Source organism: Chelonia mydas, chromosome 19 (genome assembly GCF_015237465.2).
Source record: "Chelonia mydas isolate rCheMyd1 chromosome 19, rCheMyd1.pri.v2, whole genome shotgun sequence".
NCBI lineage: Eukaryota > Metazoa > Chordata > Testudines > Cheloniidae > Chelonia > Chelonia mydas.
In genome coordinates, this window is record NC_051259.2 from 19,707,664 (window position 1) to 19,769,559 (window position 61,896).

General features: G+C 50.6%; 1 long non-coding RNA gene across 2 annotated transcripts; it reads right to left on the reverse strand.

Moving 5' to 3' along the window:
* Positions 1-1,897: 1,897 nt before the first annotated feature.
* LOC122463338 lies at positions 1,898-37,833 on the reverse strand. 2 transcript variants are annotated; one of them, XR_006286602.1, is made up of 6 exons: positions 37,822-37,833; positions 36,581-36,586; positions 19,245-19,250; positions 12,105-12,984; positions 8,887-8,892; positions 1,898-1,938 (listed from the first exon to the last, which is right to left on the reverse strand). It is a non-coding gene; the product is annotated as an uncharacterized LOC122463338 (long non-coding RNA). The 2 variants fall into 2 exon arrangements; XR_006286601.1 differs by lacking the exons at positions 19,245-19,250; positions 36,581-36,586; positions 37,822-37,833 and having other exon boundaries at positions 12,105-13,285.
* Between the last annotated feature and the right edge of the window lie 24,063 nt (positions 37,834-61,896).

Sequence of the window (61,896 nt, forward strand, 5' to 3'; positions counted from 1 at the left end):
TCTCACACCTGCCTCCTGGTGGGGGGAGGCTGGGGAGCTGTGGGGACCTGTTTGAGAGTGTCACTCGTAGCACTGTATCGTAGGAGGTGTCCTATCGGGTTGAGTCATCCCAGAGGATGATGTCATGCATCAGAACCCCGTTTTCCCAACCTGGCGTGACACAGCTTTGCATGTGAACTGAACCAATGGCACACACAGGTCCAGAAGCCGGCGATTTCTCCTTTGGCCGCTAGATGGCGCTGCAGGCTCCCACTTCCCCCTTCTCCTGGTCAGCGCAATGGGGGTTAGTCTCCCCAAAAAGAGCGCCCTTCTCGCGTTGAATGTTCCTTGACGTGCACCCTGTGGACTGTCGGGATACGTGTCCAGAAGTTGCAGGGCTTGTTTCATGGTCTCCACAATGACAATCTTTCTTCCTTTTTAGACGTGACGACCTTTTCGGTCAAGATCCTTGATTATTCAGGGACTTATCCCAGAAGACCCAAAGTATTTGGGAGATAAGACTTGTCTGGAAGGGCGCACAGGGCTAAAGTGTTTTTGGCCATAGCAGGTTACTTGTCCCAAGAATGAGGTCAATCCCCCTTCAAAAGAAGCCCAAAATGAGCTGTTACCAGATTTGCCCTTTACCTTGGGGTACGCCCATTTGTTAGGGTTACTCTTCTGGTGGGGGGGAGATTCTGCAATTCTGTCAATGTGCTGCTTGTGTCACTTGTGTTTTCCTATGGAGCGCTACTCCTTCCTTCTGCAAGTTCCTTCCCAATGGAGCTACCCTGCAGGACCTCGGTTCCCAGGGCTGGGGTCTTCAAGCCCCCAAATCTGATGACCACACACACACATGAACATAGCATGTCTGAGAGGATTGGGTAATCAGCACTCACAAGCTGACCCCTTATGTGTCCCTGGAGTCAGTCGGCTGGATTGAACAGCAATTTAAAGCTGTTATTCTCATATGTCCTTGGTCTCATGGGGCTGGGCTGAGCAACAGCTTAATCTGCCACCCTCCTATGCCCCAGGTTCAGCACCTCCCTATCCCCACCTTCACACCACAACCATTCTGCTAGTAACCCACTTGATGAGCAAACCCCCGAGGATTTTTGGGGCTGCAGGGATCTTTAGCTTGGGTACAAGGAGCGTTGCTGCAGAGTGAATGGAGAAGCCAAAAACACCCATGGAGGTGGGGGGTAAGGGGGAGAGCAATCAGCTTAACCATGAAAGTTATTTATTTCCAGGTAGTAACCTTACAAGGGGATCCAAACAAAGAAAACAGTTCCAAGATTAAATCTAACTTCAATTTGATTACAAAAGTTAGGGCTAGCAAACGATAACTGATCACATAAGGCAGGGTCAGGAGGCTATAAGTAGAGAGAGACAGAGGCACAGAAAGAGACAGATGGATCTCAGCACTCCTTGAAGCTGGAATCGATCAGGGTTCCCAGGTGGCCTTGGTAGCTGAGGGATCAGAGCGCTGGAGCCAGGCAGAGCCCCCAGCACAATCAGTCAGGAAAAGATAATGAGGAGGACTTGTGGCACCTTAGAAACTAACCAATTTATCTGAGCATAGTTAGTTTCATGGGCTAAAGCCCACTTCATCAGGTGCATGGAGTGGAAAATATAAAAGGAAGATATATATATGTATAGAGAGAATATGAGAAAATGGGGGTTGCCATACCAGCTTTTAATGAGACCAATCAATTAATTGGGTTATTAGCAGCAGGAATAAAAAACACTTTTGTTGTGATACCTTAATCGATTGGTCTTGTTAAGAGTTAGAATGGCAACCCGCATTTTCTCATGTTCCTTTTGTATATATATATATATATATATATATATATATATCTTCCTACTTTATTTTCCACTGCATGCATCTGATGAAGTGGGTTTCAGCCCATGAAAGCTTATGCTCAAATAAATTTGTTCGTCTCTAAGGTGCCACAAGTACTCCTCGTTCTTTCTGCTGAAACAAACTAACACGGCTATCACTCTGAAGCCTCACCAAAGGCTCTTATGTAAATTAAGTTGTCATGGCATAAGAGGGAAGATCCTTTCACGGATTGAGAACTGGTTAAAAGACAGGGAACAAAGGGTAGGAATAAATGGTAAATTCCCAGAATGGAAAAGGGTAACCAGTGGTGAGTCCTAGGACCAATCCTATTCAACTTATTCATAAATGATCTGGAGAAAGGGGTAAACAATGAGTTGGCAAAGTTTGCAGATGATACTAAACTGCTCAAGATAGTTAAGACCAAAGCAGACTGTGAAGAACTTCAAAAAGATCTCACAAAACTAAGTGATTGGGCAACAAAATGGCAAATAAAATGTAATGTGCATAAATGTAAAGTAATGCACATTGAAAAAAATAACCCCAACTATACATACAATATGATGGGGGGCTAATTTAGCTACAGCTAATAGGAGAAAGGTCTTGGAGTCATCATGGATAGTTCTCTGAAGACGTCCACGCAGTGTGCAGCGGCAGTCAAAAAAGCAAACGGGATGTTAGGAATCATTAAAAAAGGGATAGAGAATAAGACGGAGAATATCTTATTGCCCTTATATAAATCCATGGTATGCCCACATCTTGAATACTGCGTACAGATGTGGACCCCTCATCTCAATAAAGATATACTGGCATTAGAAAAAGTTCAGAAAAGGACAACTAAAATGATTAGGAGTTTGGAACGGGTCCCATATGAGGAGAGATTAAAGAGGCTAGGACTTTTTGTTTTGGAAAAGAGGAGACTAAGGGGGGATATGATAGAGCTCTATAAAATCATGAGTGGTGTGGAGAAAGCGAATAAGGAAAAGTTATTTACTTGTTCCCATAATATAAGAACTAGGGGCCACCAAATGAAATTAATGGGCAGCAGGTTTAAAACAAATAAAAGGAAGTTCTTCACTCAGCGCACAGTCAACCGGTGGAACTCCTTGCCTGAGGAGGTTGAGAAGGTTAGGACTATAACAGGGTTTAAAAGAGAACTGGATAAATTCTTGGAGGTTAAGTCCATTAATGGCTATTAGTCAGGATGGGTAAGGAATGGTGTCCCTGGCCTCTGTTTGTCAGAGGGTGGAGCTGGATGGCAGGAGAGAGATCACTTGATCATTACCTGTTAGGTTCACTCCCTCTGGGGCACCTGGCATTGGCCACTGTCGGTAGACAGGATATTGGGCTGGCTGGACCTTTGGTCTGACCCAATATGGCCATTCTTACATTCTTATGTTCTTGTGTTTTCAAACAACAGGTCTTGGTTCTGTTTTGGTGTTTCTCCTACGTGTCCACATTTTCATCAGCACACTTTGGGAGCTCCCGTTCTTAGGGTGGCTAAAAATCACAACTAAAGTTTTTATTTAAATTATGACATTTAAATATAGGGTTTTATGAAAATTTAAATCAAATTTCTTATCTACATATTGCTAGTTCTTCTCTTCCATTTTATGGTCTGAAATTGTCAAAGTGGATGTTTTCTACTTGTTTGGTTTTTTTAGTTTCCTAAGTGTTAATAAGATTTCAGATTTTATGTCGATATTTTTCTACTAAGAAGTTTCACACTTAAAATGCTCATCTGTGCTGAAAAAGACAAGCCCAAGGCCTCATTAATATCCGCTAGTATGAGACTATACAGACGCAGAATTGAAAATCAAGAAGCCTGTGCTCTGTGCCTCCTTGGTCAAGAGCTTTGAGATCTACTAGTGACGTGGAAGAGCGAGAGGATTTCTGGCCAGGACACTGTACTTCCACAAGTAAAGAGCTGAAATGCTTCAACCATCAGGTTTTGCAGGTTGAAGTCAATAGGACTTGTGCCCTGAGCATGCTTGAAAACCCCTCCCTTAGGTGGCTAAAGGCATGGGGAAGAGCCTAATTTTGGGCTCCACTTTTTGAAAACTTTGGCCGGTATAAAAAAATTGCTATTGTAAATTACTGAGAGTTTAAATAACTTTTTATTGTTAAAACAAAATTGTTTTACTTTTGAAGTGACAGATTTTATGCCACCACATGACAAGTTCTTAATGAAAATACTCTGAGTCCCTGATGCTGCAAATGCTCACTGAACTTCGAACCACGGGGCTGTTTCCGTGAGTAAAGTTCTGTGTCTAAGTGTCTGCAGGACCCGGGAATTAATTTTCAATATTTGGATTTTTGCATATAGCAATTTTATAAATCATGAGACCCAGTGGCTGGGAGGTGTGGGGGCTGCGGGCTCTGGGGTGGGGCTGGGGATGAGGAGTTTGGGGTGCAGACAGGGCAGGATTCATGCAGGGGCTTTAGGGGCTGCAGCCCTGGGCTAAGGGGGACTAGGCAAAAAGATCTCCAGGCTGCCAGAAGTGCAGATCTTTTTGTGCGGCCCCCTTAGCCCGGGACCCTGGGCTGCGGCCACTAACATCCCTGGTCCAGCCCTTCCTAGTGGGGAGGAGGGAGGCAGCTTCGTGCACTGCTGTCCCTCCCCCACCATGCTGGGCTGGAGCTGGAGCTGTGAGTGTCTGGAAGCTCCACCCGCCCGCTGCCCTCGCCTGCAGGCTCCACCCCCACAGCTCCCATTGGCCAGGAACCGCAGCCAATGGGATCTGTGGGGGCAGTGCCTGCAGGCAAATGCAGGGCAGCGCAAGGAGCAACCTTGCCCCCCGGGGCCGCAGCCAGGGACATCCGTGCCATGCCGGCAGCTGCAGGGTCACTCCGGGAGGAGCAGCGCAGGGCCAGGGCAGCCAAGGAGCCTGCCTCAACCCCAGTGCACCACCAAATGGGAGCTGCCCCAGGCAAGCACCCCGCAGCTCAAGCCCCAGCCCTGAGCCCCCTCCTGCACCCTAACTCTCTCCCAGACCCCACCTCCACCCCAATCTCCTGCCCTGAGCCCCCTCCTGCACCCTAACTCCTTCCCAGAGCCCCACCCCAACGTCCTGCCCTGAGCCCCCTCCCGCACCCTAACTCCCTCCCAGACCCCCACCCCAACCTCCTGCCCTGAGCCCCCTCCTGCAACCTAACTCCCTCCCAGACCCCCACCCCAACCTCCTGCCCTGAGCCCCCTCCCGCACCCTAACTCCCTCCCAGACCCCCACCTCCACCCCAACCTCCTGCCCTGAGCCCCCTCCTGCACCCTAACTCCCTCCCAGAGCCCCACCCCACCCCAACGTCCTGCCCTGAGCCCGCTCCCGCACCCTAACTCCCTTTCAAACCCCAGACCCCCACCCCAACCTCCTGCCCTGAGCCCCCTCCTGCAACCTAACTCCCTCCCAGACCCCCACCCCAACCTCCTGCCCTGAGCCCCCTCCTGTACCCTAACTCTCTCCCAGACCTCCACCCCAACCTCCTGCCCTGAGCCGCCTCCAGCACCCTAACTCTCTCCCAGACCCCCACCCCCACACCAACCTCCTGCCCTGAGCCCCCTCCTGCACCCTAACTCCCTTTCAAACCCCATACCCCCACCCCAGCCTCCTCCCCTGAGCCCCCTCCAGCACCCTAACTCCCTCCCAGACCCCCACCCCAACCTCCTGCCCTGAGCCCCCTTCCGCACCCTAACTCCCTCCCAGACCCCCACCCCCCACCCCAACCTCCTGCCCTGAGTCCCCTCTCGCACCCTAACTCTCTCCCAGACCCCCACCCCAACCTCCTGCCCTGAGCCCCCTCCTGCACCCTAACTCCCTCCCAGAGCCCACCCCACCCCAACCTCCTGCCCTGAGCCCCCTCCCACATTCCAAACCCCTGATCCCCAGCCCTGCCCCAGAGCCCGCACCCCCAGTCGGCCCCCTCACCACCTTCTGCACCCACCCCCCTGCCTCAACCTGCAGCCCCTCCTGCGCTCTGAACCCTGCATTTTTCACCACATCCTGGAGCCTGGGACCCACAAAATCAAATAGTCCTGGGCCCAAAGAGGCTGCGCGGGGGCTCAGGCCAGAGGACTCCCCCAAGCTTTCTCCCCACCTGCAGCACGGTGCTCCGGGGGGAAGGGGCCTCTCTCCCTTGCTGGGCGCTGGCAAGAGGGAGCTCTGGGGGAAGGGGCCAGGAGAGAGGCCTGTGGCAGCCCTTCATCCCCAGCTGGCTCCCCTCCCATCTACCCCTCTCCCCTCCAGGCCCCTGCTGCGTGGCCCTTCATCGCTGGTGTGCGAGCGCGCGGCTGAGAGGAAACTTAGACTCCAACCCCCTGCTCAAAGCAGGACCAAGCCCAACTAAATCATCCCAGCCAGGGCTTGGTCAAGCCAGGCCTTAAACACCTCGAAGGAAGGAGATTCCACCACCTCCCGAGGGAACCCATTCCAGTGCTTCACCACCCTCCTAGTGAAATAGCGTTTCCTAACATCCAACCTCGACCTCCACCACTGCAACTGGAGACCATTGCTCCTTGTTCTGTCATCCGCCACCACTAAAAACAGCCGAGCTCCATCCTCTTCAGGTCTTCGAAGGCTGCTCTCAAATTCCTCCTCACTCTTCTCTTCTGCAGACTAAATAACCCCAGTTCCCTCAGCCTCTCCTCATAAGTCATGTGTTCCAGCCCCCTAATCATTTTCATTGCCCTCTGTTGCATTCTTTCCAATTTTTCCACATCCTTTCTGTAGTGGGGTCCCCAAAACTGGACACAGTACTCCAGGTGTGGCCTCACCAGTGCTGAAGAGAGGGGAAGAATCATTTCCCTTGATCTGCTGGCAATGCCCCTACTAATGCAGCCCAATAGACCGTTAGCCTTCTTGCTGTTAGCCTTCATGTCCAGCTTCTCATCCACTATAACCCCTAGATCCTTTTCTGCAGAACTGCTGCCTAGCCATTCGGTCCCTAGTCTGTAGCAGTGCATTGGATTCTCTGTCCTAAGTGCAGGACTCTGCACCTGTCCTTGTTGAACCTCATCAGATTTCTTTCGGCCCAATCCTCGAGTTTGTCTATCCAGCATAGGGGTAGGGTCCAACTTTTCATTTCTACTTGATAGCACGTTATTTAATAAAATGGATACATTCAGGAGCAGTAATGGTCTCGATGAGGTTTGAAATGCAATGTCCTGATCTTGGCCTTGGGATGACTGTTTATTTGTGACTTTCCTGCTGTGAAGGAGGAGGAATAACATGGGTCTGAGTTTCTCAGATTCATTCATCTGCAGAGGAGATGAATGTGAGAATGGGCCTTCTTGGGGTGAGATGGGACCTTCAGGGAAGTCTCTTGATGTGTTTCTTTTAAATTACAGAGTCTAGCAGGGCTCTGCTGTTTATTCCCTACAGGTATCATGCATTCCTAGATCTAGAAGGTTTAGCTCAGTGGTTCTGAACCCGTGGGCCACTTGCAGCCCAATCAGCACACAGCTGTGGCTCATGTGACATCCTCAGGGCATTCAGGTAGTATTTGTGTTGTGTGGATGCAGCCCACATAAGGAGGGGGCTCAGGACTGGGGCAGAGGGTTGGAGTGTTGGGGGAGAGGGCTCCAGCTGGGGGTGTGGGCTCTGGGGTGGGGTTGGGGCTGAGGGGTTTGGGGTGCAGGAGGGGTCTCAGGACTGGGGCAGAGGGTTGGGGTATGGGGAGTGAGGGCTCCTGCTTGGGGTGCAGGTCTGGGGCGGAGGCAGGGATGAGGGGTACAGGCTGCAGCGGAGATTGAGGAGTCCCCCCAGCCCTCTCTCTGTGCAGCAGCCCGGGGCCAAGGGAGAGGCACCTCTCCCCACCTGCACGGCCTTGATAGCCTGCTGCACAGCCACGCGGCTTAGAGGGAACTTAGGTAGCTGCCAGGCAGCATGAAGGAAACACCACTGAGTGGTGCGATCCCCACAGTCGTTGATACAAACAGGCTGCTCCACGTGTCATGGCAGTCACACAGCCAGACAGCTTTGAACGGGTTGAGAGACACCCCCAGTGATGCCCTGGATGTATGGCTGGAGGAGGAGGAGGAAATTGGGAAGTTACCTCTGCATGACATTTTCCTGGAGTGGCTTCCCTGGGTGGAGTGCCACGTCTGGGCTTGGCCGACTAGCATGGGCTGGTGGGGCAGGAGAGTACTGCAGAGCTGGGAGGAACGGCTGTGGGAACCGGACGTGGGGAGGTTGAAGTGTAGGTTCCTGGAGACCTGTGCAGCGCTCAGCCCGGAGCTGCAGGGGTGGAGCCCTGACACGAGAGTTCCCCTCGGCCCCAAGAAGCATGTTACACAGCCCTTCAGGCCAGCCCTTGATGCGGTTGCACCACACAGGGTGTGACAAGGGGTGTCTCTGTCCCAGAATCTTTCCACCCCTGAATGTCTTCCCATTATCCACCCCTTCAGCTCCCACGAGAGGTCAGCTGTGTGTGTGAGCCCAAGAGAGTACAATAGCACATATATACCGGTGCCTTGCCTGGGAGCCCCTCCGTCACTGTCCCGAGGAGTTGGCTGGGAGTCTGCTTTCCTCCAAATGTTCAGTCACGTAGTTCACGCTCTGAGGTTGAGCTACAGGCTGCCTGTCAGCCCCAGCGGCACAAGGAGGTGGCATTCCCTCTGGCTGGGCTCTCACCGAGTTAACCCCTTGAGCATTTCGCCCACTTATGCCCTCGTTTTCTGCAGACATTACAGGTCAGGTCTCTGAGAGCCCTTGGATGAGGTCTCCCCACATCAGCCGCTCCCCCCACTTTGGGTTTATCTGAGTCCCACTTCTGGGGTGCCCCCATCGGTTCCCTTTCCCCAGTCCCCTTTGAGTCTCTCTCGATACCCAGAGCGACTGTCCACAAACTCTTCTGCCAACCCGCCTGCACAACGCAGACCCTGAGGCTTCTTGTCCACTAACCATCTTTTAAGCTAGTGGGGAAAGAGCTCATAGAGTTGTTCCAAACCAGCCCGATTATACAAATCCTCCAGTGTAGTGACACCTGCACCCTTACCTCATTTGTGGAGATACTCTCCCCTCAGAATGGTGGCTTCTATATATGTCACACCCAGGGTCTTCTGCACACCCCAAGACCTTTTCCTATAACCCCAGGTGCCAAGTCATACTTAATCAGTAAAGCCTTTTTGAACCGTTCATAGCCCCACCACTATCAACTCCATCCATTCGGCTGTATTCCTCTGTACCTTTAGGGCCAAGGAAGGGAGTGAGACTGCAGAGTTGTCTGCAGAATCAACCTGGTTCAAATCACATGCCTTCTCAAAGGCTATGAGGTAGGCATCCAGATCCCCCCTCCTTATCTGGAGCAACCATTTAGGATCTAGGCTCCCTGTGGACTTGGCATCCCAGGGTCTTTCCCCACTTTCCCCTCTGTGGGTCCTCTTGCCCCTCCACTTCTCTAGCTGTAGTTCATGCTTTTCCTGCTTCTCCTCATGCTCTGCCAGCTCCTTTGCCTTCAGCTGCAGCTCCCACCGCTTCTAATCTATCAAAGGGGACCTGAATCATGAGGGCACCTTGCTGGACGGGGAACTGGCTCTTGGGGGCATCCTGCTGCCGCCTCTCTTGCTCTGAAGCCTCACTGGAAAACTCACCTGGGTCTGGAACCAGTTTCTTGGTCCTTTCATCTGTCTCCAGAAGGCTTAGCCCTCTCCCTGGACAGGGTTTGTCATGCTCTTCCTAAGGAGGTGGCCTAACCAGCGCCAAACGAGGGCCTAGGTTATATGCCATTTTCTTGTTGTTTCCTTTGACTACCCTTGTTTTACTGCTGCAAGTCACTTATTGCAAAATACTACTGGTGCATTCAGCATCCCACCTCTGCCACCAACTGTCATGGATCCACGGGATCAGTTCTACACCCCCAGCTTTGGAACAGGCTCTAGGAGGAACCCCGTCAGTCTACCAGACCCTCCAGGGGGCCCACTCGGCCTGCAGGATAAGCAACACTGCTTCACTGCCTCCTTCGATAGGACCTTTAGCACTGCTGGGTCACAGCGGGATTTCTGTTCAGCAAGTCCTACTGTGATAGACTACGTCCTGGTAGAGACTTGTCCACTCCTCAGGGATTAATGCACCTCAGCAAGCATTTGCAGTGACACTCACATCATGTTGTCAAAACAGTCGGGTCTATTAATCAACTGGACTCAGCATAGGCCGTCCTTAGGTTGGCACAGAGAACTGAAGGTTAAAGCACAGTTCAAGTCCATTCTGGCTAGCCCAGAGCCCAGCCAAGTTGTAGTGAACCCCATTGCTCAAGTTCTGTCTGTCTCTCAGACTGACCTTCTTGGTCAGACTCCAGGGGAAAGCCCGACTCCTTCCAGCAACGAGCTTTGATCCCCCACCTCACACCTTTCCCATCTTTGTTCTCGAGCTGGGGGATGTTGCTCAGCTTCCCTGTTGTGAAGTGGGGAAATCTATCTCCGCTGGGTCATTGGTTGCTAGGCAACAATGTCTTGGTGGTGGGCTTTGCCATTGTCTTCACACTGGGGCTTGCCTCAGCCAGTCTTTTCCCAATGACCCATTTAGTCTCAGCTAGGTAACATTCATACTCATGTCTCTTAGCCTGCCCTGAGCGCAAACAGTCCTCTGTCTCCCACTGGCATCAATGCAACAGTACAGAACATTCCCGCTGCGGGATACAGCTCTCTGGTCAGACTGAGCGCTCCGGGGGCAGGGACCTGTCTGTGCTCTTTGTCTGTAGAGCTCCTAGCACCAGAGGGCCCCGATCCTGACTGGGGCCTCTAGGCACTGCTGTGCTGTAAACAAATAATACCAGTAATGGACTGATAATAACATGCAAAGGCTTGACCAAAGCTGTACAACCTTTACCGAGACCCTTTCCACAGCATTCCCCGTGGGAAGGACTACAAGGGTGGGAATTACACACACACACACACACACACACACACATCCTCCAGAGTTTGTCCAGCTGTACTTGGAGATGGGTTGGAGTGGCTGCACTGGACTGGTGCCCAGGAGAGGCTGCACAGTCCTGGGGGTAGGGGCTGCTTGTGGCCAGGTGGTATTAGAGCACATGGCCATGGTAAAGGGGCAGATCTGGGAGAGAACCTGTCATGGTTACAGGGTGACCTGCACCTCTGGCCCCTCTCTGGGCTCTCTGAGTGAACCCTTCCAGTATCCGGGCTTGTAATGGCACGGTAAACTGTACTATACAGTTCAGCCACTAGGTGGTGCTGTGTGTAACAGACCTTATATAAGCTAACCTCCGCCATGCCAGGCAGAGCATGAAAGGATCTTGTGGCAGGCGCATCTGTGGTGTCTCTCTGAGCCGGAGGCTCTGTAGCCAGGCCAGCTCTAGTACTGGAGCCTGACCTGCTGGTAGCAGCCCTGGAACCTGCCATCTCCCAGGGGTACCTGTGTTTCCATGTGTATATATATCTGCCCACTTGAAGTTTCCACTTCATGCATCTGATGAAGTGGGTTCCAGCCCATGAAAGCTTATGCCCAAATAAATTTGTTAGTCTTTAAGGCGCCACAGGATTCCTCATTGTTTTTGCTGAAACAGACTAACATGGCTATCCCTCTCAAACACGTTTAATAGTGAGGGTAATTAACTATTGGAACCATTTACCCAGGTTCGTGGTGGATTTTCCATCACTGACAATTTTTAAATCAAGAGTAGATGATTTTTTTAAAAAAATATCTGCTCTAGTTCGAGCAGGAATTATTGTGGGGCAGGTCCCTGGCCTGTGTTACACAGGAGTCCAGACAAGCTGATCACAACAGTCCCTTCTGGCCTTGGAATCTGTGAACCTGTGAAAACAATGATCAAATCCAGGTCACAACTGAGACTGACTCCATAAGTCAGTGGGTTAACAATGATGTTGGTTTGGGTCATCAGCTCCTTAAATCATCCAGTTAATAGAGGAGATGATCAGATCCTGTGGCTAACATAAGAAAGCACTGCTTTCCTTTCATCCTGCAGCAGGAGATGGGAGAAGGCGGCTGTTTTGATTTAAGGAAATCCTGTTTAGACACCAGAGACACTGGAACCGAGATGGGTGGGGGTGGCGAAGACTAGCGCCCCCTCAAGGGCAGTATTATGAGGCTGGGGAAGTATTATGAGACTGAGCTAGTTTTTGCCCCCATGCTTTGTTCCGCTCAGGCTGGGTGGGGCTCCATGTCTTTGGCATGTAAGAGTCTAGTCTCCTGTGGGCTGCAATAGTTTGGTTTAATCTTCGATGTTGGGCTTGATGTGAGTGTGCTGGGTGTGTTGGTGGCCTGTGATATAGAGGAGGTCTGACTGGATGATCTCATGGTCCCTTCTGGCCTAAAACTCTAAATTTAGCTGGTATAGGACATACCTGTCATTTTGGCTTTAGGTTAAGCCTTCCTGGATGCTGTGAACCCTATGATCAACACTCATCCAGAGAACCGGAGCTCCCTCCATTCCTCTGACTCCATTTCTTTCACCAATAATATCACAGAACATGGTTACTGGTTAGGAATCTGCTTTCTTGGAGCCTTTTTTCCAGTTTGGGCAATGTGATGTTTTGGGACAGGGTTTGACACATGTTCTTACCCCTTCCACTCATCAATGATGATCAGTTGATAAATTACAGTACTAAGAATCAGGAAACATTCATTGATTATGTGCAATTACAGGCGTTAATTAGAGCTGAACAAAAGTTTTCATTCAAAAAATATCTTGAGGAAATTTGGCCGGTTTACAAAAAGAGATTTTTTTGTGAAAACATTTGGATTTTCTTGAGGGGTTTTTTTTTTTTTTTTGCATTATTACAAAATTTTCAACTTAAACCTTTTATTTGGGTGGAGGGGTCCTATGATGTATTGTTTATTGGGATCTGTTCTATTCTGTGTAGCTTCTTACACCACACTCATCACCATAATATCAGGATTTCTTCTGCTTTGCCAATTTTGAGCCCTCAGCTTAGTCAAATGGTAGGATTTTCAAAACTGATAATATTCATTCTGGAAAATTCCAAGTTTTGAGAAGAATAAAAAAAAAATGGAAAATATTTAAAAATGAAAAATTAGTCCATTTCAGAAAACAACAGAACAAAAAACGTCTTTGACCAGTGAGAGGTGCTATCCCCACAATGCCATATCTCAGGGACACAGCGTGATTGGGGAGTAGACCCAGAGGAAAGGGTGGAGCTGCCCAGTGAAAGAGGTGGTGAAAGTGTAGATTGGGGCCTCCATACCAGGATGATAAAATGACACCAGGTCCCGCTCATAGTTCAGATACACTCCAATCTTCCCAGGGCTCCCAGTCAGGGACAGGAGGATCTCTGGGGAGGTGCAAGCCCGGTAATGGCTCCCAAACTGATCCATGGCCCAGATCCTCTCCTCAGGAGAAAAGCTGATCCAGCCCTTCCTCCTGACAGATTCTTTGGCCACCCCCACAGCCCAGGCCCTACCACCTCCGACCGCTACCTCCCAGTATTCAGAGTAACAGCCGTGTTAGTCTGTATTCGCAAAAAGGAGTACTTGTGGCACCTTAGACTCTAACCAATTTATTTGAGCATAAGCTTTCGTGAGCTACAGCTCACTTCATCGGACACTCCCAGTAGTGTCTCCCCGAGGCAAACCCTTCAGAGCCCAGCACACAGGTTTCACTGTCAAATCTCTCATGGTTGTCAGGCACGTCCTGCTGCAGGCCCCTCCATTTCACAGATCGCCGATTCTCAGAGACCTTGAGGCTGGGATGAGCCGTGTCCGGATCCAGACTCACCATTGCTGCAGAGATGGGGCAGAGCATCAGGAGCAGAGCCCAGCCCATCTGCATAGGTGCTGACTCCGTGGGTGCTACAGGGCTGGAGCACGCACGGGGAAAAATTAGTGAGTGCTCTGCACCCACCGGCAGCCAAGCTCCGCCCCCCACCTCACCTCACCTCACCTCTGCCTCCTCCCCTGAGCACGCTGTGTCCCTGCTTCCCCTAGCTCCCAGTGCTTGCAGCCACAAAACAGCTGTTTTGCAGCATAACAAGCTCTGGGAGGGAGGGGGGAGGAGCAGGAACGTGGCACACTCAGGGGAGGAGGCGGAGCCGGGGAGGGGATTTGGGGAAGGAGTCCAATAGGGGCAGGGAGGGGGCGGAGTTGGGGCGGGGACTTTGGGGAAGGGGTTGGAATGGGGGCGGGGCAGGGATGGAGTCAGGGCAGGGCTGGGGGTAGAGGAGGGGTCGAGCACCCACTGGCACCAGCAGAAGTTGGTGCCTATGCCCATCGAGGCTGTTTCCCATCCTCCCGCCAGCTCTGTCTTGGCTAGGACACTCTCTGATTTCCCGCCTCTAACTCCCAGGGATCTGCTTCTCTGCATTTCACTGCAGCTCTCCTCCCAGGCAACAGGGGCAAATAGTTCCCCTGGAAGAGCTGGAGATGCCTCTAGCTCCCATTGGGCCTGTCTGTAACCTCTACAGAGGCCCCAATAAGGAACGAGCTCAGGTGTTACACACACGGACATCATTTCAACCATTAAAAGAACTCAGTAGTCACCTACCACAAAATCTGTGCTGTGGGGCCGCTACCACGTCTCCACAGCTAAGACAGCAACTGAGTTTCCAATCTACACCTGAGTTGGGAGCCCTCTATTCTAATACCCACAAAGTCGTATCAGACTCAAATTTGGTAGATTTGGTCCAGGTCTGAGGTAGAATTTTTCTACCATATTTGAACTGAATTGGCCAAAGGGCTACTGATTGACAACTCCGTAAAAACAGAGATTTCACCAGAGTCCAAAAAGCATTAAGACAATTACCCGCAGCCAGTTAAGGTAATTTACACAGTTTCCTAGAACCCTTCTAGTTCATGAAGTTAATTAATAACAACACAACACATGAGAATTCACCATATGTGTCCAGTAAAACCCCAACTCTGAACCATAATTACCAACTGCTGCGAGCACCTACCCCCCTGAATTGACAGCAGGTAAGTTCCCGGCCTTAGGAGCACACTGAGTTATTGCAGTTACACTGGAGAGCTCGGGACTCCATACTTAAGTGTGAGCATTTGTTTTATGCAAGTAAACTGGGGACGAATCTGGCATTTTCATTGACCATACTGCTCTTTCCCTGTGACTTCTGGCATGTGCACATTTGCTGGGCAGCAGAGTGGTGCCCGGGGTCTGACATTAAAATACCAGCTTCACTTACCTGCATTTTTGCTGACTTTACTCTAGCCTGAAATCAAACACACCAAGAGGTGAGCACTCCCCGGAGCACAGACTGCCGGCATAAAACACAATGTCATATGGGGTGGGGGAAAGGGGACACATGGCACTTACCAAGTTCAGCCAGGGATTTCTCTGCAAACAGAGAGACATGGGTATGCAGTCAGTTCTACAACAGCTCCTGGGTTAGGGAATGTGCCTTTAAAGGACCACTTTGCCCTCTCCATTGTGCTCTCTGCTGCCCTCTTTCCGCCCAGGTCTCCTGGCCTGAGCTCCATCCTCATAGAGCTCTTAGTGGCTTTGGGCACTGTCGATTACACCCCCCTTCTTGGCATCTGACCCTCGCTGGGCTCCTATGGCCCTGCCCTATCTGGGCTCACCTGTGGTGTCGTGTCCACACTCCCCAGGTGCCAGGCAGCTTGGTGAGGGGCTAGGCCCTGATAACATGGAAGTGAGGGTTTAATGAGCTAACCCTTGGCCCTGGACACTGGATCTCAGCTCATGGGCCCAGCAACATTAGCTGGCTCCTTCTCACTGAGTTTGTGCCTCAAAGTGTCAGAGAGTGCTAGGAGACTTTGGGACTGCGCTGAGCCCCTGTTTCCAGGGCATCAGAATCCCCCCCACCTCTCCATTCCTTTAAATTCAGTAGCAAAAAGGTACATGGGCCCAGGCAGACCCACCAGTTTTGGATATGGACATTCCCCTGTGTGCAGATTTTAAAGGAAGGGGCTGAAATCAGGCTTATGATGGAAACTGAGCAGCAACCTTATCTATGGAGCAGTTACCCCACTCTATGATTAGTCAGAGCTCCCCGTCCTTTTGATTCCCAGAGCCTCTCCTAACAGATAGTGCAGAGACAAAAGCCAAAGTCTGTCTGACTATGTACAGTGAGAGAAACTTGTTCAAGCCTCCAGAGAGCCCAGACATTTACCTCTCTCATTCTCCAGCTCAGCGCACAGAATCTCTGGAAGAGAAAAGGAAGAAAGAGGCGAGGTTTCATCTTGTTGCATTAACTGGGTTATTACTACTGTTATTTCAGGGAACTTGTCCCAGGAACTTACCTCTCACTTTCTCCACTTTCAATCGCAGGTTTTCTAAAGAAAGAAGAGTGAAAGAGGTGAGATTCTGGGGGGCAATGGTCCCCTCTCATACTAGCAAAGAGCTGCCATTTTACAGAACATCATAGATTCACAGAGTTCAGGGCCAGAAGGGTTGTAGTCTGACCCCCTGTACATCACAGACCTTAGACCCTCACTCAGTCACCGCTGTACCAGGCCTAAGGTTACAGTTTAGTCACGGGTATTTTTAGAGAAAGTTGTGGACAGGTCATGGGCAATAAACAAAAAAATTCACCACCTGTGACCAGTTCATGATTTATACTATAAGTACCCCTAAGTAAATCTTAGCAGGGCTGCTGCTGGAGGGGGAGCAGGCCCAGTGGCACCAGCTGCCAGGGGCCACTGAGCAGCAGCTGCTTCAGCCGCCCGAGGGACCACTGCTCAGGCGCTCTCTGGGGCCAGCCCCACCAGCTGCTGGTCAGGTGGTCCCCGGGGCCAGCTGCCCTGGGCCACTCCAGCAGTGGCTGGCAGTCAGTGCAGCTGGCTGTGGGGCTGTCTGAACAACTGGCTGACCTCATTTGAAAAAAGATGTTGAAAAACTGGAAAGGATGCAGAAAAGAGCCACAAAAATTATTTGAGGGCTGGAAAAAATGCCTGACAGTGAGAGACTGACTTATAGTAATGGGATTATTCACACACGTAAAGTTAAGCCTGTATCTAGCTGAATTGGGGCCCTGAGCTCTCTGGGCCTCAGTTCCCTGAGTGTAAAATGGGATAAGAAAGGGTTCCTCGCCTTGTGCAGTAACTGCAGTTCTTTGAGGTGTGTGTTACTCCATGCTCTGTGTATTCACAGCCCTGCGCCTCACATCGGAGATTTTAGGTAGCCGTTTCTGTTCGGCCCACACATACGCTCTCCCCATCTCGTGCTCCGCATTAGGTCAATATAGCGCTGTGCAGACAAACTGCCCCCAGCTCCTTCTCTACCACAGAGCTCATAGGTAAGAGCTCCAAAGCAGAGGGGAAGGAGGGCAAGTAGTGGAGCACCCATAGGGACACATCTCAGAGAGCCACAGTTACGGCACCAGGTGAGTAACCCTTTCTCCTTCTTTCAGCGGTGTCTCTGTGGGTGTCTCGGCGACTCTGCAGCAGTACCCGTAACGGAGGGGTGGGGTTCAGAGTCGAGTCTAGTCCTGAGCATCAGACACTGGAATAAAATATAGCAGAGGATGCAGGGGTGCCGGAACTGTTGGGATCAAGGGGTCAGGCCCTCCCCCCACTTTTTGCCAGCTGTAAAGGCAAGTGAGGGTGGGGGGAGAGGAGTGAGCAGCAGGCAGGGTTTTGGGGGGAAGAGGGAGTGATGCTGGGGTTTTGGGGGAAGGGTTGGTGCAAGGTCAGGGGCTTGGGGAGAAGAGGTAGTGTGAGGTCAGGGCCTTGGGGGCAATGGGTGGCGTGAGCACAGGGAGAAAGGGGCGGGGCCTCAGGCGGGGCATGGCATGTGGGGTGCAGCCACAATTCAGGTGCCTGTGGGCCCCTCACACACTTTTAAGGTGCTTCTGCTGAGATGTGGGTGACTGCATGATGTTCAGCAAATGTGTGAGCAGATGTCCACGTTTCTCCTCTGCACATGTCTGTGATTGGAACATTGTTGAGTAAGGCTGCGTAAGTGGAGAGAGATCTCCTGGAGTGAGTTTTAACCGTACAGGAAGGTGGAATGCCATAATTGTGATAGCAATGGGTAGTGCAGTCTGATATCCATCTCAAGAGTCTTTGTTTAGCGATTGAGGCTCCCTTAGATCTGTCTGCAGTGGAGAGAAGTAGTCTGCGAGATTTCCTGAAGGGCTTAATCCTCACCAAATAAAAGGGCTCTCTTGACATTGAGAGTGTGTAGTGTCACCTCCCTTTTATCCTGGTGTGGTTTTGGAAAGAAAGTGGGGAGATGGATAAACCGGTTTATGTGGAAGTGTGAAGATATTTTCAGTAGGAATGTGGGGTACAGTCATAATGTAACCTTATCTTCTAAAACAACTGTAAACAGGGGGTATACCAATAGAGCCCTTATCTCTCCCACTCTCCGTGCACACATAATGGCCACTAGGATTGTAGTTTCCATAGAGAGGTGTAGAAGAGAACAGGAGGCCATGGGTTCGAAGGGAAGTCTTGTAAGAAACCGAAGGACGTGGTTGAGGTCTCATGACAGTGTAGAACATCTGATTGTGAAGACTGCAAAGAGCTACAAAATGATCTCACAAAACTGGATGACTGGGCAACAAAATGGCAGATTAAATTTTGATAAATGTTGATAAATGAAAAGTAATGCACATTGGAAAACATAATTCTAACTATACATGTACAATGATGGGGTCTAAATTAGCTGTTGCCACTCAAGAAAGAGATCTTGGAGTCATTGTGGATAGTTTTCTGAAATCATCCACTCAGTGTGCAGTGGCAGTCAAAAAAGCAAACAGAATGTTGGGAATCATCAAGAAAGGGATCGATAATATGACAGAAAATATCATATTGCCTCTATATAAATCCATGGTTCACCCACACCTTGAATACTGTGTGCAGATATGGTCGCCCCACCTCAAAAAAGACACATTGGAATTGGAAAAGGTTCAGAAAAGGGCAACAAAAATGATTAGGGGTATAGAACGGCTTCCGTATGAGGAGAGATTAATAAGACTGGGACTTTTCAGCTTGGAAAAGAGGCGACTAAGGGGGGATATGATAGAGGGCTATGAAATCATGAGTGGTATAGAGAAAGTAAATAAGGAAGTGTTATTTACTCCTTCTCATAATACAAGAACAAGGGGCCACCAAATGAAATTAATAGGTAGCGGGTTTAAAACAAACACAAGAAAGTATTTTTTCATGCAACGCACTGTCAACCTCTGGCACTCCTTACCAGAGGGTGTTGTGAAGGCCAAGACTATAACGGGGTTCAAAAGGGAGCTAGATAGATTCATGGTGGCTAGGTCCATCAATAGCTATTAGCCAGGATGGGCAGGAATGGTGTCCCAAGCCTCTGTTTGCCAGAAGCTGGGATTGGGTGACAGGGCATGGATCACTTGAGGATAACCTGTCTGTTCATTCCCTTTGGGGCACCTGCCATTGGCCACTGTCGGAAGGCAGGATACTGAGCTAGATGGACCTTTGGTCTGACCCCGTCTGGCCGTTCTTATGCTCTTATGTTCACACCAACATCTCAGCAGCTCACCTCTTGGGCACACAGAACACTCCTGCGGACACTCTCAGCAGGAACTTTTCCCAGGATCACAAATGAGAAATAGACCTTTCCATTCTCCACAGCATATTTCTACGTTGGGGAGTCCCAAAGATAGACTTATTCCCCACAGCCAGAAACAAGAAGTGCTCCCAGTTCTGCTTCGGAGCTGTCCTGGGTCATCACTCTCTCGGAGATGCCTTTCTCCTACATTGGAACACAGGTCTCCTCTATGCCTTTCCTCCAATTCCTCTAATGTCAAAGGTCTTGCTTGAGGAAAGAAAAGAAAGGGCCAGGGTTACACTTACAGACCCCTTGTGGCCATGACAAACGTGATTCCCATGCCGTACTCAACTGGCGATTTGCATGCCAATCACTCACCAGCTGTTCCTCATCTCCCCTCTCAGGGTACTGGCAAGGTCCATCACCCCAATCGACAGGTTCTCCAACTCAGTGCTTCCAACGCTTAGAAATGACCTGCTCTGAGTATGTAAAGACCATGTCTACTCAATAGTGGGAGAGATTCCAGCTCTGGTGTGACTGGAAACATGTTACCCCTACATCCTCTCCACTACCACTTGTGGTAGATTGCATCCTAGAACTGAAAATGTCAGGGTTATCGCTACACTCCCTGGAAGTGCATCTCACTGCCATCACCCCCTTCCATCGTAAGACAACAGGATGATGTCTCAGGGCATGAGTAAACCTTGCCACAAATAAGAACATAAGAACGGCCAGACTGGGTCAGACCAAAGGTCCATCAAGCCCAATATCCTGTCCTCCGACAGTGGCCAATGGCAGGTGCCCCAAAGACCTCTATCATATCCCCCCTTAGTCACCTCTTTTCCAAGCTGCAAAGTCCCAGCCTGATTAATCTCTCCTCATACGGAAGCCGTTCTATGGGGTGGTGAATGCACCAGGTCCAGAGTTTCACTGCCTTGGTACAAAGGGAAGTTGAGCCTGCTCTTCCCCAGTGATTTATGTAAAACATACATGCGGTGTTGTCTGTCATAATCTTTATATGCTTGCCCCAGTCAGTGGGAGGAAATGTGAACAAGCTTTCCTGCCTGCTCTGAGTTCCAGTAAGTAGATATGCAATGTGGATTCGAAGGGGAACCATTTGCCTTGACTAATGTTGGTGTCCAGGAGGGCTCCCCATCCCAGTAGGTATGCATCTGTTGTTATTATTAACGTTGGGGGTGGTTGAGTGAAGGGAACTCCTGAGCAGACATTGTGAGGGTCTTTCCACCAGTTGAGGGAGTTTTTGACTGTTGAGGGCACCAATAGAAGTTTGTTTATACTGTGTGTGCTTGGTATGTGCTGAACCACCACTGAAGCCAGTACATGTGGAGTCTCACGTGATTTATTACAAAGGTGCCTGCCACCATGTGTCCCAGTAGTTGAAGACTATTTCTGACCAAGGTTTGAGGGTTGGCCTGTCCTGTTGAGATTAAGTTGTCTCAGGTGTTGAACCTGCAGAAGGGGAGGAAGGCTTTGGCCTCTGCTCCAACTAGGTAGGCCCTTATAAATTCCAGATGTTATATTGGAGTTAATATGGTCTTTTGGATGTCTACTTTTAGAGCCAGTTGGAGGAATAGGTCCACAGTCTTTTGTGGGGGCGTCAAAGCATCATCAAAGGAGCATGCCTTGAGCAGGCAATCATCCAGATACAGGAATATTATCACTCTTTGTTTGCGAAGGAGCACCACAACCATAGAAAGGACCTTTGAGAACACTCTGGGTGCAGACAATGAAAGAGGTCTTGTCCCAGAGTGAATACTAGAAACCTTCTGTGGATCGCGATATGGAAGTAAGCATCTTGTAGGTCAAGGGTCGAGAACCAGTCCCCATGGTCCAGAGATGGGATTATTGCTGCCAAAGTAACCTTCTTGAAGCGTTGTATCTTTACAAATCTGTTGAGTGATCTTAGATCCAGAATGTGTCTCCAATCACCATTCTTTTTCAGTATCTGGAAGTACTTGGAGTTGAAGCCCTTCCCACTGTGTTGAGTAGGAACTAGTTCTACAGCACCTAGGTTCAGAAGATAGCTTGTTTCCTGGTGTAAAAGCTGCTCATGAGAAGGGTTCCTGAGGAGGGTCGGGAGGGAGCGGTAGGCAGGAGTGAGGGAGGTAAAATGGATCGAATATCCTGTGGAGATGATCTCCAAAACCCACTTGGTCCCAGTTTTGATGAAAAAGAGTAAGGCAGTTGCCAAAGTAGTGGTGATGTTTGTGTTTTTGCAGCAAATTAAAATGGGGGTAGTAACTCGGGTCCTCAAACAACACATCAAAAATTGTGCATAGATGTAGATGGCTGTGATGTTGATGACTGTGGGGGAGTTGATCTTCACTTTTGTATTCATTGTGTTTTCTGTTGGGGTTCATAATACCTCTGGGGAGGAGAAAATTGATCAGGCCAGGATCTCTGTGTCATCTGTGATTTATTATATCTTTTTTTTTGTGCAGGTGCATAAATTCTCAGTGAATGCAAAGTGGCTCTAGAGTCTTTTAGTATGTGGAGGGATTCATCCATTTTCTCTTCAGATAATTTGGATCCTTCAAATGGAAGGTCCTCCCCAGTAGACTGGACTTTCCTTGGAAAGCCAGAAAGGTGAAGCCAGGAAGCTCCGCATGCCCACTGCTGTTGAGATGACGCAGGCAGCTGTGTCAGCGATGTTTAGAGAGGGGCCTGCAACAATGTCCTGGCAAGAAGCTGACCCTCAGTAGTGATCACCTGAAACTAATGGGAGATGGTCAATGAAGGTGTTTAATGTAGAATAATCGATATGGTTGTATTTTGCCATAAGAGCTTGGTAATTAGCAATCTTAAATTGCAGGGTCACCTAAGAATATGATTTTCAAGCTGTTTTAAGTTCTGTCATAGGGTGTTGATTTAGCATGGTGCTGTCTGCCACATTCATTTACAGCATCGATTACAAGGGATTTTGGGAATGGGTGGGAAAATAAAAAATCCGAGTCTTTAGAGGGAACATAATATTTTTATCCACTCTCTTGCATGTGGGATGTACTGTGCCACATAGTCTTTGCTGGGTCCAGCAATACCTTGTTAATAGTGAGTGCAATACAGGCTGATGATGAAGGGTGTAGGATGTCGAACAGCTTGTGTTGCAACACCTTGACTTCTTCCAGTGGAATTTGTAGAGAATCCACTTCTCTCTTGATGAAGTCTTGAAATGGTTTGAAGTCATTTGCCAGAGTTGGTGGGGGAGGCATAACAGCTTCATCAGGAGAGGATGAAGAGATGTTAGTCACTGGAGTAATCGCTTTGTCTCATCTCACTGCCTGTTCTCCTCCTGTGGATCAGGAGACCTAGACAGAGAAGCAGTAGGAGATTGCCTTCTCCTATCCTGATGAGCAACACTAGGGGCCCTCAAGAATTGGGGTCTATAGGCCAGTATGGCCACTGGGGTGGTGCAAAGGGCATTGATGGGTGCACCCAAGGTTGTCCATACCAACTGTGTGGGTCATGTCTCTCATGGTGGTAAGCTGGTTCTGCAGAGGTTTCTGGGTGATTCGCTCCCTGGTAGTGGGACAGAGAGCCTTCCAAGGAGACTGAGGAGAATCTGTCATCCTCCTCCTCCTCCTCGTCACTTGGAAGAGGTGGAGCTGTCATGGAAGCTGTGGGAGACTCCATTGGTACTGCATGTGTGTCTGGGCACTGAGATGTGGTCAGTACCAAGAATGTGTCGGTGCTGAACCGGGGCGACTCAGGCATCTCTGAAACCAGCAAGTCTTTAGGCAAATGAAATTCCTGTGATACCAGAATAGCAGGTGGCACCGTTGAGGTAAGCTGAGCAGACATGGCTCATGTAGAAGGAGCTGACAGTAGTGGGAGTCTTTTGCACTCTGATAAATGGCCGGCAGTGTTGTTCTGGTCTTCTGAAGAGCCGAAGCACTTGGTATCGAGGCCCTAGAGCACTCTATCGGAGATCAGCTAGAGGAGCTGGTTCTCTCTCTACCACCCCTTTCCCCCCAATGGTACCAAACTCCCATAGCCTGTGCCCCTTGGGTTTTTAGGCTTACTGGTGGTACCAGTAGCTGAGGAGCCAGTCGTCTCGTGGGTACCCAGTTGTAGATCAGTCAGTACCAGGGTGGTTGATCTTGTTAGGGATCATTTCTCTGTGGTAGATTCTCTACCCAATGACTTGTAGCCTGCTTTTTTGTGGCTTTTTGAGAGGAATCCAAAAATTTCCTCTTCCAAGCTGCCATAGTGTGTTGAGCCAAGGAAGTAGATGGAATCGGCCACTTTGGGGACTCTTGGACGGGGGTGTGTGTCCCAGGGCCAGGGTCAGAGGCTGATCCTAGTGAACTTTCCATCATTAGTAGTCATAGTTTCAGTTAAAGGTTATTGCTAGCTTTTAATTTCAGGCAGAAAGTACACTCTTAAGGCACGTGAAAAGAAAAGGAGGACTTGTGGCACCTTAGAGACTAACCAATTTATTTGAGCATGAGCTTTCGTGAGCTACAGCTCACTTCATCGGATGCATCTTAAGGCATCTTAAGGCACGTGTGACTCTCCAAGACAGCAAATGCAGTGGGAATGTACATAACTGACTAGAATTGGTTCTCGGCAGGAGAAACAACACTTAAACCTGGAAGAGCCAGGCATACCCTGTCCAGGTTTCACTTCCCCAGAGGGAGGAGGCAAGAAAGAACTAAGGACAGGGAGTTCGCTAGTCTTATAACAAAATAAAGAGGGGGGATTATTTTATTGTTCCTTTTTTTTTTTTTTTGAAAAAAGGAAACAGAAGGGGAGTATGAACACAAACTGACTGAAATGCAATGAACAAATACTAATCACTCAAAACAGAAAGTAAAATATAGATGAGGTATTCTCAACTCGGAGGCTGCTGAGGCCCTGTCTCAGGTCAAGGTGGTTGAGAAGGAGCTGAGGGCAGTTTGCCCGTGCAACGCTCTATAGCCCTAATGCAGGGCCTGAGACAGGGACAGCATCTGTGGGGGCTGAATAGACGCTGCTACCTAAAATCTCCGATCTGAGGCATAGGGGGCACAAATACACCTTCAGTGAAGTACCCACAGGACACTACTCGAAGAAGAATGATACTTCCTTCCTCCCACCCTTTGTCTTATCTATTTAGCCCTTCAGGCCTTGTGCCATGTGTCTCTGCACGGTCCAGCACAACGGGGCCTCCAGTTCTCTTGTAACATCACCCATAATAATGTAACTCTGCTCAACTCACGAAAGGGCAAACCGCAGAGATTAGAAAATACGGAGCGGTGCAGAGACCTTCCTTCCTGCTGACAGTGAATCAGAGTCAAGAACATGTTGAACTAGATTTGACTCTTTGCAACTAGATGTGTAACCCACTGGCGGTGTGAGTTAAAAGTCCCCCTGTGAGTCAATCCACAGAGAATACAAGATGTTACAGCCCCTAGCAGCGGTGAACTGCACCTTTCAGAGGATCTGGCCTGAGCCAGTTGGAACCAGTTGTTGTCATGCAGAGGCTCATGTCACGCAGTGCTGACTGTGGGGTGCTGGAGACTGTGTTCAGATGACAAGCTATTGTCTTAAGTGTGAGGGGGCTCCTGGTCCTGCTTGAAGGCTAGGGGACCCTGTAGGGAAGTGTCAGTGTGTGATCTGGGGCCTGAGAACACAGGAATGGCCAGATCAGTGGTCCAGCTAGTCCATTGTCCTGTCTTCCAACAGTGGTCAGTGCCAGAGACTTTAGAGGGAATGAATGGAACAGGCTAATTGTCAAGTGATCCATCCCCTGTCAAGTCCCAGCTTCTGGCAGTCAGAGGTTTAGGGACACCCAGAGCATGGGGTTGAATCCCTGACCATCCTGGCCATTGATGGACCTGTCCTCCAGGAACCTATCTAGTTCTTTTTTGAACCCAGATCTATTTTTGGCCTTCACGACATCCCCTGGCAACAAGTTCCACAGGTTGACTCTGTATTGTTCGAAGAAGTGCTTCCTTTTGTTTGGGTTAAACCTGCTGCCTAATAATTTTATCCGGTAACCCCTGGTTCTTGTGGTGTGTGAAAGGGTAAATAACCCTTCCTTAATCGCTGTCTCTAAACCACTGATGATTTTATAGAATTCTATCCCCTCCCCACGTCCTCATCTCTTCTCTAAACTGAACAATCCCAGCCTTATTCATCCCTGCTCCTAGGAAAGCTGTTCCACACCCCTAGTCATTTTTTTGTTGTCCTTTTCCCAGTCTAATATATTTTTTGAGATGGGGTGACCAGATCTGCACACAGTATTCAAGATGCGGGCGTACCAGAGATTTATATAGTGGCAGTATAATATTTTCTGTCTTATTACCGATCCCTTTCCCAATGATTCTGTTCACTTTTTTGGCTGCCGCTGCACATTGAGTGGATGTTTTCAGAGAACTATCCACAATGACTCCACGATCTCTTTCCTGAGGGGTAACAGCTAATACAAACTCCATCATTTTGTATGTGTAGTTAGGATTATGCTTTCCAATGTGCATTACTTTGCATTTATCAACACCGAATTTCATCTGACATTTTGTTGCCCAGTCAGCCCGTTTTGTGAGATCCCTTTGTAATTCTTTGCAGGGAGCTTTGGACTTAACTCTCTTGAGTAATTTTGTAACATCTGCAAATTTTGTCACTTCGCTGTTTACATCTCCAGCAGCCAGTGTGCAAAGAGCCAGCCTAGACAAGGAGGGGAAGAGTTGTGCTGCTCTGCCTTAAACTCACAGACTTTACGGCCAGAAGGGACCATCATGATCATCTAGTCTGACCTCCTGCACATCGCAGGCCACAGAACCTCGCCCACCCACTCCTGTAATAGACCCAGAACCTCTGGCTGAGTCACTGAAGTCCTCAGATCATGATTTTAAAGAGTTCAGGTCACAAAGACTCCGCCATTTACACTAATTTAAACCTGCAAGTGACCCATGCCCCATGCTGCAGAAGAAAGGGAAAAAACCCACCAAAAAAACAAAAAATCCTTGGGTCTCTGCCAATCTGACCCAGGGGAAAAGTCCTTCCTGACCCCAAATATGGTGATCAGTTAGACCCTGAGCCAGCTTTGTGTCTCTCTGTTTTTGGGTGTTGTTGTAGTAATTGGTCCTCCAAATTTACCCTAATTATGAGCTCATCTGTGAGACAGGAGTGAAAGCTCACAAAATGTCACAATAAGCTATAACAATGAATGTGGAGGGGAAAGAGTGAAAAGGGGAGGGAGACAGACTGAATTAGTCCAAACAAAAATGTCTCCTGATAGAACTCAAAGACTGTGTTAAGATCATGCCTGGTAAACAAGAGAAGTGTGGGATCAGAAATCAGTGAAACAAAATTTGTCAGAAATTAGGCCTAAATGGTGGACAAAATAATGAGCGGACGGGCTATTCCACCCCTCACTCCATTTTGGGGTTCTTAAAAAAAAGATTTTGGCGGGAATATATTTGAACAGATGCAGGGTACTGCTATTCTGGCTGAAAGAAGGGGAAGGAGTGAGCTTCACCATCATAGCTGCCACTCCTCCCTCCCCTGGAACCCCAGGTCTTCTTCATCCTAATCCTGAGAGATGTCCTGACCAGACCAGGCCAGAGAGGGGGACCCAGAGGGCAATGCCACGTCCACCAGCTCTGGCTGACTCCTGAACACCACCTGCAATGTGATGTCTGCCCCCACCAATGCGTCCTTTTCCTGCTCTATATTATTTCTTCTTCTTCTTCCAGTCTCTCTCCTTTTTCTTTCTGTCTAATAAGAATCTGGCTTAGCTGGCCAAGAAAGCTTATTTTGCAGCACTGCTGTGATCCTGCGACCAAAGAGGCAGCTAAAAGCTATGTCCCAAACAGCCCAGTGCTGGTGTGATTTTTCCAGAGTGGCTGATCAGAATATGGGCTGGCTTGTGTTTCTCCGCAGTGAGGCTGCCAGCGAGAGGCAGCACCAGAACAGAAGCTGCATTTTCTCTCTTTGCTACTCTTCTTTCTCTCTGTTGGAAAGAGGTGCCGGCATCAAAGGAAAGGAGCATCACACGCTGGAGAGAGGCAAAGGTGGGACAACTGGGGTGACTCTTGACTCTGCAGCCAGGGAGAGAAGGAACAGACTCCCTCCCAAGGTCACACAGCATGTTGTCGAAAAACTTCTTTATTGTGAATGATGATTTACAGTTTAATATATTCCTAAGAGAGTATTTGATGTTACTTTCTATTCTATCATTATTCCATACTTTCTATTATGGCTCCATGTCTAGTTGGCAGCCGGTATCTAGTGGAGTGCCCCAAGGGTCGGTCCTGGGGCCGGTTTTGTTCAATATCTTCATTAATGATCTGGAGGATGGCGTGGATTGCACCCTCAGCAAATTTGCAGATGACACTAAACTGGGAGGAGTGGTGGATACCCTGGAGGGTAGGGATAGGATACAGAGGGCCCTAGACAAATTAGAGGATTGGGCCAAAAGAAATCTGATGAGGTTCAACAAGGACAAGTGCAGAGTCCTGCACTTAGGACGGAAGAATCCCATGCACCGCTACAGACTAGGGACCGAATGGCTAGGCAGCAGTTCTGCAGAAAAGGACCTAGGGGTTACAGTGGACGAGAAGCTGGATAGGAGTCAACAGTGTGCCCTTGTTGCCAAGAAGGCCAATGGCATTTTGGGCTGTATAAGTAGGGGCATTGCCAGCAGATCGAGGGACGTGATCGTTCCCCTCTATTCGACATTGGTGAGGCCTCATCTGGAGTACTGTGTCCAGTTTTGGGCCCCACGCTACAAGAAGGATGTGGAAAAATTGGAAAGAGTCCAGCGGAGGGCAACAAAAATGATTAGGGGACTGGAACATATGACTTATGAGGAAAGGCTGAGGGAACTGGGATTGTTTAGTCTGCGGAAGAGAAGACTGAGGGGGGATTTGATAGCTGCTTTCAACTACCTGAAAGGGGGTTCCAAAGAGGATGGATCTAGACTGTTCTCAGTGGTAACGGATGACAGAACAAGGAGTAATGGTCTCAAATTGCAGTGGGGGAGGTTTAGGTTGGATATTAGGAAAAACTTTTTCACTAGGAGGGTGGTTAAACACTGGAATGCGTTCCCTAGGGAGGTGGTGGAATCTCCTTCCTTAGAAGTTTTTAAGGTCAGGCTTGACAAAACCCTGGCTGGGATGATTTAGTTGGGGATTGGTCCTGCTTTGAGCAGGGGGTTGGACTAGATGACCTCCTGAGGTCCTCTCCACAACTGATATTCTATGAATCTATGATTCTATGATTCCAGGGACACCATCATAGGATCTGATCATATCAGCCACACCATCATGGGCTCGTTCTCCTGCACATCTACCAATGTGATGTTTGCCCTCGTGTGCCAGCAATGCCCCTCTGCCATCTACATTGGCCAAACCATTGGGACAATCTCTATGCAAAAGAATAAATGGACACAAATCAGACGTCAAGAATTATAACATTCAAAAACCAGTCGGAGAACACTTCAACCTCCCTGGTCACTCAATTTCAGATCTAAAAGTTGCAATTCACCAATAAAAATACTTCAAAAACAGACTCCAACCAGAAACTGCAGAATTGGAATTAATTTGCAAACTGGACACTGTTAAATTAGGCTTGAATAAAGACTGGGAGTGGGTGGGTTATTACACAAAGTAAAAACTATTTCCCCATGCTAAGTTCCCCACTGCTGTTACTCACACCTTCCTGTCAACTCTTTGAAATGGGCCATCCTGATTTTCACAACAAAAGGTTTTTTTCCTCCTGCTGAGAATAGCCCACCTTAATTGATTCGTCTGTTAGAGTTGGTATGGCAACCCCCATTTTTTCATGTTCTCTGTGTATATATATCTTCCGACTGTATTTTCCAGTGGATGACTCCAATGAAGTGGGGTTTAGCCCACGAAAGCTTATGCCCAAATACATTTATTAGTCTCTAAGGTGCCACAAGTACTCCTCGTTTTGTTTTGTTTTTTGCTGATACAGACTAATACGGCTCCCACTCTGAACTAAATGATTGCATCTCTCCCCACAATAGATCTAGAAGCACAAAGAACACCCTGGAGACCAGGCCTTTAAATGTTAGGAAACATCAGAGATAAGGTAACATGTACATACTTCCTTCGTAGTGCTGTTGTGCATGTGTGTTATGATACAGACTCACAAGTGTGGCCTTGGGGTCAATTCCCTGCCCCCCACAGCATGAATTTCCTCCAGACTCCCGAGGGATGTGGTGCTTCCTCCATCCCTTGATGAGATGTCTTTCTCGAGTCTGCTTTGGTCCCAAACTCGCTACTGCGCCATGCAGGAGGCCTGTGATGTGTAGGGGGGCCAGATGAGATGATCTAACAGTCTCTTCTGACCTTCAAGTCTCCAAATCTCTGCAAAACCGAGTGCGGCACATTGAGCATCCTCTGATGGTTCCACGTGTGGCCTGCTTGAACCCTTGCACGACCACTGAGTGTGTGGGGGTGACCCAGGGGGAGTAGCTCAAACACGCACAGGAGCCGGCTCGGGGCAGGACATGAGCCCTGAAGGGCAGGGCTGGGGGTGGCAGTGACGTGACAAGAGCCTTTTGCAGCACTCATCTGATTGGTGAAAGGAGGTTGGGAGGCGGTGACCTCACAGAGAGTCCATGACAATGGCCAGGGAGGACAGGCTGCTGGGCAGGGGGATCTCAGAGATGCCCGGGGCTTTGCTGCAGGGAGTCTCCTTCTTGAGGTGTCTCCTTGAGGACTGAGAGAGAATTCAGGGTCTCGTATGTGAGAGCGAGGTGGAGCCTCTCTGGAGTTTTCTCCTTTCCCACTGCTAGTTGAGCGAGAAAACAGACGTCCCTGTGGAGAAGGTAAGAGCCCCAGAGAGGTTTGGTACCGAGGCAGCCTGATCCACCCTGTGCTGGCCAAATTCTCGGCACGGAAAACAGGAGGTTAAGGTGGGACAATTTTCCCCCAGCTAGGCCTTTGTCCCTTCGAGTCCTTGGGGTTTGTCTTTTTTGGTTTCCCTTTTCCTGCTTCCCTCCCTCCACTGGCGAGGAGGGGGCTGCTCTGTCGCCCTCATGGTGGGAGGCCTCCCAAAGAGATGGGACAGGAAGCGTGCTCTGAGAGTGATCCACACCGGTGACCTGAGCCATCCCTGGGCCATCTGGGGAACTCTCAGCCCACTGCCAGAGTCTCAATGAGATTGGCTGAGCAGGGGGTTTCGTGGCAGGGAGGAGATTCAGGACTTTGTTGTTCTCGTTTAAGGCCCAGCAAATAAGCCAGAACCAATCATCTGCTTGGTGAATTGTTCTCCTTCTCGCTGCTGATTGTCTCTGAGCCGTCCCTGGTTCTCGCTGGTATTCTCGTGCTTCTAAAACACTTGCTGAAGAATCAGTGTGAATGGTTGTTGGTCTGTAGCTCATTGCAGGTCCCTTTATTCTGATCATTCAGTGTGTGAAACTCCAGACTGATCATAGAATCATAGAATATCAGGGTTGGAAGGGACCTCAGGAGGTCATCTAGTCCAGCCCCCTGCTCAAAGCAGGACCGATCCCCAACTAAATCATCCCAGCCAGGGTTTTGTCAAGCCTGACCTTAAAAACTTCTAAGGAAGGAGATTCCACCACCTCCCTAGGTAACACAGTCCAGTGTTTCACCACCCTCCCAGTGAAAAAGTTTTTCCTCATATCCAACCTAAACCTCCCCCACTGCAACTTGAGACCATTACTCCTTGTAATGTCATCAGCTACCACTGAGAACAGTCTAGATCCATCCTCTTTGGAACCCCCTTTCAGGTCGTTGAAAACAGCTATCAAATCCCCCCTCATTCTTCTCTTCCACAGACTAAACAATCCCAGTTCCCTCAGCCTCTCCTCATAAGTCATGTGCTCCAGTCCGCTAATCATTTTTGTTGCCCTCCGCTGGACTCTTTCCAATTTTTCCACATCCTTCTTGTAGCGTGGGGCCCAGAACTGGACACAGTACTCCAGATGAGGCCTCACCAATGTCAAATAAAGGGGAACGATCACGTCCCTCGATCTGCTGGCAATGCCCCTACATGTGCATCCCAAAATGCCATTGGCCTTCTTGGCAACAAGGGCACACTGCTGACTCATATCCAGCTTCTCGTCCACTGTAACCCCAGGTCCTTTTCTGCAGAACTGCTGCCTAGCCATTCGGTCCCTAGTCTGTAGCGGTGTATGGGATTCTTCCGTCCTAAGTGCAGGACTCTGCACTTGTCCTTGTTGAACCTCATCAGATTTCTTTTGGCCCAATCCTCTAATTTGTCTAGGGCCCTCTGTATCCAACCCCTACCCTCCAGCATATCTACCTCCCCTCCCAGTTTAGTGTCATCTGCAAACTTGCTGAGGGTGCAATCCACACCATCCTCCAGATCATTAATGAAGATATTGAACAAAACCGGCCCCAGGACCAACCCTTGGGGCACTCCACTAGATACCAGCTGCCAACTAGACATGGAGCCATTGATCACTACCTGTTGCGCCCGACAATCTAGCCAGCTTTCTATCCATCTTATAGTCCATTCATCCAGCCCATACTTCTTTAACTTGCTGGCAAGAATACTGTGGGAGACAGTGTTAAAAGCTTTGCTAAAGTCAAGGAACAACACGTCCACTGCTTTCCCCTCATCCACAGAGCCAGTTATCTCGTCACAGAATGATGGTTAGTTTGAAAGTCAGGACACCTGGGTCCTGTTCCCAACTCTATCCCGACAGGTTGTGTGATGGAAGACAAGGCCCTTCGCTTTTCTCAGCCTTCGTTTCTCCCTCTGTCAGTTGGGGAGAACAATCCGCTCATACCTGCCTCCCGGTCGGGGGAGGCTGGGGAGCTGTGGGGACCTGTTTGAGAATGTCACTCGTAGCAGTGTATCGTAGGAGGTGTCCTATCGGGTTGAGTCATTCCAGAGAATGATGTAGTGCAGCAGAACCCATTTTCCCAACCTGGCATTACACAGCTTTGCATGTGAACCTAACCAACCGTGCACACAGGTCCAGAAGCCGGCGATTTCTCCTTTGGCTGCTAGATGGCACTGCAGGCTCCCACTTCCCCCTTCTCCTGGTCAGCGCAATGGGGGTTAGTCTCCCCAAAAAGAACGCCCTTCTCGTTTTGAACGTTCCTTGATGTGCGCCCTGTGGACTGTCGGGATACGTGTCAAAAAGATGGTCTACACAACGACAATCTTTCTTCCTTTTTAGACGTGACGACACTTTTGGTCAAGATCCTTGGTTATTCAGGGACTTATCCCGGAAGACCCAAAGTATTTGGGACATAAGACTTGTCTGGAAGGGCGCACAGGGCGAAAGTGCTTTTGGCCATAGCAGGTTCCTTGTCCCAAGAATGATGTCAGTCCCCCTTCCAAACAAGGCCCAAATGAGCTGTTACCAGAATTGCCCTTTACCTTGGGGTACGCCCGTTTGTTAGGGTTACTCTTCTGGTGGGGGGGAGATTCTGCAATTCTGTCAATGTGTTGCTTTTGTCACTTGTGTTTTCCTATGGAGCGCTACTCCTTCCTTCTGCAAGTTCCCTCCCAATGGAGCTACCCTGCAGGACCTCAGTTCCCCAGGGCTGGGGTCTTCCAGCCCCCAAATGTGATGAACATGAACAGACACACAGTCACACACACATGAACATAGCATGTCGGAGAGGACTGGGTCATCAGTACTCACAAGCTGACCCCTGATGTGTCCCGGGACTCAGTGAGCTGGATTGAACAGCAATTTAAAGCCGGTCCCCTCATATGTCCTTGGACTCAGCGGGCTGGGCTGAGCAACACCTTAATCTGCCACCCTCCTCTGCCCCCAGGTTCAGCACCTCCCTATCCCCACCTTCACCCCACAACCTTTCTGCTAGTAACCCACTTGCTGAGCAAACCCCCGAGGATTTTTGGGGCTGCAGGGATCTTGAGCTTGGGTACAAGGAGCGTTGCTGCAGAGTGAATGGAGAAGCCAAAAACACCCATGGAGGTGGGGTGGGGGGCTAGCAAACTATAACTGATCACATGAGGCAGGGTCAGGAGGCCATACCTAGAGAGAGACCGAGGCACAGAAAGAGACAGATGGATCTCAGCACTCCTTGAAGCGGGAATCTATCAGGGTTCCCAGGTGGCCTTGGTAGCTGAGGGACCGAAGTGCTGGAGCCAGGCAGAGCCCCTAGCACAATCAGTCAGGAAAAGCGAATGAGGAGGACTTGTGGCACTTTAGAGACTAACCAATTTATCTGAGCATAAGCTTTCATGGGCTAAAGCCCACTTCATCAGATGCATGCAGGGGAAAATACAGCAGGAAGATATAGATATAGACATATTGATACAGAGAAGACGAGAAAATGGGGGTTGCCATACCAACTCTTAACGAGACCAATCGATGAAGGTGGGCTGTTAGCAGCAGGAGAAAAAAAAGTTTGTTGTGATAATCAGGCTAATCTGGGGGGACTAAAACTGCAGGGCAGGGAGACCAGTAAGTGTTGGGGGGTCCCAATCCAGTCCCCCAGCTTCTAGCTGCCCACCCCCTTAAGGCTGCCATTGTTGGGAGCCCCCTCCATCTGCAACTTCAACTTGTAAAGATTGTAGATAAAACGTGTACAGCTGTGTGCCTTAGGGAAAAAAGTTACACACAGGTACATCAAACCCATGCAAAAGAAACCACAGTGGGTAAAACCAGGGAACAAAAGCCTGAGCAGCCAAAACCCCAGCCTGCTGTTGCTCCCACGAAGAGGGAACTGTTCCAATATCTCATCCTTCACATTTCTCATAGGAACTACCAGGTCCTGATGAAACTGGGGCCGATTGAAAAGTGTGAAAATATTTTTTAAAAGAAAAAACATCCACAACTTAGTTCCATTTTATTGACAGCATCATTATTCGTACTCACCTGGCTTGACCTTCTCTGGCAGAAGAGAGGCAGTCAGACGCAGATGAGGACCACCAGCTGTGCCCCCACAAGACTGGGCTCTGGGCCAATCCTCCAGATATCTGAGACCCACATCCTTCCCCAGAACAACCACCTTCAAAGTGGACCAGACCCACATCCCTCCCCAGAATGACCATCCATGACCTGGACAGCGCCCCCAGCTCAGCCAGGAAGGAGAACTCTTGAAACTTTCTTTGGCTTTTCATCTCCCTGATCTTCCCCTAATTGTTGGGGGCTGAAAATACCTGGCCGTGGGAAACGAAGAGGCAGGCCTTGGATTCTACCTGTCGGGAGCCCACAGCTCACACCCAGACGGTCGCCTACGGTCTGGTGACACGCTAGAAGGGCCATTTGCAAGTAGTTCAATTTTCCAGCTCAATTTGGCTGTTGGTTTCTGGCCCAAAATTCGGAGGCCTGACAGCGTCAGCACTGGGCAAATGTGGCTCGTTGCTGGAAGAGTCTGATTCTCACTTCGTCTTCTCCCTTCCGAGGGATCCTCCGCGTCTCTCAGCAGCTCCTGGGGTCCCCAGCCGCTGTCACCCCAGCCAGTCGGCAGACTGACGGCAGGGCAAGAAAGCTGACGCCGAACCCTCTTTGCTGTTGGCATCCGGGACATCGCAATCAGCTTGTGCAGAAAAACACACAGACCCCCACCCAGAGCACATCGTTAGTCACACACACAGGACGTCGTTCATCGCTCATCACACACACAAAACATTGCACGTCGCACACACAACACGTCGCACGTTCCACGTTGCATGTTGCACATCGCACACGCAAACAGAAGACGTCGCACCTCACACTTCACATGTGCATGTCTTCTTATTTGCCATGTTGAGTGCGTGTGTGATGTTGAGTTTGTGGTGTCATGTGACGTGGTGTGTGTGTGTGTGTGTGTGAGATGTGCTTTGTGTAGTGTTGTGTGTTGTGTTTGTGTGATGTGTTGTGTGTGTAGTGTTATGTGTTTGTGTGTGACGGGTTATGTGTCTGTGTGACGGGTTGTGTGTCATGTTGTATGTGTGTTGTGGGTTGTCTAGAGTGTTGTATGGATTGTGTGTGGTTGTGTGTTTGTGGTGATGTGACGTGGTGTGTGGGTGTGTGAGACGTGTTTTGTGTAGTGTTGTGTATGTGTGTGTCTTTGTGGTGTGGTGTGTGTGTGTGATGTGTTGTGTGTGATAGTGTGTGTGTGTGTTGTGGGCCGTTTTGTGTGTCGTGTTCAGTGTGTGTATGGTGTTGTGTGTGTGGTGTCATGTTACGTGTTTTGTGTGATGTGGTGTGTGTAGTGTGTGTGTGTCGTGTGTCGTCTTGTGTGTGTTTGTGTGTTTGTGTGACGTGTTCTGTGACGTGTTGTGTGTGTGTGACGTTGTGTGTCACATTCTGTGTGTTGTGTGTTGTCCAGAGTGTTGTGTTGAGTGTATGTGACGTGTTGTGTGTGTGTGTGTCTGTGTGGGTGTCTGTGATGTGTTGTGTGTCAGGTTGTATGCCTGTGTTGTGTTGTGTGCCATTTTGTGTGCTGTGCTGTGTATGTGACATGTTGTGTGTCGTGTTGTGTGTGTTTGTGTATTTGTGACATGTGTGTAGTGTTTTCTGTCTGTGTGACGTGGTGTGTGTCATGCTGTGTGTGTGAGTGAGACGTGTTTGTGAGTGTGACATGCGACGTGCTGTGCGTGAGACGCACAACGTGTTGTGTGTGTGAAGTGCGATGTGCTGTGTGTATGACGTTCGACATGCCACGTGTTGTGAGTGCGATGTGCGACGTGTTGTGTGTGTCCATGCTATGTGCAACGTGCATCGTGCGACAGGCGACGTGTTGTGTGTGTGCGTGCGACATGCAATGTTTTGCGTATGTGCATGCTACACACGACATGTTGTGTATGTGACGTGCGACGTGCTGTGTGTGTGCGTGCAATGTGTTCTGTCTGTGCATGCGACACACACCACATCACACACAACACGTCTCATGACACCACAACCACACAACACACACTCAACATGACATACAAAACGGCACACAACTCAACACACACACACACAACACGACACACAACACGTCACACAACACTCTATATGACACACAACACGACACACAACACTACACACACACCCCACGAAACACAACACATCACACACACACATTGAACACAAGACTCTGGATGACACACAGCACACACACAAGACATCACACACACACAAACGTGTCTCACCACACACGTGGGCAAACGTGGCTGGTTGCTGTCAGGGTCTGAGTCTCCCTGCGGGTCCAGGGGCCCGGCTGCAGCTCCCGCCCCAGCCCTCCCCCCGGGGGCGTTTGCTGCTGCCCCTTCCCGTGTCCCGGCCCCTCCGGCCTGGGTGTGTGGCTGGTGGCTGGTCTGTGGAAACGCCTGTGGGATGCGGCTTCCTTCGAGTTCCCAAAGGGTTTGTCGGACTTGCCACGAGTCTCCTTTACCGTGCAAGAGATCCCGGCTTCACCTTTCCACCACGTCCTTGCCAAGGCTCCGTGCGCAGCTGAATCTGGAGGTTTTTTCCACCTGTGTTTTTCCCCACCATCCTGCCTGCAGAGGGAGAGCTGCATTCGGGTCTGACTGTGGTGTGTTGGTCAAGGTGTTGGATTCTCACTCGGGCGGGAGAGAGTGTGGAGAAGACCTTGGAAAGGTGAAGTCGGGGGGCAGGACTTTTTCAGGTGCCTGTTTTTGTGGGGGTTTGTTGAATGTTGTTTTTTGTTGAAATTGAGAGAAAGGTTGTTGGCTTTTCGGCCTGAAGGCTTGTTCTGTCCAGCAGCCCAAAGTGCCAGCCTTGTTTCACCTGTTTAATCTTGGACAGGGGCAGGGTCACGTTAGCACCTTTGACTCTTTTGGAGCCCCTTGACTCGACTGAAATGACCACAAAAGTTCCCACCCCCTGTGTGAGTAGCATGTGGGACTGAGCGTCTTTTTTCCTTTCTCCCCTCTCGGATGTCAGAAGCACCCTAGACAGGTGCATGGCTCCTTTCCCTTCACATGGCATGATACTGGGCACAGCCTGAGACAAAACAACTATCCCAGGGACAAGTGCAGAGTGGGGAAGGTGACTGGTGGGGTCGGACTCTCCTTTGGGTTATTACAAACCCGGGGTTCCTGCATTTCCTACAAAACAGAACCTGTTTTCTAAATCGCTTCTCTGCTAAGGCTGCGTCTACGCTCCCCCTTGTGTCAGTAGAATGTATGTCACTCAGGGGTGTGAAGAAGCCACCCCCCGAGTGAGACAAGTTACACCGACCTAAGTGCTGGTGTGGACAGTGCTATGTCGCTGGGAGAGTTTCTCCTGCCAACATGGCTACGGCTGCTGGCTGGGGGTGGGGAGCTCCCTCCCGTAGGCTTCCAGCGGCTACACTAGAGAGCTTCCAGCGGGGCAGCTGCATGGGTGCTGCGAGGCCACTGTAAGCTCCCCAGTGCAGCCACAGCCTTAGGGCAGGGACGATGCCCCCCGCGGGACTCTGGGGATACAGTCCGAGCCTGTCACCTCCAGGGCACTGGGGTTCTCTTCTGCCCAAGGCAGGAGTGAAGAGAAGTGTGTATGACGTGATGACCATTCAGAGACTGGTAAGGAATGAGCTGGTTTGAGGGAAGTTGATCTCAGTCCAGTTGCAAGTCGGCAGATGTCTACAGAACAAAGACCAGCAGGAACCTTGGAATCTAGTGATCAAAGCATGGAGGCTGAGGAGTGAATTGCCCACAGGGACTGAACTCCCGTCCGGTCCCCAGAGCTGGTCTCAGTCAATCGGGGCTGAAGCACATTGACGGGACACCTCAGGGAAGCTTGCCCAGCCATTGCTGGAGCTGGAGCTATTCTGTGGCTGGATACACAGAAATTCCTTCTCCCGGCCCCTCAATTCAGCATTTCTCACTGGGAAGAAATTCAGAGTAAAATACGGCAATCAAAGAAATCATGATGAATGGGGAAAAAACTGTTTTTTTTCTAGATGTGAAAAAGGGAAGTTCTAGCAACTGGAGGACACGTCTGCTGACCTGGAAATCAGACTTGGTTCTTGGTGCCAACAAACCAGTGCTGAAGAAAATCAAAGGTACCGAGAAGGGAGCTAGGTGGGGAAACTGAGACATGCATCTGGGACTTTTGGAAGTGACAGGTTCTGACCAATTAGTTGCAATAGATGCGAACATCAAACTGAAACAAATGAGAGTGAACCAAGAAATCATCATTCCTGACTCAGGGGAAAAGTCTGGGGGGATTTTCCAAGGTCACAACAGCAAATGGTTCATAATCTGTCGTCATTTGAATGTGGTTCATTTGACCACGAACAATGACACTTGGCCCTTGCTCGAAATTCTTCCTGTATTTTCTCCATTTCACTCCCTGACTGTGTATCTCTGCTCCTTTCCCCCTGTTTGTTCCTCCAAATTAGAATTAGACTTTGTTCCTCAGAAAAGGCTCCTTGGATTCAAATCCTTGGCTGTTACAGAGGCAGGGGCTGAATTTTGCCTTCAAGAGATACCGTCCTTTTCCACACGTATGTCAAAATGGATGCCCTGGTGAATCCCAACTCCCGCTTAGACTGGGGATCATATGTGCCTGAGCCCAGCAGGGTAAACCAGGACTGGGGCCTGGAGGGAGAGCCCATCTGCCACCACCCCATGCCCCCAAGGGGTTGCGTGTGTGACTGCTTTCCTCTGAAAGGTCAGCAACACAGTTCACTCTCTGAGTCTGAATTCCAGGCTGCTTGCCTGGCGGAGTGGGGCGGGGTGGGGGGAAGTAGAGGCTGAGTCAGCCCCTCTGTGTGGAGCATCCATCCCCAAGTGACCAGCATGAGGACATTCCTGTGCTCACAACAAGACTCGCCAGGGTACTGCCTGGGCACACTCACTTGCTGAGAGGGTTGGTCAGGGCCTTGGTTCTCTCCCACTGGAGCTTTCCTAGACAATTTTCCATCTTCTTCCAAAGGCCTTTCCCTGTTTTCCTTTCCTGGGGCCCCGCTAAGCCGCCATCCCTGGTGCTCTCTTGGGCCAGGGCTATGCTTTCCTCAACTGCAAACCTCTGGCTGTGAACAATTGGAGCAGCTTGTTCAGTGGCAGGCACCTCTTCCACCCCTTTGTCTCTGAGGGCACTGGGCACGCTGCCTTCTGCTGCGCTGCAGGAGTTCATCTCCCCACCTCCCTTTGCTGCTGGAGACACACTGCTTCTCTCTACCGCCGGGGAGTCAAAGAGACTTTCTCTGTCGCTCTGAGTAGCTCCTGGATTTCCCCCCTTCTCTCTGGGATCTCAACACAAAGATGCACTTTGGCTGCAAGTGACCACATCCACACCCTTAGTCACATCAAAAAAGAATTTGCCAATAAGCATCTCAGCGGGGATGTCATCCACCGCCTCCACTTGTCAATCACTTTGTAAACCATCTTCTTTTTTGTGCACCATGGCTAAAGGTACAATACTCCTAGACTGTCTTCTTAACACAAGCTCTGCCATTGCAGCAGGCAAGGGGTCAGATTTTGGAAACACACTCGAGATAACCAGAGAAATTTCTGTCCCTGTCTCTTTCCATCCCGTGTCTACTCTGTCATTGATTTCCCTGCAGTAATAGGCTTCATCTCTCGCTCTGCAGAGCCAAGCCTCTCAAAGCCTTTCAAGTAATCCTCAGGTGCTTCAGGGGTGTCTGTGCTGAGGACAGCTGAATTAATGTGAACTGGCTGAGGCTTGGTTTTTCTCAGCTCAGGGCCCTGATTTGTCTGGTGCTCTAGGTAGTTCCCCTGATCACACTCCCTCAGGCTCTTCCTTGACAGGAGATTTATCATGGGAATTACACGGAGAGGAATGATCCTGGGGAAGTCAGTGCCGAGCCTCCCAACTCTGCACCTTTGTCTTTGTTTAATGAACAGATGGAAGATCAAAGCATTGTATTCAATACTTGAAGTGTCCGTACCATTTCTGTGCACATTGGACTTGACTTCTTCATTTGCACACCACAAATGTCCATTTTAAATCAAAAGAGGCATAATGAGCCATGGGCTACTTCCCTATGACACACAGGGTCACAAACATGGTGGTGAAGAGGACAGATTACGGAGTAATCACAGTGTTTTTCAGCCCCGTAGGATCACCTGGAAGGATTTTTCCTTCCTTTAAAGAGGGCAGAACCCAAACCCCATTCAGAAGATGCGGGGAATCTTACAGTAAGTTCTTCCCACATGGTCCCCTTCGTAAAGCCCGTCTGTCAGAGCTTGCCTTAGCACAAGAAAATAACGCCAGGCCGTGGTAAGCACACAAACAAGACTTTATTTAGGAGAGGGAAAAGGACTCGGCTAGGCTAGAGAAGGGGTGGATTAACAAAACTTGAACTCTGGAAGTGCTCCAATCTCCCAGACAATTACACCCAGGAGATAATGTTGATGTTCTCTCTCCCTTCTCTTGCAGGGACAGCGATGGACGGCTGCTGCTCTCTTGACATTGGACGTCAGAGAGGGACTCCATGATGGACACAGGAACGGGTGAGTAGACCTAACTAAAAACCCTCCCTATCCCTCTTTGCGTCGTCTCTGCCTGGATGTTAGACCCTGACTATGCGGATTCAATCCGTGCTTGGGAGTGTGCTTCCCAACCCAAACTAATATAGCAAATGGCTAAAGGTCACCAGAATCTTTTCCCAAGTCCAAGATGGCCCAAAAGGTACATGCCTTTCTTCCCTTCTTTTACGCAAGTTTGCCAGGGGCAACCAGCATTTCACACACCCGGAGACTGGATTTGACCAATGAGGGGATGTTGCGGGGCAGGGTGACCCATGCAGAAGGGGATTGTATATCCTCTGAGAACTCCTCCCTGTGTCCTCTACCAATTGAAGTGGGCGTCAGCCCCGTAGGACCACCCCAAGAGGGGATTTGACCAAAGAAGGGAAGTGCTGCAGTGGAGTGACCTGCCCGCAACAGGATCCCGTGGTCCATCTAAAACGTCCCCACACCACCCTCTAGCAGTTGGCAAGGGTTTCACTCCCACCTTAGGCCATCTCAGAAGGGAAACTTGTACCAGTCCAGAACAGGTATAGCCCAAAGGTCTAGGCCACGGTTTCTTCAAAAGACATCCTTGGAACGAGACGGGCTCTTCCACGCAGTGTTGTGTTGCGACTTCCAGGACGATACTGCCAGCCTCGCAAACATGGAGCTCCAGAGTTCGGCGGCTTCTGGCCTAGACCTTCGGGCACTGCCTATTCTGATCATTACATTTCCCTTCTGGGATGGCCTAAAGGGTGTGTGCGAAACCCTGACCGATTAGTAGAGGACGGTGTGGGGATTTCATGGAGGGGTGATGGACCCCTCTTGCGGGCAGGTCACCCCACCAGGGCACTTACCCTGTTTGGTGAAATCCCCTCTCTGGTTGGTCCTAAGCGACTGAGACCCACCCCAAGTGGGAGGAGCTCTCGAAGGAGTCACGTGACCCACTTCGGGATGGGTCACTCTGCCCCAGAACTTTTCCCAATTGCTCAAATCCATTCCTGAGGCAGGTGGATGGAGATAAAACGCCCCCAGATTGGTAGAGGAGTGGGAGGATCTCTTAGAGGGGTCAGATGCCACTCCTTGCTTCTACTCCTGTTTGCATCTTGACCCCAAAAGTCTTATGTCATGGGATCAGTCTCATGGTGACAGATGAGCAATGTCTGAGGAGTGAAGGGGCGAGGTCCCATGGTTGAAATCAAATAACTTCCCTTAGCCTAAGGGTGGTTTGGCCAAATGGCCAGAGTCAAAATGGCTGCCCTCCCATGCAGTATTGTGTGGCCCAACGCCTAGAGTCAGTGCGGCTGCCCTCTCCGTCGGGGCTGTGTGGCCCCACGACCAGAGTCAGTGCGGCCATCCTCTCCGTCAGGGCTCTGTGTCCCAACGACCAGAGTCCGTGCGGCTGCCCTCTCCGTCGGGACTGCGTTGCCCAGCGACCAGAGTCCATGCAGCCGCCCTCTCCGTCGGGGCTGTGTGGCCCAGCGACCAGGGTCCGTGCGGCTGCCCTCTCCGTCGGGGCTGTGTGGCTCAACGCTCAGAGTCCATATGTCTATCCTGTCTCTTATGCCTGTGTGGCCCAATGGCAACAGACAATATGGCTACTCTCTCCCTCAGTGCTGTGTGGCCCAACGGCCAGAGTCAGTATAGCTGCCCTTCAGTGCACGGCTGTTTGGCTGAGAGTTCAGAGGCAAGATGGTTGCCCCTCCTCTTGGGGCTGTGCAGTCTAGTGGGTCAAAGGGGACGTGGGCAGCCACCAAAGGATGGATGGCAGCCAGGGCAGGGGGACCAGGCCCTCGTTACTCCACCGGGTCCTAGCCCAGGGCCTCATCCGTGGCCAACGTGTTTGCCATTGAGTCAGTGGGGATCCAGCACTGGGGATGACAATGGCTAGTTCACCCAGGTTCCTTCCTAGGAGATGTCTCTAGGCCATGGGCTGGGCGTCTCTGGGTTCCCGGCATGGGAAACTCCCAGGGTCTCCGATCTCCCTTGCATGTCTGCAGGCCCCCGGGGACGCGGTTGGGTCTCGGCGCCTCGGGGCTCTGCAGTCAGGGGCTTGAGCTGCTTCTGGACTGGAGCCTACAATGTGCATCCTCCATTTTCAGCGGTCTGCCTCGCGTGAGCTGAGCTGCTCCCTTACACACTGGTGCTCCAGTTGGAGCATGTCCGGCCGGTCTGGGGAGGGGCTTGGCTTTCTCCGCCTAGACTATGGGGTTCTGTGTGGCTGGGACAGCCCGGCACACGCTGCTCGGCCTCTTCTGTCTCCTCCTTCCCATGCAAAGCTGCTTGGCCGTCTGACAAGAGATGGGATCAGTGGTGGGCTCAATTGGCTCCTGTTGGCCTCTCGATGTCTGGAAGAGGGAGAAAGGGCAGGAACCCAAATGAGAAGAACAAAACCTTCAAGCAGGGTAGTTTTCCACAGCACAACCCCACCCCACTTTGCTGATGCTCATTGGCAACTTCCCTGAGAGCTGGCATTTCTTAAAGAGAGCACCCAACCTCCCGCAACCTCCGCTCCCCTGTGGGCTGGCAATGGTAAAAGGGAGTCGGGGAGAATTTCTCCTCTCTCCGCCTGGCTCTGATGAGTGAGGGAATCACATGCGAGAAGCTGTGTGAATGTAGGGCTCTGTGCAGTGGGATGAGATGTCCTACATGGTGCGCAAAGTGGGGGTTGTCCTGCCTTTGCAGTGACTTCCTTCTAGTGAGAGAGATTTCAGAGATCAGCTCCAGGGTTCTGCCCTGTACCAGTGTGTGGGAATGGGGCAGAAGTGGGGCAATGGTGCACTCAGGAAAGGAGTAGGGCTAAGGGGGGCCCCGGGCTGCAGCCACTAAACCCCTGCGTGCTGCGTTGCGGCCGGGCTGGCTCTGCCTGGCTGGGGTGGGGGAGAGGCGGCTCCGCACGCTGCCGTTCCTCTCCCCCGCCAGCCACATCGCCGCGACGAGCACCGCACCGGGAATCTCTGTCCTGGGGGCTCATCTTGCCTGTAGGCTCTGCCCCCCCGCAGCTCCCATTGGCCAGGGATTCGTAATCCGGCATTTGCCCTACTCCCCAGCCTGTTCCAATCCTGCTCTTGACTCCACACTCCGGCTCCAACCCTTGGCTCCCCTCGGCTCGGCCTCCACCACTCTGAGCACAAGGCCCCAGCACCACTGCTGCAACCGCTGGGCCCAACCAGCCGTGCTTTGGCTTCTGACACCAGCGATATGGAGGAGTCGTTCACCTCACTGCTTTCATGTGTATGGCCCTGCCTTGGTCAGCGCTGGTTCTCATCTGCCATGGTGCTGCCCAGTGACATGGCTTTCTTCGATCCCTTTGAACTTCTTCCAAGTCTTCTCTAGGCCCAACTAATTGACATAATTTTGGGTCATCTGCTGATATCCACCTCATTGTTCAGCCCCGGTTCCAAACATAAGGACATAAGAAAGGCCACAGCAAAGGTCCATCTAGCCCAGTATCCTGTCTTCCGACAGTGGCCAATGCCAGGTGCCCCAGAGGGAATGAAGGGACAGGCAATCATCTAGTGATCAGTCCCCTGTCCCCCATTCCCAGCTTCTGGCAAACAGAGGCTAGGGACACCAAAAAGTTGAGAAGTGTCTGTTGTATTTACCATAGCAGGACAAAGAGTTCTTCTGTGTCAGTCCCGGTTCCCTAGTCGAATGCAGAACCCGACACGAGATTTCCAAGCTTCTGCAAACATTTATAATATCTGTTGAGGATGTACCACGTAGTCCTGTCTGATTTCAAAGGCACTTCGTGAAAAGCTGAAACCAAGAGGGAATGGGTTGAAAACCCCATGGTGCTGATGTGACTGGCACCTAGGAAACCTCCACTTCCGATGGCCATTGCCCCCTGCTATTAGCTCCCCAAGATTCTAAGGGCACAAGAACAACAACTCCGCTCCTCCCAAAATAGCCCTGGACAGAGAGGAGACCCCATTCTTGCATAACTTCCCCCTCTGCTGGCAGACACTCCTCCACACACCCATACACACAGAAGGTCGGGGGCACTTGTTCTTTGGATGGAACAGGAAAGTGACAGCAGCAGCCACGTTAAACCATCCAACACTTAGGCCGAGAGCCACAAAGGGATTTCGGCTCCTAACGTCTCCTGAAATCCTTTGTGGCCCTGTGCCTTCATTCCTGAAGAGCTCACAGGGAAAAGTGTTTCCCATGTGCCCTCATGGGATTTCCTAGGAGCTGATAACCAATCTCGGAATGAAGTTCCCTGGCCTGCAATCACTCCATTCCAGGGAGGGCAGGTGATGAATGTTTCCCTATAGAGGGTAATTGTCATCAGCATCATCATCCTTAATAACAAGAGCCCTTTTCAATTCGGTCAGGCCTTCCTTTAGAGACTTGCTGACCTTGATGAAGACAGTCTCCCCACACAGCTCTAAGGCTACGTCTACACTAGGAGCTAGGGATGGAATTCCCCTGCTCCCGTACACAGATTGTGGGACCTTGATGAAAGCTCGCGTGACCATCCTTCTTCCTTCAACGCTGTCCTTAGACTGAGAGGGACACATTCAAAGCTGTGTTCAGGCCCTGGGCTGCACCCCTGTGCTTCCCACAGAGGCCCAAACACACAGAGGTATTTCCTTACCTTCATACAGGTGGGAGATGCCATCTTCATTCACTGTTTCAGACAACAAATCGCAGTAATGGTGGATAGTATTGCCTAGACATATAATGAATACAATGGCTCCCATGGCTTTTCAAATCCTTCGCTGAAAACTGCTAATGATGCAGCCTTTCCCCCAAGACACCCTTGGGAAATTCCATACATTCCTTACATCTGTTCACAAAGCACATTCGAGAAAGCATCAGAGGCCCAGAAGTTACTGAGAGGCTGATTTCCAAAGGAGATTGAATTCACATCCTGCTGGTTTCCCCTAGGCGCAGCCGAAGAGTTGTTGTGGGCGGGGGAAGTTGGTGCAGTCGATTCAGCTAAGTTGCTCACTTCCTCTTGGAATACATGTTAATTCACACGCACACACACACACACACCCACACACCCCGCATTTAAGGATTCTGGTGCTGTTGAAGGGAACAGAGCAGCCATCCAGAAAAGGGATCTGAAGGAAACATTGAGAAAAGATCAAGTGAATGTGCTCTGCTTGCCAATGAATCGGGCTTCTGAATGTCTTATTGTTGTCTGTGAGCTTTCCAGGTACTGTAAGGCCTGGAACAGGAATTTGGGGATGTGGCTCTCGTTGTTCTGCATCTAGGAAGAAAGAAGGAAGAAACGAACAATATAGAAATGACATGTTCTTCCCACAGCAAATAGTCCAGGAAAGCCAAAGCATATAGCCAGGCCATGGCAACCGCCAATATGAACCCATACACCAGAGCAGCACCCTCTGAAGTTCCTATTGTGTTCTCCAGAACCTCAGCTTTCATTTGAAAAGACAAAAGTTTGAAGGTCAGAGAATTGTGGAGAAAAATGTCAACAATGTGAACGGATTGTAACTCCTGCCGAAATGAGCCAGCAGAGAGCCTGGAACGGAGTCCTGCAGCCCGACCGAAGCGGATGGGTACTCAGGGTGTGGGGTTAGAAAGGTCTTCCTCAAGTTCCCATTCAGTACTCTCAAGGCACAAGGAATTCACCTACCAAGCAGATCCAGACACACTTCAAGAGCTGTGAGGAGCCATCCCAGGCCATGCTGCGGGAGAGCGTCTTCAAATGAGCCCACCTGAGGAACACTGCGCAGCGGAAGAGCGTCAGTTTACATGACTGCAAGAGAAGAGGAGACCAAGAGGGTTCTCCCTGAGAGAGGGATAGTCTGGGGGACATGGAACTTTCCCCGTCCCTTGTTCTCCTGCTTTTCCTGCCAGTGGAGATTCCTGTAATTTGTTCTCCACAGAAGTGTGCTGAGGAGAGGAAAGGGAGAGTTGGCTGGAGAGAGCCAGAGCCGTCCTGTCCTTGGGATGGTTTGGGGAGGTTGCCCGGGGCCGCGCACTTCAGGGGGACGCAGGCCCTGGGCCGTGCCGGGGCCAGCAGCAGTACGCTATAGCCCTCCTCTTTCCCAGAAGAAGGCTTTTCTTCCAAATTGTGCTGTGGGCTGTGAGGATGGATGAGGCACTTGGCTCCAGCATGGAGTGAAGCAGGGAGGAGAAGACTCCACTTGGGCAAGGGGCTCTGGCGATGAATGGAGTGGGGGCCCCAGGGGATCCTGGCTCTTTGCTCTTAAGGCAATAATGACCGTGGCACTTACCAGTTTCACACTCTCATCCTGGTCTTCAAGATGCAGGAGCAGGGGGAGCAAGCAGTGGATGATTTCCTGCTGCACGAAGGGTTTGTCGGGGTCCTGCACCCTGCTCACTACGTTGCCAAGCAGTGAAATGGCAGCTCAGCGCACACTGCCCGCTCCTGGCAATGACACACTGGGGGTGGGGACCCCCGGTTAAAGCCAGGCAGCATCAGAGCATAACGCCACTGAGTGGTAATGCGCTGCTCCGGTTCCCCCTGTGTGATGACAGCCTGTGAGCCACACAGGTTAGAACCACGTCCTGGGGGTGGGAGCGAGCCAGCAAGGCCGTGGCCCTGAGCACTCTTCTGGCTCTGGGATCACAGCTGTTGTTGAGCCAGATTAAGATCCCTCCCACGACGTCTCCAACCTGGAAGAATGCCAGAAAGTTGAGGGATGGATTTATCAATGAGTGGCCTCCTCCCAGGGAAGCTCTCCCGGCAGCCCTGCAAGCCGCCTCTTACCTGGGTTGCCCATCTTGGCTCCTCCCTTATCTCAAGAAAGAGGCTTTGACAAGTCCAGGAACCCCAGTCTTAATCAGGGGGAATAACTCCGACCCAGGGGATGTAGAAAGGAAGTCTGCCAGAAACCTCCCGAGGCCAATCTAATTCACGGGGGAGGCACTCAGATCCAGTGGGGATGGGCAAGAGGATGAAAGCTTGGGAGGGAGAGAGAGAGAAAAGTGTCAAGCCAAATTCTTCCTGATCCTTCAGCGGGAAAAACAGCCAGGCTGTGGGTTTCACTGCAGTGTAGACATACCCTCCCCCACCCACCCACCCACTCTCCCCGCCCGCTCCCAGAGCTCAATGCAGAGTCTAACAAGTGCAGAATACCCAGTCTCCTGAACCTGCTGCTGTCTAGGACCACAGGAACTGCCAGGTGGAATCAAAGCCAGGGAGCTGGAGGGCCTTTGAAAACACAGACAGCTTGATGCCAGCCTTCCCTGGCTGCATGAAGCTATCCTCCAGAACCATGCCACCAAGGGCCCAGTCCTGCAGCGGGACAGCCGGAGGGTTGGTGTCGCTAACCTCCTGTTCTACAGAGGGGGAAACTGAGGCACAGAGCTGGGCCATGTCAGGGCGCAGCTGGGGATGGAGCCCGTCAGATCCTCACGAGCTGCTGTGCGGCGCTAGCGCTTGTGTCTGCGCCAGGTATAAACACAGGCCCCTTGTGCAGGCCCAGCCGTCCGTCCCCTGGCGGGCAGCAGTGCCCATGCAGGAGCACCCACGCAGCCCCCCACCGCCCTCGGCTGCAAAGCAGCCCCAGCCCCACGGCAGGGTTACGTTCTCCTCCCCTGCCCTGTGTTCTGGCTCCTCCAGGAACCTTCACGAGGCTGGCAGGGGAGCGCTGAGCTTGGAGCCTGGCCAGGCTGGAGCTGGCCCAAAGGAAACACCTCCACGGTCTTTCCAGGTGCCACCCAGTCCCCCGGCGCCTGCAGGAAGGTTTGGGGTAATCACACACATGCTGGGTCTCCCAGTCACCAACGCTTTGCCCGGAGCCTGGCTCGGAGGGAAGCGCAGACCCAGTCCAGCCAGCCTTGAGGTCCCTCTCCGCGGAGCTGGGAATGCGCCTGGGGCTGCCAGCCCAGTCATGTCTACTCAGCGAACGGCTTGCTGCTGCTCTTTCCCGGGTCTCCTCCTCCCTCCCCAGCCCTGGAGCCAGACGAACACCCATACACAGGCCTACTGTGCCCATGGCTGTGCAGCGGCTGCAGGGCTGTAGCCATCGCGTCCTGGACATATTCAAGGGGAGCCCGATGGGATTGGCCAGGCAAGGAGGGCATGAGCCCTGCCCAGCTAGGATGGGGCACCGTCCCCAGGCTGCTGCATCAAAGCCAGCCCTGGCTAGGACCGATTCTGCAACCCAGGAGAGATTCTGCAACCATCCGCTGGCTGGAGAAAGACATCAAGGTGAACTTGTCCCAGCTTGGAACTCCCTGTAGCCAATGGGATACATTTGGGTTAGGAAAAAGAAAAGGAGTACTTGTGGGACCTTAGAGACTAACCAATTTATTTGAGCATAAGCTAAAGCTGACTTCATCGGATGCTTATGCTCAAATAAATTGGTTAGTCTCTAAGGTGCCACAAGTCCTCCTTTTCTTTTTGCGAATACAGACTAACACGGCTGCTACTCTGAAACCTGTCATTATTTGGGTTAGGGTGAATATATGTCAAGAAGGCAAAACCACTCCTTGAGAGGGGCATGGCAGTGAGCTAGGCCCAGCCTGAGGGCCTCAGAGACCCCCTTGTCCCACCCTCTCTGCCTAGCTTCGGAACAGTCTAGCGGGTTCTCTGTGTATGAAATTCCTCTCACTCTGCCTTCCTCACCGGGGCTGGAGGGGGGCTGGAATATTTAGCTGCATGCAGCACATTGGCTTCTTGGGGTGAAGTCCCATCACAGAGAGGTGCACACAGGGCTAGGGAATGGGCAGCTCCATCAGACAATCATAGTATTCCCTGAATCACACATGCAACACGAAGGGCCCATGAGAGTGCTGAGTCCTGAGAGCACCACGGCTCCAGCTGGACTGGACCTCCTAGCTCTCCCCCTTCCCCCAGAAGGTGGGGGTGAGCAGCTCTCAGATCACAATGGATGCTTTGCCAGCTTATACAAGGCTATTGGAATGCATTGTTTCTTTGTGGGAGAAAATGACCTAGAGAGGTGAGGTTTATGGGCCAACAGGCTTTGAAGTCTGCACTGGGTTTGAGTGCCGATGCACACCGTCAGTGAGATCAGGGACAGCACACGCACAGGGCTGTGGACAGCTCTGGCCCACGGGCTGGGCTGGGCTCAGAAGCATCCAGCAGAAGGAAGACTTCGGTATTTCACTAGAAGGGGGGATAGGACAGAGGCGAATTGCCAATTGGAGCTGGCTCGCTCATGTTGGCAGGCCCCACGCCTTACAGACATGCGACTCCATCCTCGTGTCCATGCTCCCCGAGCCCTTTAAAACAAGGGTAGCCAAAGGCAATGTTTCCATGGCTGCCCCAAGGAGCTTGGCTGCTGGAGGTTACAGGACACAGGCAGCAATGCTCTACCTTGAACCAAGTGGCTAGGCCAGGAGCATGACATGCCAGAGACCCAAGGTCTCCCCCAGCCACACCACCTATTAAAGATGATGCCGCTGGATTCTTTGCAAACTGAGCAAGGCCCTCAGGTCCTCTCACCCATCCCCTCCTGCTCCCTGGGCCTCCCTGCAGATGCTGCTGACTCTGCATTCCAGTGCTCGGGAATGGCAATGCTGGATGGAGACTCCCCTACTGGGGCTGTGCAGGAAGGTCTAGCAGTCTGGGGGCATTTATCGTGGGTCAGTGCTCCTGCTCTGTGGCTGATTATCAGCTTCAGTGACCAATTTCTTGCTCTAACAGCACCCAGAGAGCACAGGATTTGCTGTGCTAGCTCACTGCAGCGCCCAAAAGCCAGGTATCCTGTCTCCATAGTCAGAGGCTTCAAGGAAGGTACCAGAGACCCTGCAGTGTGTAATTATGGAATAACCTTCTCTTTGGGGAATGTGCCCCCTGTAGTCTGTGGCTGGCTCCTGCCCCGTGGAGATGGTTTTATAGTCCTGGTGTCTCCTGCCTTCTCTAGCTGGTGATATTTGGATTATCCATATATATGTCTCATCCTTTTGTGAATCCCACTAGACATTTGGCCCCCTCAATATCCTGTGGCAGTAAGCTCCGCTGGTGAATTATGTGTTGTTAAGAAAGCCTTTCATTGGTAAGTCCTGAAAGCCCAAGGTGTCAAGGCGGCTGTGACTGGCTCATGGCTGCTGTGTTCCCTGTTGGAGGGTCAGTGGAGCATCATTCAGGCTGCCTGCCCGCACCCCCGGGTAGAAGTATGGCCGCAGGGGCTCCAAGAAGATGTCACTGAAGGTGTAGATGTGACAGCTACCAGTCACGTTGTAGAAGGACACCTCTCCAGCCTCAAAGTCCAGGAGGATTCCAATCTGCCGAGGCTTCACTCTCAGCATAAGCTCGGGCAGGGGGGAAGTGAGCGCTGCATACTCATCCCCATTGTGCAGCCACACCGTCCAGAAGCCAGTCGCTGGTGAGGGTGTGAATATTCCCTGCCTGCTCACACACTCCTCACAGACCCCCAGTGTCCAACATGGCTTGTCCCCCACTTCCACCTCCCAGTAGTGCATCCCGGCTGTGAACCGATGCCGGCCCAGGATGCAGGTGCACGTGTCAAACCGCTTGGGGTTACTGGGGACGTCCTGCCTCTTGTTGCCCACCCTCACGCTCCGCTGATCCCGGGACAGGAGCAGGTGGGCATTGGCTGTGTTGGGGTCCACAGTCACATGCGCTAGGGACAGAAAGAGAATCACATGGTGCATCCCATTAGTGTCTCTTGGTTACTTATGTCCTGCCCTTTCCTAGCACCTCCCTCAGAGGTGCTGTATAGACTGGAATGAATCCAGCCCCAACCCCCAGGAGCTGGGTCGGTGTATGACTGAGGCACAGGGGGCTGGGGGGAATTGCCCTCAGTCACACAGGGAGTCAGCTGCAAAGCCAGGAGGAGTCCTGACTCTCCATCTCCTGATCTAAACAGTAGACAACCCTCCCTCACAGATCCAGGAATAGAACCCAGAATCCAGGAATAGACTCCCACCCCCAGCCCCCCTACTCATACCCACTAGACCTCTAAGTGTAACTTACAAATGCAGATTTTTTTTTGGTTACATAACCTACTTCTTATTCTGCCAATCGCTCAGACAAACAAGTTAGTTTACATTGACGGGAGATACTGCTGCCTGCTTCTTATTTACAATGTCACCTGAAAGTGAGAATGCATGGAACCTTTGTAGCCAGTGTTGCAAGGTATTTACATGCTAAATATGCTAAACATTCGTATTCCCCTTCATGCTTCAGCCACCATTCCAGAGGACATGCTTCCATGCTGATGATGCTCATTAAAAAAATAATGCATCAATTACATTTGTGACTGGACTCCTTGGGGGGAGAATTGTATGTTTCCGACTCTGTTTCACCCACATTCTGCACATATTTCATGTTATAGCAGTCTCGGATGATGACCCAGCACATGTTCGTTTTAAGAACACTTTCACTGCAGATTTGACAAAACGCAAAGAAGGTACCGATGTGAGATTTCTAAAAATAGCTACAGCACTCGACCCAAGGTTTAAAAATCTGAAGTGCCTTCCAAAATCTGAGAGGGACAAGGTATGGAGCATGCTTTTAGAAGCCTTAAAAGAGCAACACTCTGATACGGAAACTACAGAACCCAAACCACCAAAAAAGAAAATCAACCTCCTGGTGGCATCTGACTCAGATGATGAAAATGAACATGCGTCAGTCCACGCTGCTTTGGATTGTTATCAAAAGCAGAGCCCATCATCGGCATGGACGCATGTCCTCCGGAATGGTGATTGCAGCATGAAGGGACATATGAATCTTTAGCGTAACTGGCACGAAAATATCTTTCAACGCCAGCGACAACAGTGCCATGCGAACGCCTGTTCTCACTTTCGGGTGTCATTGTAAACAAGAAGCAGGCAGCATTATTTTCTGCAAATTGTAACCAACCTTGTTTGTCTGAGCGATTGGCTGACCAAGAAGTAGGACTGAGTGGACTTGTAAGCTCTAAAGTTTTACATTGTTTTATTTTTGAATGCAGTTTTTTTATATATGTAAGCAGAGTCAGGATGGGCTCCACCCTGACATCTGGTGGTGAGGTGTGGCAAGTAGTGGAAAAGAACTTCAGGGGCTGATCTCAATTTGCATAGGCACACCCACCCCACCTAGAATGAGGCCATAACTGCCCAAATGGTCACTTTGGCTGTTGTGGGATCCCCAGTGTCTTTGTTATTGGGGCGGGAAGAGTAAATTGTTATTACCCTGATTATGGGAACTGTGCTTGGAACTGTACTTGGCCTTTTGTTATGATGGAGGGACTCACCATCAACTGAGTAGCACTCGCTAGGCAAGGGACATGGGTTCCAAAACTCTGTGAATTGAGAGAGACTTGAGACAGATATTAGTACCTGGTGGTGTGGGCCCCTTTGTGAGGGCCTGAAGCACCAATTGCACCTCTGTCTCTCTCCACTGTGGAATGTCAGAGCTAATTTTGGGTCTATTAAGAGTCTTGCTGCAGGCACTGTGCTGCATTCACTTTGGCCTTATGGTGCACCAGCACTAAGGCCCCCACTACTATGAGCTGAAATCACTGAGCACTGTGTCAAGTAGTGGGGAGCCAGAAGATCTAGAGTGCAGTGGTGCTGTTCGTGAGACGGTGAGCTGAGCGGAGCTGTTCGTGAGACGGCGAGCCGAGCTGAGCGGAGCTGTTCGTGAGACGGCGAGCCGAGCTGAGCGGAGCTGTTCGTGAGACGGCGAGCTGAGCAGAGCGGAGCCGTTCGTGAGACGGCGAGCTGAGCAGAGCTGTTCGTGAGACAGCGAGCTGTGCAGAGCGGAGCCGGTCGTGGTGGAGCAGAGCCGTTCGTGAGACAGCGTAGCAGAGCAGAGCCCTGTGGGGCAGTCAGCTTCAGGACACGTAAGGTGCCCCTTACCTCTTTCCCCCACACACAGGCATATTTTAGCCAGACTGGGGAGTAACACTCTGCAGATGAACTTTTGAACTCTGGGGCTGGACTTTTTGGATTTTGGGTGATTTGAGGATTGCTGGACTCAAGAGACGTTTGGGTTCTGGGACTCAAGAACCTGAGGGAAAGGATGTGGCCCAATTTTCTGGGGTGGGTCTTTGCTCATGGTTTGGTTAATGAACACTAGTTGTGGTGTTTCCCCAATTTAACGCTGATGTCGTTTACCTCATGTTATTAAAGATTCTCTACTACACCGAGACTCTGTGCTTGCGAGAGGGGAAGTATTGCCTCATTGAGGCGCCCAGGGGGTGTGTAAAATTTTCCCAGGTCACTGGGTGGGGGCTCGAGCCAGTTTTGTATTTACTTTGATGAGAGGGAACCCCTGTGTACTGAACCCGGCCCTTGCTGCTATCAACTTGGCCTGGCAGAAGGGTTACATATATGCATAATTCTACATTTGTAAGCTCAACTTTCATGGTAAAGAGACTGCACTACAGTACTTGTATGAGGTGAATTGAAAAATATTTTTTGTTTGTTTTTTACAGTGCAATTATTTGTAATCAAAAATAAATATACAGTGAGCACTGCACACTCTTTATTCTGTGTTGTAATTGAAATTAATAGATTTGAAAATGTAGTAAACATCCAAAAATATTTAAAAGAAATGGTATTCTATTGTTGTTTAACAGCACAATTAATCGCGTAATTCCTTTTTGAATCGCGCGGTTAATTTTTTGAATCGTGCAGTTAATCTCAATTAATTTTTTTAATTGCTTGACAGCCCTAATTTTAATATGGCTAATGTAAACGTATACATCCAGGAACAAAACCTGTAGGCCTTAGTTAGAGGATGGGGGACTCTATCCTGGGAAGCAGTGACTCTGAAAAAGATTTGGGGGTGGAAGTGAATAAGCAGCTGAACATGAGCTCCCAGTGTGATACAGTGACCAAAATAGCTAGAGTGATCCTGGGATGCATAAATAGGGGAATCTCGAGTAGGAGTAAAGAGGTTACTGTACCTCAATAGTGGCACCGGTGTGATCCCTACTGTGTCCAGTTGTGGTATCCACAATTCAAAAAGGATGTTAATAAATTGGAGGGTTCAGAAAAGAGCCACAAGCATGATTAAAGGACTGGAAAACATGACATATAGTGTTACAGGCAAGGAGCTCAATCTATTTATCTTAACAAAGAGAAGGTTAAGGGATGATTTGATTACAGTCTCCAAGTACCTACATGGGGAACAAATATTTAATAATGGGCTCTTCAATCTACCGGCGATTGGTATAACATGGAAGTTGAAGCTAAACAAATTCAGACTGGAAAAAAGGTGTAAATGATTGACAGTGAGGGTAATTAACAATTGGAATAATTTACCAAGGATTGTGATGGATTCTCCATCACTGACCATTTTAAAATCCAGATTGGGTGTTTTCCTACAAGATCTGCTCTAGGGATTATTTTTGGGAAGCTCTCTGGCCTGTGCTAGACTAGATGATCCCTTCTGTCACTGGAATCTATGAGTCTATGATTTGCCTGATTTTGAGACAAAGCCAGAGGCAGTAGTCCTGGGGATGATGGAGAAAGGAAGGGAGAATTGAGGCTGTGCAGCTCAAGCCAACAACCCTTAATCCAATGCCTGCTTCATCTTGAGCAGATACTTCTGAATAACAAATTCCCTTCCAAACTGAGGTGGCACCCCCTCTTCTCTCCCCCAGCTGATACACTGGAAAGGGCCCAGGATGTCTGGTTGCGACAGGCCCGAGGATCACAGCCCTTCAACAGCTGCACCAGGCCCGGGGCTCGCAGCCCTTCAGCCTCTAGTCTGGGCCCGGGGCTCGCAGTCCTTCAGCCTCTCGGCTGGGCCCAGGGCTCGCAGCCCTTCAGCATCTGCGCCGGGCCTGGGGCTCGCAGCCCTTCAGCATCTCCACCTGCCTGCAACTCACAGCCCTTCTGCTCAGCTCTTTGGGACTCAGCCCCAGCCACTGAAAAATTGGAATTCTTTTTTAAGCAGAAAGTGGATTTGTGCCCATGACTCAAAAGCTGCAGGACAGATTCTGTCCCAGCCTGGCCCCGAGCACAGATTCCCCTGGGATTTGGCTGAGATGGGAGAGGAGGAACGTCAATGTCTGAGGGGATCTGGAGAGCAGCGCAGGACAGGGGTTGAGAGAGATGCTCTCTCTCAGCTTTGCTGCCAGGACTCTGAGTTGTCTGTAGCTCATATCTGGAGGCTGGGCACTGCCTGACTGCGGGACAGGCTGATGGCACTGCTCTACTCACCCGAGACAGGCTGTGTTCTTGGAGCAGGGCTCTTCCCTGCACAGGTTCAGACCCTGCCTCACAGTGTCCTTACCTTTCCTGAGTTGGCGTTTATATTCCCTAGCCCTGGGCATGTTTCACTGGCCCTCATTTTCCCTAATAAGGGAGGGGTTTGCTCCTTCCTCTCTTCCCGAAGCCCTGAGGATCGTCCAGCCCTGCTGAGCTCTCAATGGTTCCCTTGGCCTTGGCCTCACAGCCTATCACGTTTCCCACTTCTGGTTTGGAAGAAACATGCCTGCGAACATACAGCCGGTCTGGGCTTGGCGAGATGCCGGGTGAGGCCAGTGCAGGGTCTCAGGAAGGGCCATTTTTCAGTTACATAATTTCACAGAATTTAATGGGACATTGGACCATCAAGTCTGACTTCCTGTACAACACAGGCTAGACAGTCCTTCCACCCTGACACCCCTTTCACCTGGACACTCCAACACCCCAATGGTGGGGAATGTACAAGTTTAAAAATATTGACAAAGTTTAAAAGCTTCAACTCTTCTCCAGGCTGCTCCTTCCCATAGCAAGAGCCTCACAGAGAGCCTGAAAAGAGAGAGAGCGAGAGAGTGTGAGTCAGGAATGAAAACAATACAGGCGGGGAAGGTACTACATTTATAAACAGAAGGTCGTGCTGTAATGTCACATGCTATGCTTGAGTTATGTCCAGGTTACAGAAGATGGCGACCATGTTTTCAGAGTCAGAAGCCAAGGCATCCAATAGAAGGGTTGAGCCACTGGCTATCCCAGCACAGTGAAAGTGAGGCACCCCAGTGTTGAGGCAGTTATGCTGGTGTAGGAGTGCTAGTCCTGGGATCGCTGTTCCTACAGGAGAAGCGGAATAAGCTCCACGGGTATAAAGATGTAGAACTGCAACCACACTAGGCCCTGGTCCACACTAGGAGTTGAGGTCGAATTTAGCAGCGTTAAATTGATTTAACCCTGCACCCGTCCACACGATGAAGCCCTTTTTTTCGACTTAAAGGGCTCTTAAAATCTATTTCTGTACTCCACCTCCGACAAGGGGATTAGCGCTTAAATCGGCCTTGCCGGGTTGAATTTGGGGTACTATGGACGCAATTAGACGGTATTGGCCTCCGGGAGCTATCCCAGAGTGCTCCATTGTGACCGCTCTGGACAGCACTCTCAACTCAGATGCACTGGCCAGGTAGACAGGAAAAGGCCTGCAAACTTTTGAATTTCAATTTCCTGTTTGCATGGCCACCTGCAGCTTGCCACGCTGGCCAGAGCTCATCAGCAGAGGTGACCATGATGGAGTCCCAGAATCGCAAAAGAGCTCCAGCATGGACCGAACGGGAGGTACGGGATCTGATCGCTGTATGGGGAGAGGAATCCGTGCTATCAGAACTCCGTTCCAGTTTTCAAAATGCCAAGACCTTTGTCAAAATCTCCCAGGGCATGAAGGACAGAGGCCATAACAGGGACCCGAAGCAATGCCGCGTGAAACTTAAGGAGCTGAGGCAAGCCTACCAGAAAACCAGAGAGGCAAACGGCCACTCCGGGTCAGAGCCCCAAACATGCAGCTTCTATGATGAGCTGCATGCCATTTTAGGGGGTTCAGCCACCACTACCCCAGCCATGTTGTTTGACTCCTTCAATGGAGATGGAGGCAACAGAGAAGCAGGTTTTGGGGACGAGGAAGATGATGATGATGAAGTTGTAGGTAGCTCACAGCAAGCAAGCGGAGAACCGGTTTTCCTGACAGCCAGGAACGGTTTCTCACCCTGGACCTGGAGCCAGTACCCCCCGAACCCACCCAAGGCTGCCTCCCGGACGCGCCAGGCGGAGAAGAGACCTCTGGTGAGTGTACCTTTTAAAATATTATACATGGTTTAAAAGCAAGCATGTGTAATGATTAATTTGCCCTGGCATTTCCGGCTCTCCTGGATGTACTCCCAAAGCCGTTGCAAAAGGTTTCTGGGGAGGGCAGCCTTATTCCGTCCACCATGGTAGGACACTTTACCACACCAGGCCAGTAGCACGTACTCGGGAATCATTGTAGAACAAAGCATTGCAGTGTATGTTTGCTGGCATTCAAACAACATCCGTTCTTTATCTCTCTGTGTTATCCTCAGGAGAATGATATCATTCATGGTCACCTGGTTGAAATAGGGTGCTTTTCTTAAGGGGACATTCAGAGGTGCCCGTTCCTGCTGGGCTGTTTGCCTATGGCTGAACAGAAATGTTCCCTGCTGTTAGCCACAGGGAGGGGGGAGGGTCTAGCCATGTGGTGGGGGGAGGCAAAATGCGACCTTGGAACGAAAGCACATGTGCTGTGTATGTAATGTTAACAGCAAGGTTTACTGTGAAAGAGTGTAGCCATTGTTCTAGAAAATGTGTCTTTTTAAATACCACTGTCTCTTTTTTTTTTCTCCACCAGCTGCATGTGTTTCAAGGATCACAGGATCTTCTGCTTCCCAGGGGCTAGTGAAGATTAGAAGGTGAAAAAAACGCACTCGTGATGAAATGTTCTCTGAGCTCATGCTATCCTCCCACACTGACAGAGCACAGACGAATGCATGGAGGCAGACAATGTCAGAGTGCAGGAAAGCACAATATGACCGGGAGGAGAGGTGGTGGGATGACGAGAGTAAGTGGCGGGCTGAAGAGAGTAAGTGGCGGGCTGAAGAGAGGGCTGAAGCTGAAAGGTGGCGGCAGCATCATGAGAGGAGGCAGGATTCAATGCTGAGGCTGCTGGAGGATCAAACCAATATGCTCCAGCGTATGGTTGAGCTGCAGGAAAGGCAGCAGGAGCACAGACCGCTGCTACAGCCCCTGTGTAACCAACTGCCCTCCTCCCCAAGTTCCATAGCCTCCTCACCCAGACGCCCAAGAACGCAGTGGGGGGGCCTCCGGCCACCCAGCCACTCCACCCCAGAGGATTACCCAAGCAACAGAAGGCTGGCATTCAATAGGTTTTAAAGTTTTAAACTTTTAAAGTGCTGTGTAGCCTTGTCCTTCCCTCCTCCACCACCTCTCCTGGTGCTTCTCTCCTCCACCACCCCTCCTGGGCTACCTTGGTAGTTATCCCCCTATTTGTGTGATGAATTAATAAAGAATGCATGAATGTGAAGCAACAATGACTTTATTGCCTCTGCAAGTGGTGATCGAAGGGAGGAGGGGAGGGTGGTTAGCTTACAGGGAAGTAGAGTGAACCAAGGGGTGGGGGGTTTCATCAGGGAGAAACAAACAGAACTTTCACACCGTAGCCTGTCCAGTTATGAAACTGGTTTTCAAAGCTTCTCTGATGCGCATCGCGCCCTCCTGTGCTCTTCTAACCGCCCTGGTGTCTGGCTGTGTGTAACCAGCAGCCAGGCGATTTGCCTCAACCTCCCACCCCGCCACAAACGTCTCCCCCTTACTCTCACAGAGACTGTGGAGCGCACAGCAAGCAGTAATAACAGTGGGAATATTGGTTTCGCTGAGGTCTAACCGAGTCAGTAAACTGTACCAGCAGGCTTTTAAATGTCCAAATGCACATTCTGCCACCATTCTGCACTTGCTCAGCCTGTAGTTGAACAGCTCCTGACTACTGTCCAAGCTGCCTGTGTATGGCTTCATGAGCCATGGCGTTAAGGGGTAGGCTGGGTCCCCAAGGATAACTATAGGCATTTCAACATCCCCAATGGTTATTTTCTGGTCTGGGAATAAAGTCCCTTCCTGCAGCTTTTGAAACAGACCAGAGTTCCTGAAGACGCAAGCGTCGTGTACCTTTCCCGGCCATCCCATGTTGATGTTGGTGAAACGTCCCTTGTGATCCACCAGAGCTTGCAGCACTATTGAAAAGTACCCCTTGCGGTTTATGTACTCACCGGCTTGGTGCTCCGGTGCCAAGATAGGGATATGGGTTCCGTCTACGGCCCCACCACAGTTAGGGAATCCCATTGCAGCAAAGCCATCCACTATGACCTGCACATTTCCCAGGGTCACTACCCTTGATATCAGCAGATCTTTGATTGCGTGGGCTACTTGCATCACAGCAGCCCCCACAGTAGATTTGCCCACTCCAAATTGATTCCCGACTGACCGGTAGCTGTATGGCGTTGCAAGCTTCCACAGGGCTATTGCCACTTGCTTCTCAACTGTGAGGGCTGCTCTCATCTTGGTATTCTTGTGCCTCAGGGCAGGGGAAAGCAAGTCACAAAGTTCCGTGAAAGTGCCCTTACGCATGCGAAAGTTTCGCAACCACTGGAATCGTCCCAGACCTGCAACACTGTGCGGTCCCACCAGGCTGTGCTTGTTTCCCAGAATTGGCGTTCCACCGCATGAACCTGCCCCATTAGCACCATGATGCCCACATTGCCAGGCCCGTGCTTTGAGAGAAGTCTGTGTCCATGTCCTCATCACTCACGTAACCGCGCTGACGTCGCCTACTCGCCCAGTATCGCTTTGCCAGGTTCTGCTGCTGCATATACTGCTGGATAAGGCGTGTGGTGTTTCATGTGCTCCTAATTGCCAAAGTGATCTGAGCGGGCTCCATGTTTGACGTGGTATGGCAACCCCCTGCTCAAAGCAGGGCCAATCCCCAATTTTTGCCCTGACCCCTAAATGGTCCCCCCCTCAAGGATTGAACTCACAACCCTAGGTTTAGCAGGTCAATGCTCAAACCACTGAGCTATCCCTCCCCCCCACAACACAATACAGGGATCACTCACCTGGCATTGAAATGCAGACGTCTCTGGATGGAGCATAGCTGATGTGCAACAGCACTCAACAACACTACACAGGGATCACTGACCCAGCACTGAAATGATGCCACCTCTGGGGTAGGAATGCAGCAGCTGTTGAACAGCCACAGAGCGACACTACTCACAGTTTAGAGCAGGATGTGAAGAAGACTCTCACTTCCATTCGAAAGCTCTGGGGGAGTTTACAGAAACAGACCATGCTGTTAACCTGAGCTGAACAGCAGCCAGGACACACTAGATTGGGTCTGCACTGCAGGTAACCAGACAACAGCTCTGCCACGAGGGATTCGTTCTGACTGATGGAGGGAGGGATGGGGCAGGGAGCCAGTCAAGCTTGGGGAACAATTCCTTCTCCAGGACTGCTTTGCTCCAGGGATGGCTAGGAGCCAGGCTCTAGCTGGGACATTAATTCCTGCACCACCCAGCCGGAAGGGAAGGGCTGGGGCAGGTCTCTGAGCTCCACATGTCACAGGAGGACAAGGCAGAACGAACCATGTCACAGAATGAATCAATTGCATAGCCTGGACTAGAACCCAGGACTCCTACCTGCCAGCTCTCTGCTCTAACCATTAGACCCCACTCTGCTCGCAGTCAGGATAGACCCCAGGAATTAATGGCCGTAGAGCCTGGGCTCTAAGATCCTGGAGCAAAGCGTCCTGGAGAAGGAATTTGTTCCCCAAGCTTGACTGGCTGCCTACCCCATCCCTGCAGTGCACACTAGATTGGGTCTGCAAACCCTTCAAGCAGCATTTCTTTAATGAATTGTAATTTCAATAGAATTTGTTCCACTTTCACACAACACTCTTTTCCAGTCTCTGATGAGGATTTGGAAGTAATCGCTTCGTGAAAATTTCGAAATATGAGAAATTCATCCTCGATGTGTGCGACCGATAACGTTCTCAAGAAATCCTCTGGAGAGCCCGTAGGATTCACTTCCGCTCAAAGGTGCAGCTCTCTTTGTGAAATTTACTGAAGAATGAGAAAGCAATGCCTTCTCAGGGCTTCTAAGAAATTTCTTCTCATGCAGGCATCCGAGAAAGCCATAAGGCTTCTCTCCTGAGGATTTGCTGAATATCGGTCAGTCAAACTTACTACAAAGGAGCCAGTTATTACTGAAAAGTGCAAGTAATTAGTAGGTCGTGGAATCATCCTCCAAAGATCTTTTAGCTACTCTCCTGGTCATTGGGTTGAAATAGTTTGTGTAAATTACTAAAAAGGAGACATTCATTACTAATCAGCTCTAGCCATAGATGTCTCATGCACTCTTCATCGACAAGCCATTCGGATTCTCTCCTGATCCTTTGATAGAGATCGGCTCATGAAAATTACTAAAACTGAGACAGTTACTACTGATCACTGCTAGTCATTAACTCCATATGGAATGATCCTCCAAAATCCTTTCCGATTTGCTTCTGGTGATTTCTTAGAGATCGAGTCTGGAAAATGCTGAAACATGAGAAATTCTTAAGGGCTTAGTGGTAGTCATTCATTCCTCAC